Here is a 72089-nt window from a genome sequence, read left to right as displayed (position 1 = left end):
CCGTTGTGTGCGGTTAAGCGAGGTCTGGCTGTAGCTTCATGCACAGAATACAACAGTACCTCACCTGACAATGTTCTGACAGCAGACGTCAGAGTCGATAGTGACACTGAACGTGTCCTTCAGGGACGTGGCTACAGCTTCCACGTGCGCCACGTGAAACGACGTCGCCTCCGGCTGAATGCCTCCACGCAGACTCTGGAAACAGAAAGCAAGAACAACAGTTAAGCTACTCAGCCAGAGCTGCTGCTGTTTCAGGATTGGACTTGACAAGTTTGCACCAACGTACTCACACCTATTCCCACCTCACCAACCCAGTACCCTACTGGCACAAGGTATACTGTCAGTCGTCTCATGTTCAACACCAGACCTACTAGCAGCTATCAACCAGGCACGTCAACGCTCCAGGGAGAGGTTACCGTAAAAGTCCGTAAATACGTACCTGCCCGAAAGAAATACCCCCTTCATACTTTTGGCTCTGTCTGTTGAAGTCAAGTCAAGCCAGATAAACATACTGCCCGAAATAAGTACCGGTACGGTGCGCACATGCAGCACGTAGCATGTACATCGACATGAAAATGACTTCTCCACTACACACAAGTCAGGTCCGAAAGTTAGTTCGTGCTCGAAAGTCAGTACCTGCCCGAAAGTTAGTACGGGTGTGGTCCCCAAATTCGAAAGTAAATACGTACTTATTTACGGACTTTTACGGTACATTGAGAGGATTGTAGGTTTTGCATGTGTCTACATCCTCTTCCACACAGCATGGATAACCTGAACCTCCCTGCAACACAGCAGCATAGATGGCCTGAACCTCCCTTCAACACAGCAGCATAGATAGCATGGACCTACACATGAATGAGGAAGCCTATCTCGCACGCCACAATGTACCCCACCACTCCAGCCTCCCACACCCAATGGACAGAGAGGGAGGGGGTAGGGGAGGGGAGGGGAGGGAGGTCCATTCGAAGTACAGTACAGTCCAATGAGATCCGATTGCGCAACTGTACAGGCAGAAAATTTCGTCGGTCAATAATTTCGTCCAACTCCACAAAGAAAGGGATTTCGTCCGGTTGAAAATTTAGTCCATGGACTATATAAACAGTGTATTGAAACGCTGTACAAATCGACATTCGTCCGCCATTTAATTTAGTCCCAAAGCTCCTTGGACGAAAAAGACGAAATTAAATTCCAGACGAATATTTCTGCTTGTACAGTATACATGGGTGGCTGTGCTGAGCCCTAGACCTGCAGACACTGTAATGGGAGCTGGGACAACGCTGTAGTTGCCAGGTATCTACACTCAGCATACCTGCCATCTATCTACAGCTGTCGTGCACTGTTTGGCGTCAAAAACCATTGAACTACTGTGAAATCTGTCTAAGACGACCAATCAAGAGCCCTTCAAAGCGTGGATTTTGTAACACGGTGGCCTCCTTATCCAGGGTTACTTGACTGGACATAGCACCCCTTGGTCCTTGTTGCAGTGGTTTTCTGGGACAGGTGGTCGCCTTATCCCAGTGGTCGCCTGGACAGGTTTTACTGTACCTAGTCCCCCCCCCCCCCCACACACACACACCCCATGAACCAGCCAGCCTACTGCACCGCTACCCAAACAACTCCACAAGAGGATCAATACTACGAGCACAACTGCGCTCTCTCTCTCTCTCTCTCTCTCTCTCTCTCTCTCTCTCTCTCCCTCCCTCCCTCCCTCCCCCTCTCTCTCTCTCATAAAATGTGACTAGACGGCTACTCGTCTTTGCAATGGTGCTTACCTTCTTGAACATGCCACTACCGGAGCGGCCGGTTCCACGGTTTGCCGATGAGTCTGTCAGTGTCATCTCCAGTCCAAGGGATTCTAAACAGAGAGAATACCATCAGCAAGCGCAACAGAAAGAGCTCATCATCACCCATCTTACAACGGATCAGACCGTCTTTTAGGAAAACATACTTTGTAGACTGGGCAGTTCGTTATGCCGAACGCTCACAGAATGCAAAAACTCGAAAGACGAACCAAGAGAGAGTGAGATGGAAAGAGACAGGACATATTTAAGGGTGCACCAAAATGGGAGAAAGAACCTGCTGAACGTCAAATGCCATATGAATATCAATCTGCTCTCACTTACCAATGTTGGTAGGGCAAATGTCACTGGGATGTGGGATGTTCGACAAGCGTAGACCCCAGTACCTTGCAACTGGTAGGGTGGTAGGTCCTTGCAATACTTCATCTAGGCCAACCTGAATAGAGAATGACCAACGCATATGCATGCAAGCATACGGGTGAGTGCATGGGGCCCGCGCGTACACAGTCATGGATACACAAACACACGCATACATACGCACACGTATACACACACGGACACAGACACATGCACACACATGCACACACATGCACACACACACATGCACACACACACATACATACATACACACACACACACACACACACACACATACACACGGAGTGAACAACTACCCAGAAAGTACTACATCATAAACAGAGACACTTCAGAAGAGAATGCATGCATGCCGCATAGGATGAAGAGTTGACCACACGCTGTTTAGAAAACATTACAGCGAACACAGCTTACCTTTTGAACTTGAAGTTTGATTTCTGGCGCTCTCTTCGTCTTGGCTGTATAGGACATAAACAGAACGGACAAGTGAGAAAAGTAAGGCATTGAGCAAGACCGTAGTATCTCTCTTGATCTGTACAGAGTAACATGTGACAGAAGTGTGGTGGGGTTATACAACAACTACATGGCTACACAAGACAGCCCAACATACTACTATTATGTAGAAAGGAAAAGGGCATATGGATACGAGTTAAGAGCAACTCTTAGAATATACGATTGTTTAATCTAGTTAGGAAAAGTGAATTCTGGAGAGGGGGGGGGGGGGGGGGGGGGGGGTAATCGGGGATAGAAAAATAGAAATCCGTAGTATATGATGGAAAAAGAATGTAGTCCGGAGGATACACAATCTACTGTAAAACCGGAAAGTCTAACGACCGAAAAGTTTAACGTTTTTTGTAATTTTGGCATGATAACGTGCAGCAAGTTTAACGATGGCTACCTGGCCACCCAGAACATGCATCGATGTACACGCATCTTTGCACAGACATCTCGAACAGGGTTCACGATAACGTTTCTTCAAGTAACGAAAACCAATTGACCGTTAAAACTTTGCGACTCGTTAGACTTTCCGGTTTTCCAGTAGTCCCAGGGCACATGTTGGATGATGATGATATCAAATATAGCAGAGATTGAAGAATCGATCATTGAATTATTTTATCGTTGCTACTCTTTTTATCAACATTCAGCCTGTATTGTATTATGTCATCCATTGTTACCATTTGTTGGTACTGTTGGTGCTGCGGGTGGCAGTCGTCAGTCAGTCAAGTGTCAAGTTCGGCATGAAGCGCGTGTTCCTCGTAGAAGCAACCAACTTCATCATTTTTTTGGTAGGTCCCAAATGTTGGCACTTTCAGTGGTATACGAGTATACACCACCTAACTATTAACCCATCCAATTCCATAAGAAGTTCACTTCAATAGGGCTTGAAAGTGATGACGTCAGAAGTCAAAATCTAACGACAAATAACGACCTTTGGATCCACTTGAGTCCATTTTTTTATAATGGGTCCATACATGTTTCGGGTGCTTTTCCTTTGCAGCATAGTGACACATCCACCGGTAGGTGTGGGTCCATGACCGGGAGGGCCTAGTCCAATCACTACCAGTGGATATGTCACTATGCTGGGAAGGGAAACCACCCAAACATGTATGGGCCCACACAAAAACTGGACCCAAGTGGATCCAAAGTTCGTTACTTGCCGTTGGGAAAAAGCGGCCCAGCGGTACCGAAACCACACCGGCTACCGGAATTAACTATACACATTGACAGTAATACATGGCTACGTGATACGCTCCGTCACTGATCAGCCTAGGAATGGAGACAAGTCCTCACCGGGAATGATCATCTCCACACGATTCAGGAAAACATAGGTCTCCGTGCGACCGGTTGCATCCGTCACCTGCACAACACAGTCCCGGTAATGAGCGCCGGACAACAGGTGTGAGATCAAAGCGACCATTTAAAAAATAGTCACTACAACGAAAGATGGAAGTTGAATACTCCACTGCAGCCGCATATATGGTGGAAACAAAGTGAAAACTACGAGGTAAACCCAGCACAAACACACAGCTCTCCCATCTATTGTGCTGCTGGTAATTGTCTTGTGTTGAAACAGCCCGCATACTTGTATAACATTCCTGGACCAACGGGCCTTGACAGTGCAGATCGCAGTCTCACCTCGACTTGATACAGCTTGCATTTGACTTCATACTGAGCCTGACGACAATAGCTGAACACTGCATCCGAGATCACCTGCACCCACACAACACATAGCATTCAACAGCCATATACAAAAACATTGAAGGGGCGGTCAAGCGGTGGCCATACTGCCAGCCGTCCAGCCAACAGCAGATATAATGTGCATTCACAGGGTGGTTACATAAACGATATCACCTGTAGCAGGTCGTGGCAACTCAAGAGAGTGTTTGAAACACTTGGACGCTGAGTCTTGTAAATAATTATACAAAGACGGGCCAGGAAGCTGCTGAGCCGTGCAGTCGCGAGTCAGATATTTTCTATACAACGATAGAGAGCAGCGAGTCCAGACGGTATGCTACTACATCATGAGCACAAAGCAGGACTTGCCGAAGCAGTCTTTCATTGGTCTTTCATTGGTCTTTCATACTGTGTGATTGATACGACGGGTACACAGGACATCCTCAGCAGCACACATGCGTTGGCGACCAAGGGAGTCGTCTCGGCCATGGTCTGGACAACCTAACTGGTCCCGTCGTCCGTGTGGAGTGGACTACCTGTGTTCTTGGCACCACTCCATACAGACACCCCAGAGGATGATGTGATCACATGACCTCCATAATTATGATCACATGACCTCCACACTGTGATCGCATGACCTCCATGCTGTGATCACATGACCTCCATACTGTGATCACATGACCTCCATACTGTGATCACATGACCTCCATTCTGTGATCACATGACCTTCATGCCGTGATCACATGGCCTCCATACTGTGATCACATGACCTCCATAGAGTGATCACATGACCTCCATACTGTGATCACATGACCTCCATGCTGTGATCACATGACCTCCATACTGTGCAGCACACTCACTGACCGTTCTTGGTGTGGGTCCTCCACTGTCTGATGTTGCATCATCCAGTGTGTTCAGTATTGCCTCAGAGTCTAATGCCTCCTGTTGGAAAAAGAGGCATAGGAAAAATGAACACGTGCATGATGGGTTAGACTAGCACTTTTGGGACTCGGTCAACTTGATTGATCTATGTGAGGTTGACTTTAAGCAAAGTAAGGCAGACACCATCATTGCAAACAGGTCTTGTCTACCAGCACACCTCACGCCAATGACAGCATCCAGTAATTACGGGAAATTGCCAAAATATTAGTCGTAAGAAATCCTGAGGCTTTTCCCACCATATAAATTACAGAAGTATTACTTGCTGAAATGTTGAAGATGAGTACTAGAATGAAATGACTGATTTTTTAATGGTCTGTACTGTACATACTGTGGCGGACATTGAAATACTTTGAGAAGTCAAGCGGCCAAGGGCCGTAGACCTTACAGCAGGGAGCACTGCTAGTCCATTTTTACAGTTTGTACATGAACACATGTAAGTTACGCGAAAAAGACAAAAAAAAGGAGCAAGAGCGCCGGCCCCGGTCTTCACATCGGTTTTCAACGTCCACAAAAGAATTACGCAGTGTGTGTGAATACAGGAGTCCGGTGTGGAATTTAGAGATCAGGTGGGCAGCACGACCAAGTGAATGTAGATAGGCAAACATTACTTAGCTTGAATGACTGCTCTGCACTTTCACTAGAGGATCAGCAAAACTCAGAATATCACAATACCATCTACAGAACGGCCGGGTGACGAAGAACGTAGTGCCGAAGAACGCACAGGGTAGAATTTCATGAAGCACAGCATAGCGATACACACAAGGCGACTCTATTGCGCATAAACTGTAGTCATGACAATAAGAACGGCCCAGGCTAGGTGGCTGACTCCCTCAGTGTCTACGGCACCCCACACTACTGCACTGTTAGACCAGAAATGTTAACGAACATTTAATTCTATGTAACGAACTTAAAAAAATCTTTCACTTTTGAAGTCGTTATGTACAAAGCGATATGTACATGTACTGTCATTTGCCGGGTTTGACACAGAATTTCACCTCGCTAACCCACAAAATTCCGGAGATTGCTAACTTAAATTGATGTTTAAATATGTGGTCTTACAGTACTGCACAACCAACCTGTGGTAGAACACGTAATGATCCGTGAACGGACAGCATCAGATTACGCTCATACCAACCGTCGAGATGAGCCAGGAACCGACCGAACCACACATCACCTCCGTTCTGCGGTAGCTCGTCGGAACCTGGTAAACGGCGAAGAAAAAAATCCACACACGAAATCATGCACGCATGCATATGCACACACAGACACAGACACACACGCACGCATGCCACCTGCTATTAACACAACAACAAACCACAGAAACACTCCGAGGCTTCGTCATAGGAGGGGGTGAAACTCCAGATTCTGGCAAAAGTGCAAATAAATTGGCAAAATGCGTGCACACGGTCCACACGTGCATGCGATGCAGGTCATTTCCCGAAAACCGGTAGTTCGGGGCTGTAAGTCCGGAAGTAATTCCCCCACCTCTTCTCCTTCGACTTTTAGGTAACGAAAGGTAGACTTACAACTGGTAAAATACGGTACTTGGTCAAAGAAATATATAACGCTCTTGACCTGTAAGGCATAAAATCACGAACTGGCATGATTGTCAGACAGTAGAACTTGCCATTCTTCTTTCTGCAGGGTCATTGCATAGATCCCCGACTACATTATCAGCAGAGCTGAATTCCTCACCTGATGATTCCAGGTCTAACAGTGAGGTCAGCAACTCGGGTGTACCGGCTGTGCGACTAGAGCTGATCGTGGCGCCCTCGTACAGGTGAAAGCGACGGGGAAGCTGAGCAACGCCTGTTGCACAGATAATAAGTACACACAGAATGCATTGATTTCAGAGTCACCAGCCACCTTTTGCGTGGGCGTGTCAAATTTTCACCAGTTGTAGTCTTCGGGGTGCTGAGTCGAATGGTCTTGGTCCGAGGAAGCTGAGACGCTCCCTTCCTCCTTTATTCCCAATCGAACTCGCGCTCTTCCACCGAAACTGGGAGACGGCGCCCTACTAGATGGGGATTTGTATGTAAAATGTCACTAAAAGCGCCATGTCGTTCTTATAAAAGCACGAATGACCGCGAATGGTCCATATGTTGTAGTTTTTTGGATGCTGAGTCGACTGGTTTTGGTCCGAAAAGGCTGCGATGCAGCATTCTTCCTTTATTCCCAATCGAACATGGTTGAACAACTGGTCACGTGCTCCTGCGTACACCAGTCACCTGGTCACCGTGCCTGCAGGGTACAACTTACTAGCCTGTTTGACCTTTTTCGGGTGCGGTCCTGTCACTCGAGTTGAACTCGAGTTGAGCCTTGGTGTGAAAGTTGTCGCCTGCTGGCGCGGTGACCAGGTGATTTGGGCACCCAGGAGCACGTGACGACTTGTTCAACCATGTTCGATTGGGAATAAAGGTGGAACGCTGCATCGCAGCCTTTTCGGACCAAAAACAGTCGACTCAGCGTCCACAAGACTACAATATATGGGCCAATCGCGGTCATCCGTGCTTTTATAAGAACGACATGGCGCTTTTAGTGACATTTTGCATACAAATCCTCATCTAGTAGGGCGCAGTCACCCAGTTTTGGTGGAAGTGCGCGAGTTCGATCGGGAATAAAGGAGGAAGGGAGCGTCTCAGCTTCCTCGGACCAAGACCATTCGACTCCGCACCTCGAAGACTACAACTGGTGAAAATTTGATTTTAGCCTTAACTTCCCCTTTAATCCAGAAGAGTTCCGAACTGATCTCTGGAACACACAATCCAAGTACTTGAGGAAGAGAGTATTTGCCAAAAGACTGGCCTACCCTGGTGCCACAGATCGACAGCTCTTGTCAAGCTAGCTCTTCACAACAGCAACATACAAACACTAGATTGGATGAGCGATGGATACAGTCTTTAGTACGTGGTGCAAGATCCTCTGCACTATTTTTTTCCGAATTGTTTCTCAGAGCAACCCTCCTGACAGAAGATCGGTTGGAGCGTCAGCGTGAATGTACTTTACACAGTGTGAAAGTCATAGTGAATGCCACAGTTGTGACCCCTTACCTCCCACCTGTATGGGCACGGTATCAACCAGACCACCACCACCACCAGCACTGCTCAGCGGCACGTAGTAGAACTTGACGTCGAGGCCTTCGAACAGAAACTTGAACTTGCGCCTACACGACACACGTACACACACAGCAAAGAAGATGTCAAGTAGAAATACACGAGACATCGGGATAAGTGTTTGGGCTTCAGGGAGGAAGGATTGGGGGGGGGGGGGGGGGGGGGAAGGCACAAAGGGGAGGGGAGAGAGGGGCACAAAAAGCCCACCATTCCAAGAGGAAACAAAATAACAGAATTGGCAGGTTGCCTTGAAAATACACTCATGAGCGACAGAGTTTATCTAGCATTGTACTCGCACACATGCACGCGCACACACACACATACTACGCATGTGCTCACACACTTGCTAAAACCCCACAGACACATACACACACAACGTACAGATAAGCAAGAGAGACACAGTGCTGACCTCAGCTGAACGTAGGCTTGACTGACGAGTCGCACCGTGCGATCGTCTCCGGCAAACATCACCTTGACGATGGGGTTCTTGCGGGACATGACGGCCTTGTGCGAACCGCGCCGCTTCAGAATCTCACTGTAGCTGCTGCGCTTGCGAAGCGACGGTGATGGCAAATTCTCAGCCTGCACAGTGACGCACACAATGACCAGGGAGGATGCAGAGGACTATCGGACGAGACAATATTCCTAAAGAATGTCCTCAGAGAATAGAGAGGTTAAGATGCTCGCTATTTCCGACGTGACGCGTAATTTCATATAAAACTCCAAATTTCGACGTGAGCTGCAGGTGACTCACGTTGTTCTTTGAAGCGTGCGCCAAATAACACGAGCTGAACTTTCGCGTCACGTCAGAAATAGCGTGCATATTAACCTCTCTATTGTGTGTGCAGTAAAAGTGCAGGGGCGTCGGACACGCTACGGTCACTATGGTTTTGACCGTAGCACCCTTTGTCCCAGGTACCCTGTGAATTAACAAAAAGGCTCTGATTTTGAGCTTTAAGTTTCGAAATATTTCAGAGGAGACACCCTCCAACCTCACGAGTAAACCGTACTTCAGGTGGCTCACCGTACCACCCTTAAATACCTTCTGACGCTCCTGAAACTGCCACACGGTCGATTTGTCCTGTACGTCGTGAGCGATGCTGCGGCTGGCCAATAGCACTCCGGGAAAACAGCAGGAGAGAACTCACATAATGTATTTTCCGGAGTATAGGCCGCACTTGAGTATAAGCCGCACCCCCAATTTTTGTCGCCACTAAATCCACACATCCACCCTATATATCACCGTTGATTTGATCATCAGAGTATAAGCAGCAACCACCTTTTTAAGGGGGGGGGGGGGTTGAGTGTTCGAAGTGTGGCTTTTACTCCGGACCAATACGGTACTCACCTTGTCTAGGCTTGCTGATGACTTTGCCGCCGCCATCTTGCCATGAGAGAAGTCCACCGTGTCGAAATTGAACCGGCTACTCCCGGCACTGCTGGCTGGCCGACCGCTGGTGAAGTCCATGCTGCGCGATGTCGTCATTCCACTGCTCGAGGGCTTCAGCAGTGACGGCTGCGGTGCTGACTGTGACGGAGCGGAGTCGGTGGGTGGACTGCGCAAAGAGCTGTCTGATGAGGTGCTCGACGAGCCGGCAAGAAACTCACTGGAAAAAGTGAAAGCATAAGCAAAAAATCTGTGAATTGTTTGCACATGTCTGCCAGAAATCTCCAACATCAAAATATGACAGGAGTTTTCGGAGTGAGCTGAGCTAGAACATTATGCTGTACAGAGGCTGTGAAAGAATGAAACCATACATGCTCACAATACGCTTTAAAACGGTCTCAGGGCTACAACAATCAATGAAAAAAATAAAAAAACATCCCAATTTTCGGAAAAGGCCATCGAAGAACGAAGAACAAAGAGGCTGTGTACTCGTAATAACATGATCATCATTTAGAAAAAATAGACATCTTGTATGTCCAGTGGCATCGGATAGGTTTAGCGCTCAACATCTACAACGACGTCATTCAAATAACCTCTGGAATATTAGTTTTGCTTCTTTAGTCTTCTCAGCTGGAAACAAAGATCAAGGGCGGGGAGTGTTGGAGAGCAAGCTGGACATGAAAGAGGGAGAGCGACTTGAACGTGAAGCTGCAATACAAAAGTACCTCCAACAATATTCACGGTTCGCGTGAGACTCGGCCTCAGTACCATCAAGTAGTGAGAGAATCTGTATTCATTCACTAACAGTATGTCGTGTCCAGGGGACTTTACACTGAACTGTTGATCGTTGTCCAGCATGCAATGCTTTGCCATAAAGCAAAGAGAGGTCACTATCGTTGCATCAGACAATAGTGCACTTCCTATCCAGACTCATGGTGGCAATTCGGATATGTACAAGGCAGGGGTCAGAAAACATTGCAGTGCACACAACCTCACCTATTCTCCTTGTCCAACTGCTCGGCCTCGTCAACGGTTACCTGCAGACTGCTGCCTTCCGGTTTGAGCGTGGTAGAAGCAGAGCCCGGCTGCGAACTGCCAGAGGATTGGTCGTCGAGTGGTCCGGTGTCCCCAGACATGCTTGATGGTACGCTGCTGTGTGGAGACTCCTCTGCAGCGTCCATCATGCACATACACGTACACATACACACACACAGACACACACGCACACATACATATACACACACACAGATATACGCATACACACACACACGCACGCACGTACACCCCCACACACACACAACACACAAGCACAAACATACACACACACACATGCACACGAAAGAACAGAGGTTAAACAATTAAATTGGACCTTGGACTGAATGCATCACCATCGACTAGAGGTAGCAGTTAGAGTACTTACATGACACCTGTGACTTGGTCTATAAAATCCAAGGGGATGCAGTTTCTACCTGACTATATTACTGTAAGTCGACAAATTTTCGGCCCATTCAAATTTCGGCCTCTCAGGGCTAAAACCAAGAGTACATGAAAACCAGAGTGTGCAGCTTGGGGCCTTCTCTGCTATGGGTGTCTGTCACGGCGGAATTCCGTGATTACATCATTTTGGTGCAGATCTGAGGCGGGAAATGGCGTAGTGCGTACAACTGAGCTGCAGTTGTGCAGAAAGAGACCTGCTTGAATCCTGCTTGTACGCACTACATCACTAAAATGATGTAATCACGGAATTTCGCCGTGACAGCAACCCATCCGAGCTGCACACTCTGTTTCATGTACTCTTGCTAAAACCCATTTCAGTCACATCAAACTTTCAGACTGTACTGCTGCCGCCTGTACACACTGTCACACTGAACCTTGCAAAACAAAATTTCGGCCCAACATCACAAGGCCAAAAATACCTGAAAACAAACATGCGCCGAATATTTGTTGACTAAAATAATATTTGCCAAGAACAAGCATGATGTACATGTAGACACAGTAGGAACACAGAACAAGGAGAGTTGACGAGTGGGGCAGGTCAAGTGGCAATCTTATCTCCGTGTGATCATGACTTTTTGCCATGGAAAAAAATGCATTGATCACCAAGGAATGATCGTAGCTATGGCACAACCAAGGCAAGGATTTTCTAGAACATGTACTGCATAAAGGAATCCTCTTAGAAGCAGATATGGTGAGCAAAAAAACTCTCCTGCTTATAAGGCATACACCACACTCCAAGACAATCCAACCGGACCAGTTAACACTTCTCTGTGACACAAACGTGAAACACTCAAAGTCCACAAAAACCAGAAGGACACAACACTGAACCAACCTTGGAGGGACTTCTCCGGAGACAGGTTGTGCTTCGGGGTAGACTCGGCCGACGAAGAAGACATCACCTCACTAATGATGGCGTCGGCGTCTAAAAGCCGGGATCCATGGCTGGTGAAGGAGCTTGAAGCGAACTGAAACCATTAGCAGCAAAGAGAGGAAGAAGACTTGGCTTCATGTAAAGTAAAAAATCCTATCATCATCCTATCATCATCCTATCATCATCCTATCATCATCCTATCATCATGCTATCATCATCCTATCATCATCCTATCATCATGCTATCATCATGCTATCATCATCCTATCATCATCCTATCATCATCCTATCATCATCCTATCATCATCCTATCATCATCCTATCATGGAGAATTCCAGGTACTGCATGTTTTATGAAGCTGACACACAGAATGGCGGATAGACAGAGAGACAGATAGACAGACGGACGGACGGACAGACAGGTGGACGGACGGACGACAGACAGATGGACGGATATCACCATAGGCAGTCATATAGGCATAGGCACACACCAACACCCCCCTCCCCACTCACACGCATACATGCTCACTTGTTGCATTTCAAAAACTATAGCTCTTAAAGAATGGATCCATACATTCAAACTACACAGTACAAACACGCACACATACACACACTTCAGGTACAGATTAAAAAAGAACTCACATCTTCCCCATCTCGACTGGACACAGGCCTAGCTGGCTCATCATCACTGGACCTCCGTGCATAACTAGACACAGCTTCCGGTGGTAAGGAAGCACTCTTATCCGGTGTGTCGGGTTTCTGCTTCATTGAACCCGTTCCAGAGTCCGATTTCAAACGCTGCGCTCTACCAGCAAGTCCTGTCCACAAATACATCCACGTGCATGCAGGCACACGTGCACGCACATACACACCACACACACAACACACACACAGATACACACACACACACACACACACAGACACAGACACACACACAACACACACACAACACACACACACACACACACACACACACACACACACACACACACAATGCACATATTATGAGCATGAGTGTTAAACAAACACCAGTATGCATGAACTCATGTACACATGCAGGTACAAAAAGCATGAGCCCTATGCATGTACCAGTATGCACTCATGCATACATCCATACAGGACTCGTAAATGCAAAACACACAACACTAATCTTCAATCAACACTTGCACAGGATAGCAGATGCTATAGCCATGTTTAACCTCACACGTTGAAATTCAGTTCCAGAACCTGAGGGTAATGTACCCAAGGTGTTCTAAGGTTTGCACAAGCAAGAGTCTAGATGGGGAAGACCTGCTATGCCTTCTATTGCCTGTCAAATCATTCCACCATACCTCTCAAGTGCTTGAGATCGGCGGACGTCGGTACTGAATCTTTCCGTCTTCTTCCCTGATGTTCTGTGAGAATGCTCTGGAGCGCGGATTCGGCACCGCTCGAGTCGCTCACTTCGCCATCGAAGACGTGCAGTTCGTGCGGTCGCCAGGGTGGCAGCCAGAGCATAGGTTTGGCCAGTACTGAATAGACTTCCTCGACGGTAGCACCCATTTCAGTCGAGGACCGTGAATGGAGACTGCTATGGCTTTGTCTGCCTGCAAAAAAAACAAGTGAAGTAACGTAAAGTTGTGCACATTCATTTCTGGGCTGCCACCAGCGGCTATGCAAATGTGTACAGATACACAAGCAACTGGAGTACCATTAAAAAAAAGAGGACCAAAAGTTTACAAGTTATCCGTTTTGTCCAACACTAACGGTTATAAGCAGAATACTGTTGAGTCAAAAGTGTGCAACAATTAGCACAAAACTGACAGATTAGATCATGACATTCAACGGCCTGATGCTTAGCTGCATCACGTCCTCTTTTTTTAAATTTGAATCCTTGACTCTCCATCGGAGTTTAAACTAGAGTACCAATAGTACAAAAATATGCAGGACAGCGGCGGCGTATTTGTGCACAAAGAAGATTACGTCCTTCTTGAGCAATTGATTGGAAACATTTTCTCGTTTTACCATGCATATCCAGGGTTCTTTTGCAAACCACAGCATATCCCTTTTCCGGACTTCGGAAAAAAATGGGCTCTGGTTTCTACTCCTCGTTTCCTTAGGTTACGCTATGTGTTGAGAAAAAATAATGTGCAGCAAGAATCTGTGTGGCTCAATTTAGTAGATGATACGGAATGTGAAGATTATGATTTTCTGTATCGAATTTTGCAAAAGACCCTGCATGGACTATTGCAAAACCTCTTTCATGAAACATTCCAAAAATGTACTACACCTCAGCAGCAAAACCCGGGCGTGTGAGATGAGCTTGCTGACCTCTAAACTGCGAGAGAATCTCCTTCAGGTGCTGCAGGCGTGCGTTCAGCTTCTTGCGTCCTTGCTCCTGGTCGGCCAGCATAGCGGCCTCTTCACACGCCGTCAGTCCGTGATAACAGAGGTGAGACAAGTCAGGCTCATGACAATTCTGAACGAACAAAAACCGAGTACAGCACACCAAACAAAGAGAGGCTATAACATATACACAGCACACACAAGGTCAGGCAGATAGACAGATGACAAACTCCATAACATGTGCATTAGGTTTACAATTACTTGTAGTTTATGTTGCCTCGGAAGTCGAACTGCAGCTGTACAAATAATTATAATAGAGGCCAATGGGGGGGGGGGGTGTGATGGTCAGCATGGGTGAGTGCTTTGACCAGACAATAGATGTATGCTTGGGTAGATAAACTTTGGCTGGAATAAGCAGAGAATCAGACTAACATGAGCATACAAATGCACACACACGCACACACGCACACACACGCATGCACGCACACACACTACTACTACTACTACTACTAGCAGCATGACTGCCCAGAGGGGCAAGTGTCACCCCTATGGAAAGGGGACCAGAAAACGGGACACGGATCACAAGCAGGACCGCGAATGTCTGGCTAGGTCCTGCTGCCGGCGGAAATTGCGTTTACAACGTGGGCAGCTGAGGGGCAGACCTGCTCTCTCAGCAGCAGATGGTCTCGCACCACGATTGCAGTTGTGACGCTTGAACCCGGCCGCAGAACGGAAGCATCGCTGACATGTTGGGCAGTGCTGCTGGCAACAAGCTGAAAGTGGCACAGACAGACTGACTGTTGGTGTAGGAGAACTCGTGACAGGCTGGCATCGATGAACAGAGTAGCCACCCTTGCTGCGGAACCACCTCTGGCAGTTCTGGCATTGCACTGATCCACGCTGGAGCTGGATGGGAAGCCGTCTCTGAGTGGTGCACTTGTGCAGCGTCCTATCTGAGACCCGTGAGAAGTTCCGGTCACACACTGCGCAATGCACAGACTTGGGCATGGTGGAGCTCGACTGAGGGGCAACCCGTACTTCCCTCCACTGTTGGCGGTCCTGAGCAAGGATGAACCACTGAGATGGCTGTTGCAGTGCAACCCGGCGACGGTGGAAAGACACGCACACACACACACACACACGCACACGCAAGCACATCCAACCATAATGCATACACCATGACTTCCAGCCGATTTTCCACCAACATTGTTTCCGCACTGTAATGCACACAGCATACCTCGAGATCCGCTTCCAGCTCAGTCAGGTCTTTCTGTGACGTGTAGCCAAAGACCGAGTAGAAGATGTGCATGAGTAGCTTGCGCTTCAGCAGGCCGTCGTCCATGCTCTGACTTTCAAATGAGGCGGCGAAATACTCTCCCCTCGGCGCACTCTTGTCCACGATCACATGCACAAACTCAGAGTTGCTGAACACGAAGCAAATACAGAGAAGTGGAGAGAAGATCGTCAAGCACAGTGAGTGTCAACAGGATCCCATTGCAGAACTACAGAGCCAGTGACTTGTACAAAAGAGCACCAATGGGAGGAATGCATTGACGATGGCCGTCACCTTTTTGCGAGGCAAGCTGCCCCATTCTTGGCAGGTACAACCCATTCTAGTATATTCATGAGTATGACCTTACAAATTTCGTGATCTTTTATGCAGAGCTGGTATGACAGTGTGTACGGTCGTAGTGGACTTGAACCGCAAAACTTAACGGCGGGAAATGGATACATACGTTCCATTATACTGTTTGAGGCTGCAGGGGCATTTTTGACCACGTCCAAACAAAGCTTGGCTACTCTTCAGTTAATATTGATTGCAACATCTCAAGGCGCAGTGGGAACACTGGCCAATGTGAAGAGAGCGGGTGTTAGCCAACCATGGCCGACAAGTAGGGAGTCGCTTTTAAAAAAAGAAAAAAATCACGGTTCCTGAGTTTTCCGCATCCGTCGGAACGCCATCACCCTACAGGATCAGGGCGCAGATGCAGCTCCTAAGCGGTTGGAGGTGAGTAGATCAGACCCACCACAAAGTGGTCAAAGAGTCGCTTACCCATAACCAAAAATTACTGGTTCGAATGCTGATGATGACAGTCAATATTCTCCTCAGGCTTACTGCCATAAACAGCTCAGCTCTTTCCTCTGGCAAATGTCTGAAATCTACTTGCGGCATGAAACAGCATCCACAAGTACCGTCTGCATCAAGTCCTTGAATGATTCAGTTGACTATGCAATCCTGAACCAGAGAGGCATGTGGTTAAGTCAGCTGTTTGAAGTGTTGTACCATTGACTGGCCTTTGGCCATAATCGATTAGCGACTGACAATCTGATGAAACACAAAAAAAACGCTCTTACATTTTCGTGATGTCCTCCTGGCGTGGTACTTCAATCTGATGCTCGTTCAGCAGCAGACGCCGGAAGTGAATGCCTGCATTGTGATATAAACAGACATGGGGTGAGTTGAACATCATCAAAAGCATCATATCACAACATGATATAACCAGTAAACTGAAGGCCAATACTGTTCCCTTGGATCAATCATCATTAGGTCTGAATATTGTGTCATTATCCGTTAGTTGTTCGTATACCCGAGGTTCTTATTCGCATGGTTGACTGTAATTCCAATACTCACTGGTGAAGCAATGCATAGCGTCAAGCTCACAGAGTCGTCTTACCAGGACATCGTTGCTCAGTGAAGATGAAATCCAGCACGTCCCTGGCCACCTCACAGTAGGGCTGTGGCCAGAGGTAGAACGGCTGCACAGCCTGGTATGCGTTGGCCAAGTCCTGATTGGACAGAGTTGGTGTCTGCATGGAGAACAAAAACAACACCAACAATTAGAAATCAATGTGCCTATGGACCTACTATGGAGTGATCTATGGTGTGTACACTACTTTCTGACACCAGTTCAAACAAGGGTAGTTTCCAGTGAAACTAAGAAGTTGGAAGCGCCAGGCTACAGTCAAAATCCAGTCAAAACCCAGTCAAAATCCAATCAAGTCCAGTCAAAACCCAGTCCAAATCCAGTCCAAATTCAATCAAAACCCAATCAAACTCCAGTGAAGATTTACGTCAACATTCCATGTACACTGACCATGGTGGCTAGACTGCAGAAGAGGCTAAGCAGGGGAAGCAGCTGTTCCTCTTTGGAATTTTTCGATATCTGCAACTGCAACACCACAACAGCAAACACAACATGACAAATTATACACCATGCACACACACGAGACCTTATACCTGCCAGCTAGAGTGAACAATGCTTGTGGTGGACAGAGCACAGGACTCACAGGAAAGAAAATTTTGAATTTTTGCTTCACTTTAGAAGAGCCAAGGCCACCTCTTGTAACGGTTAAACCACACGGCCATATATCTCTATAGGCTTGCAATTGGTCCCTCTCGGACTTTACCTTCTTCAACAGGTCAATGACATAGAGAACAGCCGTTTCAGCGGACGCTGTTGGGTGTTTGTCGGAGGTGTCGGCCGGGTTGCTGGGGTCATTGCCGCATGCTAGCAGCTGACACAGATGTGCATAGTGCATGCTATGCATTACTGTAACAACGGTGCACCAGATACAACACATGCACAAATGTGCACACACACACACACACACACACACACACACACACACACACACACACATGCACAAACGTGCACAACACACACACGCATGTGCATGTGCACACACACACACACGCACACACACATGCACATACATGTACATACACAGACAGACAGATAGACACACACACACACACACACACACACACGCATAGAGAGGGAGATGGAGAAGGAGTCATAGAGAAAGCGACAACAGTTAGTTGTTGAACATAACACAGTTGACGCCTGCACTTTATCCCATCAAACAGTAATAATACAAAAGACAAGTAGAATCGTTCGCAATGAGTTCCATCTCTCTGTAGCAACACCGACAAGCGCTCACACATATATGCACACTCAAACAATGCACACTCAGATGGAGGAGCCTCAAACCAACAACTTGGAGAAAGCATACACGTGGGACACACACCAAAGTAGTGACTTTGCTCAGGAGAACTATACCACGGCTGGCAATACACCTCAAAGCACAAAGCGTGTGCGTGGATCACTGTCCTTATCATAGTCTGCAGCGTGCAGGCCCGACGGAACCGGTTGGCTTGGTCAGGTTATTACCGGACCAACTTCGACACTTGTTTCCTATTGTTGAGGGCATACACGTACATGTACATGTATGCACCTGCCATATCATACACAATGTATGAAAGCAAGATTTCATAACCCCCAGATTTCTTGATGATAGGCCATGATACTACCGGACCAATCAAAAACTGGCTCCGGCGGTCCTGGCGTGTGCACGCTTACTTTTCAAATGACTAGTGAGCGATGAGGAGGATGGCACACATGCCGTCATGCTGCCACGTGCAAAGCCCGTGCGACAGTGATCTACCAGGTACTTGATGAACAGCGTCTGATCTTTCGTCTTCCTGTTCGTCCAGTGAGACTCCTGCGAGATCATCTTGAACACCTGCAGCAGGAGAGTGCAGCACCAGAGCAGCATTACGGGATCAAGACAGAGCAAAGTACAAGCATAGTCGGCAGAATTCTGCAGTTTTGCTGCATCCCATGGGCTTGGGTGACAGAAAAGAGATGTGAGCAGGGAGAGAGCTATGTGAGAAAGTAACTAACAACCTAGAACAAAATGACACACTGCACATACTTAAAACACCAGTAATTCACCCAAAAAGAGCCGGCGCGGCTTATACCCGTTAAGTCCGCTGCAAACGCCCACCCCATCTTTGCAAGATCTGCTGGCCTGTACACACTGACCCCATGCACTGTCACCCCTACTGTACGAAAGTGCATCTCACATCGTAGCGGAAAGAGCACTTTGCTACGGTAAACTATGTCCACTTTCCTGGTTTCAAAATCTCTTTGGGCACTAGCAACGAGCTAGCTCGTAGTGATTTTATAATGATGGTTGTTTTATTTCGCAAAGCCGAACGGGTTTTCTTCCGAATAACAAGGTAGCGAAGAACTGAGAGTATTGAAGGAATCAAATACACTTCTGACGGTGTTTCGAGCTATCATTTCGAGATCACACAACGCCCAAAGGCAAATGTTTTTCTTGGGCACTTCGGAGTTTTCAACAAGTTAGCAGCGACTTTGTAGGTGTAGCTTCTGTGACATACCCTGTTCGACTTGCAACTGCAATATTGGGACCAGTCAAGTCATTGACTGACGCATCATCAGAACAAATACCGGTACTGTTCCTGACAGCGCGACATCATGGCACTGCACAAATTTCTACGGCATTACTCGTACCACATGGAGAATGAACTACCACAAAGACAACACATTTATCGAATGAAAGGAAATCTCGACAGAAGTTATTTCTCTGCAGGAAGATGATGGCAATCGCTTTTGCACAGCCTCCTGGTAGGACATAGGCAGTTTGTAGGCATTACAGTCGTTCTCGTACGCATTCGACCTTCATGCCAGTTGTTTACAACTATATTGACCTGAAAAAGACGAAAATAGTATGGACCCGCTGGGGTGGGCGTTTGCTGCGAAGTGGGCGTTTGCTCCGGACTTTACGGTACTACCATTGTCAAATTGACGGTGATAAACGGAGAAGATGTCTGCATTTCATGTCTAAAAATCTGGGTGCAGCTTATACTCCCGGAAAATGCGGTAAATGTACTTCTGCAATTTAACCTGAAACTCAGAAGACAAATAACTATGTTGAATGGGTACGGGATCATGCAAGATTTATCACACTAAGCCAGCACCTGGAGACTTCCTGTATGCAGAGAGGAATACAGGAACTGGGCCTACGTTACAAGGCTACGCATGACTATTGTACTGAGTCTAGCAATAGAAAAAATCATGCGATGACACCTCATTGCACAACACTACCGGGCATTTAATCTAACTAATTCAATGCCATAATCATGTCCCGCTGATCATAGCTGAGTTCACAAATCGATTCGGAGTAGGTAGCTGCTTCATGCCCGAAGACAGGACAAGATCCGAAGCAAGTAATATAGACTGTCATCATCATCTTGCGACAACTGTGGAAATATGCCCAGTGAGCAGGCAGATATCGCCTGTGCCTACGGTCTAAAGCAAAGTAGAGCTAAACAATCAAACAAGCACACACACACAGGACACCTGCGCCGTGTGCACATCACTGCCATTCACGTACGTATTGCTCCGCTTCTTGCTGCTGCTCCAGTTTGCGAGCTACACAGTGTAGAGGGATGGATATCAGCAAGCAGACAGGTGAGATGGAGAAGGCGTCATAAAATAACGTGCAACAATCTTCTCCGAAAATTGTAGATAACTGTTAGAATTAGGCAACTACAGGAAAACAGTGTACATTCAGACCGCCTGGGAGAAGATTTTTCGAAAGCATGGAAACATCAATGACTTTCCAGGATGGGTTTTTGCTCAAGCACTGCACACAACTTACATCCCACCTCCAGCCAGGACGTGGACCGGCGCTTCAGCCATCTCTTATGCAGACCAGATGAGCGGCGGCGATCCATGCTCCTCTTCACCCAGGCCCCTTCCAGGAGTCTGCCTCCAGTCCCGCAGGAAATTCAACACCTCTTTCCCACACCAAGAGACCTAGCTTGTCCAGCACTGGACTTTATGCAAACTATCCAACTCCACTGGCTACGCACACAATGAAGAAATTCCATTTGCTAAACTATGCTCGCTGTGCACAGCACCAGTTTAGTTCTCACTGGGTTGCTCTGTGCCAGCATTTCTAAGTCAATCGACGCCTTCTAGTTCCATGTGCCAGTCATAGTTGTGTTTTTGGTGGCACGCTGAGTCGTGCAAGTGGCAGCCAGCTGTTCATTGATACCCATAGGGCTGAAAAGGTACATGTGTGCATGCATGATCGACCACCTTGCAGCCATCTGTTCCTCTGCCTCATATTCTTTGACACGTGTACACACATATACACACACACACCCTTACACGTACACACCCTTACACGTACACACATACACACACACACACACACACACACACACACACAAACACACATACACACACACAAACACACAAAGCTCACTGATTGGTTATACACTAGAACTGACCCCATTCCCAGCGCAGGTAGATTGGACGCGGCACTTTGGGACACCGCGTGAAGTAGAATGTTGCGATGAAGTGCAGCGTGTTGAGAATGACGTGCTGGAAAGCAACTGTCCACACAAACACACACAAGCACATGGCACAGCACAGAGACGACTTGGCTTGGAAACACTCAAAGTCTCCTGGACTAAAGCATTTTTTTTCTACAAAATCCACATATCTCCAGACACTGGGGTGAATGATGGAGTGTGGTGGTGGGGCCCATTAAGCTCGCATAAGGCTAGATATAACATTTATAGAAAATAGAAAGGCCCAAGGAACCACAGGCTGCGCTATGATGTCCACTAACACCACCAGTTACTAAACAATCAGCCCATGCGATAACACGCAGCTTGTAGTGTATTGGTCCTTTCTCTCTTTTCTATAAATTTATCCTTGGCTCTCCATCCGAGTCCATTCTAGATATAAAAATTGATTACACAAGACAGCATCTGAACCATGCCCTGTCTTTTTCTCGTGGGGCTTAGAGCAGATCTGGCCCATGCCATCACTAGTAATCCAGCGTCCCGTGCCCAGAAGGAGTGTCTGTAAAGTGATGTGAAGTACTTAACCCTTTAAGAGCCGCCCCATACTTGAATGAAAAACTTCAAAAGATCGTAACTCAGTCCAATCTCGCTCAAATCCAGTGATCGAAATATCCAGGGCGAAGAGAAAACTCTCACCTGTCGGTAGAAACAATCCACGAAGCGCTGCGAGCAACGGTTCCTGAGATAAATCACTCGTAAGTTGAGCCGCGATCGCGGCAATTTCAAAAGCGCGCAGTGCGACTTTAGTATTGAGAATTTTGAGACTTTTCGTGACGCTGGTTTACTCGAATTTGCACGGGTTTCACTGTTGATATTGTCAAGAGTACACAGCGAAAAAATTGGAACTCCACGACCGAATAAAATGAAATATCTGGAACGGGACGCAATTGGACGCATTTGGGGCATTTTCGTACTGTCGCTGCGATCTAGCGCTGGATAGACGGTGTGCTGGCTATCATGGTCGACCTCATTCTCTTCCTCTCGCGGAGACCTTTCCAGGAAGCCCTAGATTGTGAGGATTGAGTGAGTAGAACTGAAGCTATGATCCAAGGAACACGAAAAAATGCAGAATTTTGAAATTTTCCTGTGGCTCTTAAAGGGTTAAAATGGCAGTGTTTCCTTTGGCTGTCATTTTCTATTTTTAACATTAGAGATCGGACAGCCATGAAGAGTGTAAGGTGATGGTTGAGACACGCAGACACCTGGCCAGCTGTGTTCAATTCAGACGAGTGCTTAGTTGGGAGGTCCAAGGACAGTAAAACCTGTCAAGGCGACCACCTGCCCCAGAAGACCACTGTAACCAGGACTAAGGGATGCTATTTCCAGTCAAACGACCCTGGATAAGGAGACCACCTGGCAACAGAGACCACATTTTCCAGGTCCTTTGAGCGGTCGTCTTAGACAGGTTCCAGTGTACGTAAATTCGCCCAAGACGGTACAGCCAATAGGCGTCCTAAATAACTGAGTGTCCGAATATCTCAGTGAGCCATAAGAACATGTTTCATTGCACGACACATGCCAAACTTGGCCGCAAAAAAAATGCTCACCGCATCGCTGGGTCAACGGTGCCGGCGTCACCGGCGCCTGCTTGACCCAGTCGCCGTACCAGCGGATGAAGTCCTCACGATCCTGGCGAGCGGCGTCGCGAGTGAACAGCTCCGACACCACGTTCTGCAGAGGCTGCTGACCTAAACGCAGTGCGAGCATACAGAATGAAGAAAATATTGCACGCTCAAATCCTTTCGAGGTATGACTAACAGCTAACCAAGCTAACGAGATATTATACAGTAATATAGTGTGACAACAAGGCACAAAGCTGACAGGGATATTGATCTTGTTACCTTGGTTTAAATAATACGTTTGGCTCGAAATCCGAGTTTCAAATCCTTTCGCACAAATCTGGCAGTTAGCACTGCACGTTATAAAACTGAATGGTCCAGCTAGGTAAAGGGGAATTGTGCAGTGCATGATATCAATATTGAAATTCCCGAAGGAGCCCTCAAGTACAGATACCTCTTCGGCCAAACAAGACTAGCAAGACTCTAATAGAAAAACTGGGCAAGAAATCACCACCTCCTTCATTTATGGAACAAGAAAGGTGAGCATATTCACACTTGGTTCAGCAGTGACATTCAACACTTGATTGATAACATAATGGAAATATGTGGATGGAAACTCTTTCTGGGAAAACGAACGCTTCCTTGCGTAGTCCACAACCTTGCCTCCTAACTAGAAAGAGTCCGTACATTAGCGCCAGTAAAAGGTGGCAAAGGAGGGAATAGCCTACGGTGCGAGTGCGTGTTTGTGTGCATGGTGGGGTGGGGGTAAGTGTGTGTGTGTTTGTGTGCATGGTGGGGGGGGGGGGGGTAAGTGTGTGTGTGTTTGTGTGCATGGTGGGGGGGGGGGGGGTAAGTGTGTGTGTGTGTGTTTGTGTGCATGGTGGGGGGGGGGGGGGTAAGTGTGTGTGTGTTTGTGTGCATGGTGGGGGGGGGGGGGGGGGTGCGTGTGTGTGGTGTGTGTGCATGTGGTTTGTGTATGTGAGGGGGGGGGGAGAGGGGTGCTACCTTACACCATGTGTGTGGTGTGCGTGTGCGTGTGTGTGCGTGGTTTGTGATTGTGAGGGGGGGGGGGGGGGGTGCTGCCTTACGCCATGTGTGTGCATGTGTATGCATGTGTGTGCAAGTTATGATGATATCTGCATCACTTACAGTGTCCACTATCCAAAGACACTAGGCGCGCTATCAGACAAGTTAGGTAGCTGTGAAAATAGCAAACCCGAAGAAATCAAAAACCAAAGATTCAACATTAGAAAGTGTGTGCAAGAATATCCTTGAGCCGGCATAAAATGGTGAAGGCTGCATCAAAACAAACCAAGAACCAGTACCGTAAAAGTCCAAAATTCATCGCCTAATTATTTTCAAACTTAGTACAGTTGCGCTCAGTGAAATCCGACCCAGCGTGCATAGTTGGCGCCCACAGCTCGCACGCCCTGGAAGTGGCACGAATGCGGCTGGACGTACACATGTACAAATACAATGATGTAATCGGAACTAGTACAAGGTGCCAGCTTTGCACTTCTGGGCGCATTTCACCCAGAGAAACTGTACTTACTTACGTGCTGCAGGGTACAGCAGTAAATTTGGGGCTCGAAATACCTTGTTGGACTTGACTGATGCGTAATTTGGCAAAACAATCTTTTTTCAACTCTCTCAAAGCCCGATGTTTTGTTTGCTTCTCTCCAGAAAATATGATTAATCGAACTCAAGAACAACTGCCCACAGTACGGTGAAGTAAAACGTTGTGTGTTTACCGAACCCTGTACCAAGCGGAATCCTGAATTGACCGCACAAATGTTCATGCACCAAAGTGCTGTGGATCGAACTTCCATCCCTAGATCCAGCGGAATCCTGTTAGTGTTTAAATCAGGAGAGTTTCCGCTACACCACAGGCGTCCGGTTTAGGCAGGTTTTATTGTCGTTTTGTCAACTCCGATCTAGCACTCATTACGATTTCGGTACAACATGGCTGGCCATGATTATTGCAGTGTCTTCAATAACAAAGTCTGCTGAGCTGATTCCGCTGGCAGTCGTAAGAGCACATTGGTTAAAACTAATTAATTAGCATGTGTATGCACTCTGAGGGACGTCATTTATTTTGTTTTAAAATTCTAGTTATCGGACCGATGTTATATTCTCTTGCCAAGATAGGGATTCATGCGCTTGTCGCATCACAGAGCAAGCAATTCGGGAATCAGAATCTTTTGCCAGTTTATTTGGGAGAACTCAAATTTTACGACATAGAAATAACAATTATAAGATTGAATTGTATCTTTTTTCAACGACGTACGCTGTGATTTGTAGCGGCTGCACGGTGAGTTGTTGCCACAGGCTGGCCGCACCAGACTCGCTCTCCATGCCTTGTGAGCCCAACTGTAGAAACTGGTCTACTACTTCAGCTACAACAGAAGAGATATCATGCCCGCGTGTCTCCACGACAGGAGCCCGACGCACCGACTCCATATTCGCAGCTGCCAATTTTCGCCTAGCGCACAAGGCTTCTTCCTTCCGGCATTTATTCAAGTTAGGGTTATTTAATTTTTCCTCAAACCATTGCTGTTCAACCTTCCTGTACACTGTCGTATTGGTGCCTATTTCGTCCGAATACTGTTTACAAGCAAAGGGAGGAAATGGACTGATGTCAGTCTCTACTCTACTAGATCTACTCTCGGAGACTCTAGTCTACAAATGTAGTCTAGTCGCCTACTACTAGTAGTACCAGTAGTCATCTGGTCATGATGGAGTAAAAATGAATGTTTTCATGTTTAATACATGTAGTGACTCTGTACTTGTTTGGCCAGTGGGATTGTATACAGTGCACTGAGTCTGTATATCATTGGGGCACTCCGGCTTCATTTTCGACGCCGAGTTTTCGATGCCAAGACGAAGGTAGGTGAAAGAGAAGACCCCTCGAACAAGAACGAGTCTCCAGAAGCGATCGAGTCGAGCAGGAAGACGACTTTTTGGATTTCGCCGAGCGAGCGCTGATGACGTAATGAGGGATTAGCTTGCCAGTGGAAATGCACCTGCGCACATACATTTTACACACTTTTTGGCCAATTTTCAATCGAAGAGGAGGTTGTTTGCTATGTTCTCCCAACGTCGTGAGCGATCCCGTCTTCTATACCCTTCCAGGTACCCTGAAGGTCCTCCAGACGAGAATTTATCTCCAGCAAAGCGTTGTTGATCCGCTAAATTCGTCTCGAGACATATTCAGTGCTGATGAATGTAGAATGTTGAATCTGTGATAATTGTCGACGATGGAGAGAGAGAGGCTGATAGCCGCTGTCGCAGGGAGAGTGAAGCTGCTGGAAGTAACAATGGGGAGCCCGTTTGTATCATCTGAACAACCAGACTTCAAAGCAGCTTGACCAAATCGGAGGGTGCCTCGTTGCTTATCGTGAATATTACACCGACATGAATTACTACAAGTATACTGGTGAGTTTTTATCTTGTTTTGTTCGTATGCTAGTACTCTGGCCTGGAGTTCTCGTTAGCACATTCCTATTCCCTGGCGGTTTCTAAACATTCCGTTTAGTACTGAATACGTGATCAAGTATTCCGATTTGGGTAGATGTGGAATTTGGACATGTATTTTATAAAAAAATTCTATCATAAGTTGCCAAATAGAGAAATGTAGAGAAATGGTTGCCCAAATACAATAAAATTGATTCTGCAGTTCTACAACTTGTACTGAAATCCAGTCAAAGTAAAAATGATTCTTCATGACAGTTGGGGTCAATGAAATCTGATCCAGGCATAACGAATGGTGACCGCGGCCTGCCACCCCGGGAACGAATGCCCATTTGGTGGGGGATACCAAAGTACTCGAAAGTGGTGCGTGTTTCAATGTGGCATTTTGGAAGTTTTATATGATCTCTGGTCAATGCAACATACGATAGCCATCATGAATTCCATGCCTCGAACGCAACTCAGACCAGAATCGGCAGTTCCCTAAGTTAGATGCTTTATAATTCCATGGCCCCAGCCTTAGTTATACCGTAAAATCCCGCCAGAGCGCCCCTACCTCCTCAACGCTTCAGGTGGGGAGGGGCGGATGGGCGAGTCCTACTTGCCGCATTCAGTGCCACATGAAAAAGTACTCACCCTACGAAAACTGTTCGTGCATCTCGTACACCGACCAAAGGTCAAGAGCCAGGAGTAGAACAGATCCGAAAAACGCAGGGTTTGTGCGATCCCTGGTCAGGAGGGTGGGCACTGTTGCGTACATTTCCAACGGGGTCGAGCACACGTCTACAGTGCAGTACGGCATCACAGACTGCGACAGAGTCATACGAGGATACAATCAATCACGTCCCTGACAAGAAGTCAGGGAGGGGCGGATGGGAGAGACGGGGCGCTCTGGCGGGATTTTACGGTCGAGGTTTTTTCTTGCACATTATTCTTATAGTCGATAGGTTTATACTGATGGCCACAAACAACGGCAGTTCAAACTTCACTGATGTGTTCATGAGCTGAGAGATTTCTCTCCACTATTTCTGTTGTGCACACAGGTCTGTCCAATATGCATTGACCGTATTGGGTATGGTATCTGCTCTGAGAAGGGAATCGCTGGAGCCACAGTCCAACTATACAGGCTTTCAAGAAACAGAGAGGAGCCATCTTTGCAAGCTGATACCTGATGTGTACCGACAGAATTCTCACGAGATACCTTTCGGACTACGTCTGGTGTATACTTCATAGTACTCCTTCAACTACGGTCTAGAATCAAGTCGACTGAAACAAGTTCAAACAACTCTGGCTTCAAACGAGCCGTCGATTAGACAAACAAAACATTCTCTCATATACTAGAGCACTCTGACAACTCATGACCTATTCCTAACGATTGCCACCGCTTATAAATATGTAGAGTGCTGATTGGAATGTGCTCACAATCTCAACAGTGCTATAATTATTTGAACAATGTGTTATAATATTCCACTTTTCCTTCCATAAATGTTGTATCCACATAATATCCACAGTGCTGCAAAGTTTCAGAGTTCTCAGGGTATCAAACATTATTATTTCAAATACAGTTAAATTGTTCGTGGACATTATAGCGGAACTTGTAGTCCCCTGGTCCTTTTCTTTGCTATAAATTAATCCTTTGCTCTCTATATGTTGTAGCTGCCGGCGAGTCCAACAGTGAAATTGTTAGTTCATATTTATAATGTGGGAGGGGGAGGGGGGGGGGGGGGTTGAACATATTTCTATATATATAAAGGGACCTGCAACTGTAATACCACAGTACAGTAGCCAGCAAATATGTAGAAAACAGAAATGCATGTTACCATCATTGTACATGGACGGGCGCAGCAGGCCGAAGCTATCAGCCAGAACAGGATTTACAATCACCTAGAGATACTTGAGCTATTCCAGTATTCTCCGTGAACTGTCCCATTCCACAATGGTTCATGCCACCATTATTTCTGGTAGTATCCATGTGCATAATTCCAAGACCATCTCGGATTCTTCAGCAATTTGTGCCACGGCAAAAGACAACGCTTGACTCGGTCACTGGGGCTGTCAAACTTCCCATCACAAATGAACTTCAATTTCTCATCTGTTTCAAGTATGTGTACTGCCATGACTTGACCATGCTTCATCCACAGCTGGGCGAAGATTGTGGCGTTGAATTCCATAGCGCACCTTCTTGCTGCCATGCAGGAGTATGTTGAGAGAAGTGAACATATTTTTACTAAAAAACAACAGCCACTGAAGAGGATAGCAATAGCCTTGGGTGAATTTCCTGCAGGTACACGTTGTTGGTAGGTCTACTGGTCCGTCTCCATATCGTCAAGTTCAGAAATCACCTGTACTACACATCTTGTAGAAGGGATCCTGATCGAATAATTTCTGGTCATAAAATTCACTAAACTGAGGGCGAGACAAATAGTCAGTACTCCCCGATTCCGTCAAGCTGCTTTGAAGTCTGGATGCTCATGTGATGCTAACAAACTCCCCGTTGTTACTTCCAGCAGCTTCACTTTCCCTGCGACAGCGGCTATCAACCTCTCTCTCCATCGTCGACAATTATCACAGATTCAACATTCTACATTTATCAGCACTGCACTGGGTGAATATGTCTCAAGACGAATTTAGCGGATCAACAACGCTTTGCTGGAGATAAATTCTCCTCTGGAGGACCTTCAGGGTACCTGGAAGGATATAGAAGACGGGATCGCTCACGACGTTGAGAGAACATAGAAAACAACCTCCTCTTCGATTGAAAATTGGCCAAAAAGTATGCGAAATGTATGTGCGCAGATGCATTTCCACTGGCAAGCTAATCCCTCATTACGTCATCAGCGCTCGCTCGGCGAAATTCAAAAAGTCGTCTTCCTGCTCGACTCGATCGCTTCTGGAGACTCGTTCTTGTTCGAGGCGTCTTCTCTTTCACCAACCTTCGTCTTGGCATCGAAAACTCGGCGTCGAAAATGAAGCCGGAGTGCCCCTTTAAAGGTACTGAGTCTGAGTAGATATCAGTGACCAGTCTGTGTCGAAAATGAAGCCGGAGTGCCCCTTTAAAGGTACTGAGTCTGAGTAGATATCAGTGACCAGTCTGTGTGTGTGCATGACAAGTGTGTTTCAGTTCGCTGATCACCGACTACATACTACATGATTGTACTGTACTCAGTAGTACATGTAGTAGTACTACTACTCAGACTGACTGTGCTAGTCCGCGCGCGCGGCTCGCCGCGTCAGGTCGGCCATGAAAGAGATCACGTGCCCATGGCCCACTGTACTGTTGACCGTCGAGTCATCGACCGGCGCGCCGTGCCAGTGCGCCGCCGCTACAAGCCGTTTCTCCGATCACTAGGCTAGTACCTGGCCTGGCTGATCCGTGATCGATCGAGCCGCATGCCTGCGTTCTGCGGTCGCGGCCTAGCTACATACACTCTATCTACACTACTACTGGTACTAGTACAGTACAAGTACAAGTACAAGTGCATTCAGACTAATCATTATCTGAGAGCAGTCAGTCAGTCAACTGACTGTCTGTGACTGGTGACCATGGTGACCTAGGTCGGTCCTGCTACTAGTACTAGTATACTGATCAGGCGTGTTTGACCCGTTTCAAAAGGCCTTTGACCCGCGATTCACGGGTGTTTCGCAGTGCATTGTAGCCTTGGCGTGTGTCAAAAACGTCGTTAGTTGTGAGTTGAAACACGACTGCATCACCATGGAAATTCACGATCAGACGTGACTTTTTCTTTGGCGCCATTAGCATTACTCAGGGTATTATTACACTAGCAGTACTAGTACAGACTCACAGTAGTATCTACACCATGTACCACACTCCACACTGCAGAGTGTAGTGTTTCTATCTCCATGATCTCCGAAGCAAGATGCCATTACTGAGTCTGTCTTTGTACTTGTAGTCCTTGGAAAAATAGGCGTACAAGTACTTGTGGTGCTAAAAGAACTACAATGTAGATGGTGCGAACTAATGCCTGGGTGGTGAACAGAGCAAACCTCAGATACAAATACAAATGCAGCCAAGTGAAGTAAGCATGGAGAAATGACTGATTACGGCCGTCAGGAATTTGGGGGAATCGGCTCCGACGATTCGTTGGAGGCGGATGAGGACTCCGAACTGGTACGGCAAGGTAAGGATGTTGATAATCGCACTCCCTAATCCTGTCTCCTACTGGCTACTGCTAGCTGTAGTAAACAATGTTGACGAAATGATCGGTGCTGGGGAATAGAGAGAGAAGAGCTGCGAATCTGGATGAATAGCATGGCGATGATACGATGGTGGCTGTGCACAGTTCTTTGTTGGGCATTATTGCCTTGGGCGAAGTAACAGTTCGCCGCCTGCACTCCAACACTGTGGGTGGGACGCTGGCTCGCTTCGTGGGAGCACGACGCCATGAACTACCGTTACTTCGAGTCACGTAACGCGGTGTACCTCTCTGAACCATGTTCATGCAACGTTTAGCTGTACTGTCTGGCTGTAGGGACCAGAGTGTGGTGCTCTGCTAATCTATTTCGTGACTGGTTCGTAGCTGTCTTCCATTACAGCCCTTGCTTGAGTGAGAGAAGTAATATCCTTCTCTAGCGAAGAGAGCGGATGGTAACTGAGAGTTGCAATTATAAAATTTAACTAACTTCTTACGTGAGCTATTTTGTCCGTGAGTCTAGCGGGAGTGTAGTAAAATTATCCCGTCACAGGCGAGTGCAAACTTTGTCAGTTACTTTTTGCTTTTCGAGCCGGCGAAAGACGAGCCCCTCCGTGGCTGCGGAGAGTTGACGAAGACGAGACGCAGTGAATACCCAGTGCAAGGCCCTGGCCTGAGAATCCGCCGAGTGTAAATAAAACCTTCCAGGTTATCTTTTGATAAAAAATGTATGGAGGTGTGGCGAGACGCGCCATGCTGCTGCAAGGTGCCATGATGCGGAAAAGCGAGTATGACGGTCGAGCGACTCCGTCGACTGACGGATGGGAGACGGCGTCGGACGACGGAAGTAGCTGCTATGGTCGTGTCGAAGAATCCGAGCTGAGTAAGTAGCGTCTGTCGGAAGAATTGTCTCATTGCCAGCACGACGCGTCTCCTCTGTAAGTACGACGCTACGAATAAGAAACAAGACTCCTGACACCAGAGCCGCGTAGATTCTCATCGCAGCAGGATGTCGACTTGGCATGTTATAGCCAAGCAACGGAAGAACTTAGGAAGTAACTAGTTAGGTGCATTAGACTTTTAGAGTCGCCGTATACGTGGTATACAGCCAAACCTCGCCATGCGTTCACCTGAGAAAAGCGGACACCTGCAGTTCAATTTTCTTTCGCGTACATTTTAGCATGCTCAACTCTAAAACGCGGCCACCTGTGAAATGCGTTGCAGGGGACACTCTCACAGATACTCTCACGAACAGTCTCACGTGTCCACATTACTGTGTGGCGCTGATCTAATCCACATAAACTCTGTACCAAGTGTGTCGGGGACTTTGTACTGTGGCCGGCTCAGCTAGCATCCGTTTTCCACAAAAAAAATATCCGGGTAGGCGAGGGATCCGGATAACAGAACACCGGTCATGTTGGATGCACCACGCATGCTGTAAATCTGTAACCCGCTGTTTTCTTCCGGATGACGAGGGATCCGGATAAAAGAGGACCGGATAAGTGAGGTCTGACTGTATCGAACTCATGTAAAACACATCAGAGTTGTGGATGTGATGGTTTCACGTATTGCAGCCAACAACATAGTGTGCGCACTGACTGGCAATGGGTGCAGCTAAGAGTTGAATACGCATCTAATTCAGCACATAATTATGGTCTTAGTTCCTTGGGTGTCTGTAATTGCTAGGTTCGACTCTACACGTTTTCAGTCGCTCATATCACATCGATCAGACACACGGTACATTTACATGGGCACATTTGTCTCGGGAAGGCCAGTTCGAGATGTTTTCTAACCTACTCTACATGTACAGCTGTGCTCAGTGAAGTCCGATCCAGAGTGCACCCTCAACTTGCACAGCCCTTGACTCCCTGGGTGTGGCACGAATGCGGCTGGACGTACACATGTTAAAATGCAATGATGATTGTAATCAGGACTGGTACAGGGCTGCCTAGTTTGCGCTTTTGGTCGGATTTCACTTTTGAAGTGCATGTACCCAAGAGTACATGAAAACCAGAGTGTGCAGCTTGGGACCTTTTCTGCTTTTCTGGGTGTCTGTCACGGCGAAATTCCGTGATTACATCATATTTGGCGCAGATCTGAGGCGGGAAATGGCGTAGTGCGTACAACTGAGCTGCAGTTGTGCAGAAAGAGACCCGCTTGAAACCTGCTTGTACGCACTACATCACTAAAATGATATAATCACGGAATTCCGCCGTGACAGCAACCCATCCGAGCTGCACACTCTGGTTTTCATGTACTCTTGATGTACCCGACTATTCTGCAAGAGTGTGTGGTGTGTGGTGTGGGGGGGGGGGGGGGGTAGGGTGCAGATATTGTAGTCACATCGCCGTTCATGTCACGCAGCTAGTAATAACTCAGTGGCTAGCAGGCGGGAGTCACGCTGTTCGTAGTGCTGCTATAGCATGGTGCTACGCGGCTTTTTGTGGTGACAGATTGAATTGCGACACTAAAGGGATGCTCAAAGCCAAAAGCATGCACCTCTGTGTCTAGGTGGAGTGACAATAATTGGATTTGGGTGCTCCAAATTGTATTCTATGTCTGATGCAAAGAAAACAAGTATACACAGGGTACTTTCTACTCAAGTTTAGCCGCACAATAACATCATAGTGACCACTATTCGGCTTGAGCACAGTCCAATCAAGTGCAGGACAATGCATGCTTCAATGTAATCACATGCGGGTTTTAATTTAATATAAGTCATCGAGCAAGCTTACAGTCTTGTTAAGACGTGTACAATCAGTGTGTTTGTATCCTGATTCTTGAAGTTTGTATGTATGTGTGAAATATGTGTGTGTGTGTGTGTGTGTGTGTGTGTGTGTGTGTGTGTGTGTGTGTGTGTGTGTGTGCGTGTGTGTGCGTGTGTGTGCGTGTGTGTGTATGTATGTCGGTCTGTCTGTCTCTCTGTTTGAATCTGTGCCTGCGTGTATGTGTGTGATCAATGATTGTGTGTCTATACAATATGTCATTGTGTATGTGTGTGTGTGTGTGTGTGTGTGTGTGTGTGTGTTTGTGAATATGTGTGTATGTCTTTGTGTGTGTCCCTGTGTGCTTGGTGTTCTTCATGGAGCAGAGTTTTACGAGTACGGCCTGACGCTTGGTGTCGACATACAAAACGAGCCAGAACTCGAAGGGATTCTCCTAGAGGGATTCAATGCTGAACCACCACCAAATTTCCGTGTGTGGTGAGTTATTATTCTGCCTTTGGGTGCGTGTATTCAAGATCATCGCCTATCCTCCAACTAGTAATCAAATGTGACTACATCCACACGCTTTGGACGAACATGACCGTGCTACGCAATCAAACAATGATGCCAAAATGGACACCATGATGCCAAAATGGTGTTACTCCATGTACGAGTGCTATTTTACCTCCTCACAAATTGCTGTACATGATATGCATGTACATGTCATCAATGTCACAACATGGTAGTGTGTGTATGGGGATCTATACTTCCTTTCGCGTACAGGAAAGTCATTGCGCGATCATCGCACGATGACTTTCCCGTACGCGAAATAGTTAAGCTCAGATCAACTTTTTTGCGGCGCGACGCGTTTCCCGTACGGGAAAATGAAGTATGATTCAGGCTTTAGAACAGGATTAGACTCAAGTGGAGAGCCAAGGATTAATTTATAAGAAGAAATGAAGACCAAGGTACTAGAAGTTACGCTGCAATGTCTTGGTTGCCCTCGTGCTGGTCTTGGTTGCGCTCACCTTCCCCTCCTATGTTATTTGTAACTTAGAACCTTCCAAGCTGGGAGGCTGTTGGAGTGCGCATCTAAGATGTGCTAGAGCTGATTGGCAGTTAGGTGTAGAACGTCAGTACCGTTGGTCAATGTCGTGCAATGTTATCGCATGAGCTGATCGTTTAGTAACCGGTGGTGTTAGTGGACATTATAGCGTATCTTGTAGTTCCTTGGTCTTCATTTGAGTCATTTCTTCTTATAAATTTGACAGGATTGATAGAAATAATGTGTACGCACACACCACGACACCAGAGGAACAATAAGTATGGATTTTAATGTCGTGTTCATATGACTTTCATCAGAAATCTTCATCACACTGAGAATTAGACTACAAAGGAACCATTACCATGGTACAATCAAGTGAAAAAATATTGGATCTAAAACTCATACGAGAAACACTGGTATCCTAGAATTAGCACTAAAGAAGGCATGACCAAAAAGAGAGCATTGTGGGAGCATGTGTGACGTTAAAAATCCGTACTTATTGTTCCTCAGGTGTCGTGGTATCAGTGCGTACACGTTATTTCTATCGACTATAGGATTTTTGTCTCCTTGCCTCTCCGACTTGTTATACAAGATTAACTGCAATGATTTCCAGACACATTCATCTTCAAACCAATGCAAAATCAATCCAAAAAACGAGAAAGTACGTATGAACGTGCACCAGTGGTCTGTGAAGGTTGAATTTCATCCGTGTTAGCAGACAACGAAAATTAACTGACCATCTACTGGAAAACGTTTCTAAGTACTCGCAGACTCCATTGCAGCCATCAACACATCAGGGTCCCTCAACTCTAACACTCAAAGCACAGTCTATTTGCTGCACACGTCACTGCATACGCCACTGGTAACATCACTGCATGCTTCACTGCATGCATCACTGGAAAAAAGGAGAATTCTAACTAGTCAAAAGGACCACGGAACTACAAGTTACACAATTATATCCACTAACACCACCAGTTACTAAACAATCAGCTCGTGCGATAACATTGCACGATTGCTTAGTAACTGGTGGTGTTAGTGGACATTATAGTGTAACTTATAGTTCCTTGGTACTTTTTACTTTTTATAACTAATCCATGGCTCTCCATCCGAGTTCAATTTTACCTAGGGTAGGATTTTTGCAATTTCTGGAAAAGCAATACTTTCACTAGAGTTAGGTGGCGATGATCGAAAGTTTGCTTGAAAATTCTCTGTCCGGCTTTCTCTGAACGAAAAATGCTGATCGCTACAGATATTGGTTTGTGTGTGTTTGCGTGTGTGTAGGGCGGAGGGGGGGGGGGGGGGGGGGTGGAAAAAGTAAACAGGTCTACCTGCTTGGAGGATGAGTAAACCAAAGCTTAGTGGTAGAGCATTGCTGATCTGTTGAAGATACCTGGTTCGACTCGTGCTGGTGGGGTTCATCTTTTCTTCAGGAGGGCTAGGGGCTTAACACATTCATTCCAAACCAGAGCTGGTTTACTGACCACTTATTCAAAATTGGTTTCCGGAGTTTGCCTGTCATAGAATTGGGTGTCTCCGAAAAGATCACGGTTCACTTAGGTGGTGAATAGTATGTAGCAGCGCTACAATGAGCTTGTCTTTGCCCAGATGACTTGCCGGTTGTAACACGAATGTGCAAACTGTATTTATGTAAAGTTTAACTCGGATGGTGAGCCAATTAAATTATGGTGAAAAAAGGAGGACAAAATGGTATGTTAATGTTGGTGGACAGTTAGTCATAATTCGTAACATTTTTGTCCTCCTTTTTTCACTGTATTTGTGTAGGTACCTTTTTTTTTAATTATTTTATTCTCACGATGGCCTGTGGCCGATAGGAGAAGAAGAATTACAGTCAGTGAGATCGGATAAAAAGAAATCCAAGTTTAGCTGCTTTCTGAAATAGTAGTGATGGTAATAAAGAGTTTATGACGTAGGCTGGGCACTATGATTTTATTGTATTTCAAGGATTACCCAAAGGCTCTAGGCCTGTCCAGGGATCTCCTACTCAGAAAATTTTCCCAATTCTTTCCGTGTCGCTAACCTATACGTACCCAGATTGCGCCAAGTTTACGGAAGTTCTTCCATACAGGGTCCCAGCCCAAGTTGATAAAGAAATTCGGATTGAAAGCCTTCGCCTCCAACACGATAGTCCTGCGACCATCCGCCTCGGCCAGGTCAGGCGAGTCTGGTCCAGGCTGCTCGGTGACCTCTGCATCACTTTCTGCACCCGACTCCGGCAGGTTTGGTGACGAAGATGGTAGAACTACGCCCTGAACAGCAGCAGTGTCAGTGTCATCATGGTCATCCATGGCTGGAATACTCAATGAAAATTTGTTCTGGATCTCTCTCGATCCTGTACGTATACGGTGTAGAGTCTGGTACGTGGGCCAGGTGAGAGAAGCTTTACAAAGCACAATACAATGACGAGTGGCACTGGCGTCTAAAATTTGTTATAGATGTGCTGAGCAGTGTGTGCAGGTACATACCTTCTCCCGTACATTGCCTCCTTCCGCGTCCTTGGTCTGCAATGCACCCTGTACTCGCCTTGTGTTCCCTGAAGTGCTACTGTGAGCACATTGCGTGTTTTGCCGAATCAGGAGCGTATGACCAAAGAATGTGAGAACAGTGGCGTCTCATCAGGAATGCACTGCTGTCACTACTCACACTCCGCACACTTGAACCATGACCAGGTGGCTGTGTAGGCGGTGTAGGCCGGTGTTGCTGGTACGAACTACGTATTTTGCAATGGGCTAACGACAACAGGATTACAAGAACGTGCAAAAAGCGGACGGAAATATGTTTTGTGTTGAACTGCAGGAAATGGTCCTTTTCAAAGAAAGTACGGATCATTGCAGATGCCACTCTTGCTCGGATTCCCAGCCGTCCTTATGATGAATTATCTCATCAGGTTTAACCCTTTCAGCTGCCTCATAACAAGTGTTGCTCCGTTAGGTAGTTTAGCAATGTAGATTGCTCATGTGGACTCATCCAGTGTGTGGATGGTCCAAACCCCGAAAGACACATCAATTTGCAGGCTGTGTCCGTTTCACATCACGACATGGCACGAAGTGTGTGGATTGTCCAAACACCGAAAGACACATCAATTTGCCGGCTGTGTCCGTTTCACATCACGACATGGCACGAAGTGTGTGGATTGTCCAAACACCGAAAGACACATCAATTTGCCGGCTGTGTCCGTTTCACATCACGACATGGCACGAAGTGTGTGGATTGTCCAAACACCGAAAGACACATCAATTTGCCGGCTGTGTCCGTTTCACATCACGACATGGCACAAAGTGTGTGGATTGTCCAAACCCCGAAAGACACATCAATCTGCAGGCTGTACTCATTTCACAAGTGGACATGGCACAAAAGAAGAGGGATTTCTCCTTGTCCAGCATCCTGGCTGATGTCTCCACGACATCATTGAAGACACCAAGCTTGCATAGTCTTGTCTTTACAAGCATCACCGATCACCATGCAGCTTGTTTCCAGAAGTTTGGCAAGTGTGTCAGCACTTCTACCACTGGCTGTACCCTCGTCATGACAACGGGGGATGAGACAATAGACTGTACGCGGGCTATCTTGGTGGATTGGCTATATTATTGTACCGGCGGTGATACTAACAGGATTGCAAGAACGTGCAAAAGGTGGCCGGAAAAATGTTCTGTGTTGAACTGCAGGAAATGGTCCTTTTCAAAGAAAGTACGGATCACTGCAGACTCCACTCTTGCTCGGATTCCCAGCCTTATGATGAATGATTAGATCGGGTTCAACTCTTGCAGCTGCCTCATAACCAATGTTGCTCCGACAGGTAGTTTAGCAAGGTATATTGCTACTGTGGACTCATCCAGTGTGGGGATGGTCCAAACCACGAAATACACATCAATCGGCAGGCTGTACTCGTTTCACGTCAGGATATGGCACAAAAGAAGAGGGATTTCCCCTTGGCCAGCATCCTGGCTGATGTCTCCACGACATCATTCACGACACCACGCTTGCATAGTCTTTTCTTTACAAACATCACCTATCACCATGCAGCTTGTTTCCAGAAGTTTGGCAAGTGTGTCAGCACTTCTACCACTGCCTGTACCCTCGTCATGACAATGGGGATGAGACAATAGACTGTCTGCGGGCTATCTTGGTGGATTGGCCATGTTTTTGTACCAGTGGGGATACTCGACACCACTCCTTTACTTCTTCCCTACCAAATTCGCTTTTGTGTTATTGGGCCCAGTTCCTGTTATTGTGCGAAGTTCAATAAACACAAACAACCGAAACAAACCAAACACTGTGTTCTCGCTACATAGTACAAGTGCCCTGACCTAGCTTGACTAACATCGCTCTTGTAATGTATCAACAGAGAGAGAGGGTAATTCAACAATCTCTCCTCCTCTTCTCCTCCGTGCGCTCTTCGCCAACGACTACCCTTTGTAGCCATTACACACACCAACAATTCAACGAAGGGATTACGAGTACCTCAAGCATTGTTACTGATAGCATTCCATCTGACAGCTGTTTCGCCTACTAAAGGCTCGTCAGAGAAGGCGATGCCGAATAGGATGTTGTAGTTGACATGGCAAATAGTTATACTGAAAAATAGCCCAATCACATGACAGCTAATGCGGGGAGGGAATATTTGAATGGTAAAAAGGAGGAGAAAAAAAAGAAGTATTTGAAGCTCAAAATTCGGCCATTCCCGTCATCTATCTAGCAAATCTCTAACCCAGACTTTGGGGGAACCCCGTAGACTTAGCAACCTGGGCAGAAAATGTTTGACGCATGCACAACAAACTGTTCGTTGTTGCCGATTTCTTGTCTCTCGTGCCAGCGAACATGAGGACGGGCAAACCTACTTCTTTGACACGACGACTGCAAAGTCGCAATGGGAGCACCCCATGGACGAGTACTACCGCGAGCGCGTGCTGGAGGAACGGGCCAGGATCCGCGCTGGCCACCCTCCCAGTCACAACAGCGGCGGCGGGTCCACGCCACGACGTCAGCTGTCGCCGCACCAGATGTCCCAGCTGTCGCCGCGGCCGCGGGGCGCGCTGGAGCTGTCGCCTCCGTCCGACGTCGGCAGCAGCATGGAGCTCTCCCCGGTCATGCAGCAGCAGCTGCAGATGCGACAGATGCAGCACATGCAACAACAGCAGCAGCAGCAGGCGATGCTAGCACAGCAGCAAGCCGCTGCAGCAGCCATGGCCGGCCGTGGAATGGCAGGCATTAGCCAGCAGAAGAAGCAGACAGCGGTGCAAGGCACGGCGGGGGTGAGTCCTACAGATTCGAATTGCAATTGTAACAAATGTGATTTTGATTCTCGGGGATACGGGGCTAGCAGAATTTGTGTAGCTAAAGCTTGCCCACTACACTGCTAATGCACTTCTAACGGCATACGTACATGAACGACAATACAAGCCCAGAACTTTAATCTTCTATTTTTTTGGTTCATCAGGTTTCTTTTGGTATCCTTGCACCCACCACCACACTCCATTCATCACCCCAGTGTTTGGCGATATGTGGATTTGTAGAGAAAAACGAACAAAAAACAAACGTTCACCTAGATGTTGAAGGTGACCAGCTTGTAAATGATCCAGGACATTCAGCATCTGTTTTCTGCCCTTTGTGTGCTCATAGCCATCCAAGCAACTTGCTCCACTGAAGGGTAAGACGGGAGGATCATCACTACTGCCCACGAGTAGCCTGCTGTCTGGCAGCTCATCCGGCAAGAAGGCACCACAGTCGTCCGTGCCAGCAGCCAAAGGTGAGTTGCTATAGCAGTATTACCATAGCGCTGTGTGTATACTACGATGTGTGTAACTACCGCTTCGAAAATGTATTAGGCGCACAACCTATGTTTATCAAGAGACCAGGTGAACAATTATGGACTGTGCACAAACAACATGAGCTGTACTGTTTTTACATCTGCCCAGTGCCTACATAACGACGGGAAATTTTCTAATCTTGAAAGCACTCGTTTTCTCCTGAAAATGTGCACATTGCTGAGACATCACTATGACACCACTATGATGTTACTATTACATTGCTATGACATCATTATGACATCGACATGACATCACCATGATGTCACTGTGACTTCACTGTGACACCACTATGGCATCATCGTGGCATTGTGCATGTGGTCTACTCTAGCAGGGGTAGCACAGAAGCAAGACCCTAAAAAGCCCGTGGCATTATCATCAGCAGCAACAGCAATGCCGAGCCAGGGGAAGCAGGTTGGCCAACAACAACAACAGGCAAAGAAGCCAGCCAAGAAGGATATTTCGCTTCTGACAGAGAGTGATGCAACCAGCGAGGTAAGGTAGTATCTGTGAGCTCCTCATCAGTACCAGTGAGACGAGGCAGTATCAGATTTTATGGGTCCTTCCATATCCACAGTTGTATACACATTACATCTATTTCAATGCTGAACCCGTTCAAACATGAGTCATTTGAAAGTGCTGCAATAATTGTAGGCTTTTCCTTCTCTTCTTATCACAGATTGGAGAATGTTTTACAGCAACCTATTGATGTTTGTATATCTTCTTTGTCTTTTCCCTGTCCATTTTATAGGAAAGCGATAGCGACATTGCGGCAAAGTTTGGTCTTCTAGATGACGGAGACCTATTGGTACGTTACACCGTCCATTCTACTCCGCATTAATGATCACTGTGCATGCTCAGAGCACGCACAGTGATCTACGTTCTAAAGTGAGATATTCCTTCAGTAGTTACCTTGGATCCGCAAAGAAGAAACTAACGTAGATCACTGTGCGTGCTCTAAGCATGCACGGTGATCATGAATGCTACGAGGAGACTCGAAGAACTCTGATTGGAGTTCGCCGACGCTCCTCCAATCTGTATTTCTATCCGAACGAGACTGTGTCCTTGCGTGTCTTCTAAACTTGGCAGTATTCAGACACATTGATGCCCTATCATTGTATGTGTGGTGCATGCCGCAGAAGTACTGCACTGCAATCCGCCGCCAATGCCCACACCCAACGCCGGTTTTTCAAGATCCTTCTTTCTGTTTACCACTCCTTTTTCACCTGGATTTCTATTGCAGTAATCTGTGGTTTGCGTATCGGGCACACAATCAGCAGCTGTTGGCTACTTCCGTGAACCACAGATTGAGTATGGGTGTTTCTTGAGGGTACTGGGACAATATGTCCAACTACCATTATTACCGTCAACTTGCCTTGCCTTCCTGCGGATGCGGAAAACTGGGCTTGGCCGAGTCTCACGCGAAACGTGAATTTTTTTGCCTTGCTGAAAAACATGAAACATGGATGCAGTGAATGGGATTTCGGTCTTTGACCACTTTGTGGTGGGTCTGATCTACTCACCTCCCACCGCTTAGGAGCTGCGTCTGCGCCTTAATCCTAGGGGGTGGTGGCGTTCCTGCGAATGTGGAAAACTCGGCTTCCAGCTGAGTCTCACGTCAACCTTGAAATTGTTTTTATGCCTTGCATTAATGTGATATGTTACTCCTGTTCAGGATGAAAGTAGCCCTGCAGACTCGCCACCGGCCAAGCGAGCCGCAGACAGTCGGCCCCAGAAGCCAAAGAGCAGTCCCCGTCCGGAGAGGAAAATCGGCCTGGCCGGACGATCTCCAAACTTGGTAAGGCCGGTGCGTCGAATGACACAGTATATCCTGTGTAAGTCGATCGGTCAACGGATTATTGTGCACATATGGCCTTCTTATCAATGGTAAAACGAATTGATTTCAGTCATTTGACACTTGATCCTTGGTTATAGTGATTGTCTGTAACAGGCAGTGACCTGATCAAAGTGATCTCCCTCACAGCTAGTTGCCTAAGCAAAGTGGTCCCGTTGACGGGTGGTCATATTAGCAGAGTGATCCAGTGCATCAGGTGATTGCCATAGCAGAATAATTGTCTTCTGCAACAGGTGTTTCCTCAGCAGAGTGCTCCTGTTGTGCATGTGGTTGCCCTGCCAGAGTAATGTGGCTACCTTAGCACCTTGGCCTCCTTTTCGGAGTTGTCCTCTTCTGGTGCAGACGGTTGCCTCATCAGTGTGATGTCCTCGGGGGCTGTTGCTGTTTATGGTGACTGGTGCCACTAGCTACCACATGGTCCGCTCAGAACTCCATTAGATTATCCTCATTGTCCCAGAGCAGTAGTTATGGCAATCTTTATGTGTATTATGTAAAGAAAAAAGGACCTAGAAGTTACTGGTTATCACTAACAGTCCACCAAGGTAACGAGATAATAATTATACAGTCAGATTTTATGTGTATTTATTGGTGTCTGCATGTGATGTTTGCAATGCAGTCCGACGCATCGGCATCTGACCTGGGTGCTACTCCGCAAGGCAGTCGCCAGGGCCGGAAGAGTCGCAGCCCACTTGCAACTCAGTCTGGTGCGGACATCAATGCCGTTTCGCCATTGCCTTTGCTCCTATCACCGCCAGGCCACAATCGAGCTTTGGTTACACCCACTACAGAGTAAGGGTCAGGAGCGTCGGAAGGTATTCGACATTGGTGCTGCCATGAATGGGCGGAGGGTGCGGGGGTCCTCCCCGGGAAAAGTTTAGGGAAATTGGGCCCAAAATATATTCCGTTGCTTCAAAAATCCCAAGATGAAATTGTTGGTGAAGCTTTGGCCGCACCGGTTCCGACGCCCAGGAGTGTTTTAATGAGAAAGGTTCCAGGCTGTCCGAAAGAGTGCTCAATGCCCGACGGGCAGAGCTGCTTACAACAAGTCAGTTGTTATGAATCATTCATCCTCTTCGAGGATGTTGTTACATATGCTGTTTTCTGTGTAATTATGTATTTCTTAACTCTCCAATTTGTGTGTATCAGTGGAACTGTGTATGAGTAGTGCGCGGGCTGAATGTGTGAACCACAACATTCTTCATATGGATCAATTGGGGAAATGTAATCCTACTTTCTGAAGACTGCTTCGGGGCCTCTGTAGGCCTGCCAAGCATGGTAAAATTCATTCTTGATTGAGTGGTGGTGGCGTTGCAAATACTGGCCTGAGTGAGCTTCCCAATGTGGAGCTGTGTGGTAATCTAGCCACCCTAATGCGGAGTTGAATTTCACTTACCGAGATTATTTACCGCCAGGCGAGTAGGGAAATATGGCTCCAAGTAGGGCCTGCACAGTGAGAATGAGGGAGAGGAGTGTGTGGGGGGGGGGGGGGGGGGCATAGCGGACATGCTTCAATATTCTCTTCTCAGTGTATTTGCGCATAGCCACACTTGAAAACAGCGCCAATAACGCACTCCTGCAGTCAACTTTGCGAATTACGGCACTCGGCGGGGCATCAGAAAAGTGTCCTTACTCACGAAGTGTCCTTATACCCGAAGTCTCATCATATGTATGCCGGTAGATGGGACTTTGCTCTGGGCATGCAAATCATGTCGTTATTCGCGGATTGTCGTTATATCCGCAGTCGTTATTAGCGAAGTTGACTGTATTGCCGATAGCACCACAGTAGCTATTTCTAGTCTGGTTCCCCTGACACGTTTGCTTCACTTCCCGTGCTCTGTGCATGCACAGGGAGCTTGCCAACGTTGAGTACATGTCCAGCGAAGGAGATCCGGACAGACATGATGACGACGAAGAGATATCTCTGCCTATCCGTGACGGTGTGGAGTCGGATGATGTCATAATGGATGGGATCGGTGTTGATGGTGATAGTGACGACTCTGATATGATGCGTGCTCCTGGCCAACCCCATCGCCGAGCTGACCGGCCAATCTCTGCCATTGGAGCACGACAGGCAATGTAAGATTAAATGCGAGTGTGGGCATTTGCTCTAAGCCAAAATGAAACTTTCTATGACTGTGTTCTTTTCGTTAGTCTTAGAGCTTTCTTGATCTTAACTTGTAGAACCCATTACATTCCTCGTTGCACCACCTCTGCTCTAATCATGGCCAGCAATCGAGGACATCCGAGAGTTGTAATTTTTGTACTCCTCCGAGGTGTGATTTTTGGCGTGCTGGGCCAAGAACAAGGAAGCCACCTGTCAAAAAATGAAGAAAACGGTTGTTGTTTGATCCTTTGGTGTTATCTTTGTAGCTAGTCGAAGCAAGTTGCTGTTTGGAGCAGAAACGCTGAAATTGACTATTTTCTGCATGTACTCATGTACTCAGGCATGCAGTCTCACTCGTATTTTAGCTCTTTTTCTGGAATGGATGCTGCTCTGCGCCCCTTGGTGAACATTTCCTGCGCTCGTGGAGCAGCTGAAAAGGTCCACTGGTATGTCTGGTTTCTGGTTTGAAAGTGGAGTCGATTTTTGTGCCTTGAAAAAGGAGTAGAGAGTGATAAAGGTACGTCTGTAGCTTATTTTGAGTGCTCCTCGTACATTTTTGATCGTGATAGAAATTCTCAGACCAAAGTCAGCGCGAAGATGGCCGTACAGTTTTCTTGTGGACTTTTTAGTTGTTTCATCTCGTATCTATGTCAGTATCGTGATGGTGAAGTGGAGAGGGTGATTTTCTTCCTCTGGGCTTCGTTCGGCCGACTTTCCTTCGTCCCCGTTGAAAAGTGATGCTGAAAAAAGATCGATTCGCAAAATTATGTTGATTGTGAATGTAGGGGATGACATGCGATTGCTGGCTATGATTGTGACGTTTTCATTCCATTGGCAAGTATGAACAGAGGAGCTGTGTTTTAACAAATATTACACCTTTAGCAACAGACATTACATTCAGCATATCACATATAACTAGCTCTTCAAGTTCATGTAAACCCCTACACACCGTCCTCAAGGAGCTTGTGGGCCTTTAGAATTGTTTTCCAGCTCACTTTGGTCTATTAGCAGGCCCACCATTTTATTGAATCAAGTTTTGATTTGTGTTTGGTATCAGGAATTCCAGCTATGCAGAAACGGAGGTTGAATTGAATATGGTGCCGAGGCGTTTTCTTCACAGCGATTGCGCTTGTCTTGATCTTCATGTCTTTCATGCTTCAGGCTTGATCGCACTGCATCATTGGAGCACCCTCAGCCCGGTCACCCGCAGCGCATGCCCACCTCCGGTTCTGTCGGCTCGGCATCTGCCGCCAGGCCTCGCCAGACCGGCACGGCACAGCATGCCACCAGTCATCATGGTAGCACGCTATCGCCGTTGGCAGTCTCACAGACGGCAGCCGAACAGACGCAGGTAGGAATGGATGGCATGATGCTAACCTACCACTTAGTGTGTGTGTGTGTGTGTGTGCGTGTGTGCGTGCGTGCGTGCGCGTGCGTGCGCGTGCGTGCATGCGTGCGTGTGTGCGCGTGTGCGTGTGTGTGTGTGTGTGTGTGTGTGTGTGTGTGTGTGTGTGTGTGTGTGTGTGTGTTGGTTATACTGCTTGTGGGCATTGCATACCTGCCACCCTACGCAAACCTATGCCCCACCATCACTGCTGCGTGTCGGTGCAGCGTCTGCTCATTCTTTGTCACATTTGTCCTAGTCTCTTGTCATTCATTATTCTTTTCGAGCTAGGTATGTGAACATAGTAAAAAATATTAAAATCAAACTAAAATAACCTGTGATCAGGACAACGACATACCTAGGCATGAAAATCTATACAAATGTAGTTGTGAAGCATGCAACAAATGCACTTTTGGGTGTCTATTACCACCCTCAATACCGGGACGGTCCCGGCCGAATCGGGATGGTTGCTAGGTACGGCATTGGCCTTCCTGGGGCCTCGTTGGGGTGATTCTCAAATTATTATTGCTGAGACTTTCCCTGCACTTGAAAAGACTGCCAAGTATTTTATCACAATGAAGGCTGAAAGGCAAGTATTCGTAGACGGGATATACTTGCCAGGAGGGCGGATAGACAGAGATGTAGGGAGAAACGATGTGTCTTTATCTGTGTGTGTGTGTGTGTGTGTGTGTGTGTGTGTGTGTGTGTGCGCACGCGTGCGTGCGTGTGCGTGTGCGTGTAAGAGAATGGCAGATGCGCTAGAATTGATGCTTTGTCGTGTGCAGTATGCAAGCGTTATTCGGGATATAGAGAGTCTTGAATATCCCTGAAGGACCCGCGCTTCCTCTGCACGTATTCTCGTCCTGCCTGTGCACGTGTGCATTTGTACATGTGTGCATGCGTGCATACATGACTGTGTAGCACTTTGGGGGGCGTCGCACACGGTACGGTCACTACGGCATTGACCGTACCACTATTTGCCCCAGGTACCCCGTGAATCAATAAATTGCACCGATTTGGGCTCTAAATTTCCAAAAGTTTCGGCTCAGCCATCCCTGCCCCACGAGTGAATTGTACTTCAGATGGCTGACCGTAGCACACAATAATACCTTCCGACGCCCCTGCACTTGCAAAATGTAATGATCCGTTTGTTCCTGATCCATTCAAGCTCTTGATCACCACCACCATGCCGCTGTGTCCATCTGCTCACTGTCGCTGCACAGCTTCACGAGAACCAGATAGCCAGCATGTTTGCTCAGCACCGCAAGGAGTTGGATGTAGTTCGCCGGCGCCTGGCCGAAGAACTGGAGGATGAGCTAGACAAGTTTGAGCAGGAGCGGAATGAGAAGTGCAACCAGAAGGGCCAGGAGATGGCCAGGTAAAAGTTTAGTAAAACACATTCACGGTTCGCTTGAGACTCATTTAGATTTAGTTTTCCGCATCCGCAGGAACGCCACCACCCTGCTTGGTAACGTGCGCAGTATGTATCCACTGCAACAAGAGTTTCTTGCAATTATCTTGTTTACCAACTTGACGAGACAAATGAACAAGGCACAGCAAAAGCATGTCAGGTGAAGAAAGAGAATTGGCTTGCTTCTTTTGGACGATATTTCCTCGCCGGAAAGCAGATTTCAGCCGTCTCTAGCTCTGTGATTCCATTCCTGGTCATTATGGTACTCTGTTGACGAATATCATCCAAGCAGAGTAGTTTCATACTTTGGTCATGTGACTAAATCTATGTAGAAAGTGTACATGGCTTGCGGACAGTGGACAGTGGAACCAACATGGCCGACATCATGTGGCCCTTGGATTTGAGTTGTGTTGAAACCAGCATGGCTGTCACTTATGGTCATTTGATGTAAAACCAACCTATCTGCTGCTGTGGATCAGGATGATTGCTAGATGCAACGGTGTACCAGACCAGACCACTTCACATGTACATGGTTACACACACTGACACACCTCCATTTCTTGGTTCTTCTTGCTACTATGGCGCAGGGAGATGGCACAGATGCAGCAGGATATGCAGAGGAAGAATGCCAAGCAAATCGAAGACCTGAAAAGCAGCCTCGCCAAAGAGCTGGAGAAGGAAGAGCGAGCGAAGGCCGACGCTTTGGCCAAGGTGAGAATTACCTGTGCTGTTGGGATGGTTTAGAAATGTTCAGCATGTGTGTCGGTAACCGTCTGGTGTAGTACAAGACGCCTTGACATCACTAGCTTGCTGCAGGCGAGAAACGGTGAGTTTTATTGTGAGGAAAATCTAACTTATCGAGTGCCAATCTAATAGGAGTCATCTGCATGTCCTGCTAGAGATGCAGCGCATGAATCATGGATCCCCATAGGGTGGCAGGTATCCTCATTCGCTTCATTCAGGCGTTAAATTTGGCATTCACGCTTCAATACTGAAACCAGGGTATGAAACGAATCTTATCACACTATATTTGAGAGTGTGTGTATTTGAGAGGGTGAATTTTGCCAGACTGAGGTGTGAACTGTGCACGCGAAATAATGTATGTGCCAAAGTTTTCACTGTGTTGACCTTGTACTGTGGTCCACATTCAACAGTTCCATGGCAGTCATAGGTGTACTCATAGTTCTAGTTCTTGTTTCACAAAGAACCTGCTATATGTATGTACCTGACACCAGTCACGCTGCAGTTGGTGGCAATCTTTCACTGTTCTGACCGCCTAGAACGCAGGATAAAAGACTTTAGTTTGCTCTTTCGCTTGTATCACCATTGTACTGGTTTAGTTTGAACAGTGCTGCTTGTAGACTTCATCTAATGGCGTCTCGCTATGTGAACGTTAAGTTTATCTTGTTCCTAAGCTCGTTCTGAAAGTCAAACCAGGTCTTTCCTACCAGTAGAAAGCAGTCCTTTGTTTGTGCTCTCTCATGTTATGATGCAACAGCAAGTCGTCTGGCCTTCGGTCCAGAAATATCTGTGTTCCGCATGCGGTTGTAAGATGGCCCCGGCAGATGGGAACTTAATTTTGTGAGCGTTCATATTGCAGCACAAACCCTATGTGCAGTCAGGTATCATTCAAACACACACACATGTTTTGGTCAATATCAAAAGAAACAGCCGTACTGCCAGTGGAAGAAGTTGACAGAAACGTCTTTTCAAGTTTGATACTCATGGTCTTCACTTTCCCTCTAGCATCGTGACGAGATGGAACGCCTGAAGAGCAAGCACAAGACGGAGCTGGACGAGGCCCGGGAGAAGGCCACAGCAGAGCTGGCGGCCGAGAAGGAAAAGATCCAGGCCGACCTGCAGGAGTCGATTGAGCAAGTAAGATGCCACCTACACTGAGCTCAGTAATGAGGGTGCTGGGCTTGAGGCCATGAAGCCCAGGTGTGTTTCTTATAGGTGAACTCGGTTGAATGACGGTGTGCATGCTGTCAATGACTTGGTGTAGTTTCAAATGCACAATAAAACATGTCTTTACCGGACCGTGCACCAAGCGGAGTCCTGTGTTGACAGGAAAAAATATCATGCACCAAAGTGCTGTGGATCTGGATCAAGCGAAATCCTGTCACATCACAGTTCCGCTGCACCAAGGGCATCTGTTTTGGACAGGTCTTACTGTATTTCGTCTTAAAATTCATGTGCTCTTCAGTGAAATCCTATCTCAAGAACTTGTTAGTGTGGTGCGCCAGTACTGGTACAGAGCTCCAGTGTTTTGGAGTTTTTGTTTATTTGAAGTTCTATTTTACATTGCAGACCAAACAGGCATTGATGCCCAATATTATGATGGCGATAGAATATTTCATGAAGAGTGGCTCGTTAAAGCAAGAGTCTGGTGCTACACAGCAAGGGGCCTGGCACAGACTCAGTCTATCGGATTTGAGTGTAGAAGGCAAGATCACACATGCCAAGGCTGCTGCCAGTGTCGCTATCGTACATTGACTTATCCCTTCATTCTCCTAATGTGACTTATAGCTGACAAGAGAAGCAACTGTGAATTCAAAATCCCAGCTGGATGCGCTCCGGATGACGCTGGAAGCCGAACACCAACAGGTAAGCAATCGTCTTGTGTTTACACACGCCATCCCCAGTCATTGCTAGACACTAGAATACAGATTGTGTGATCACATCATCACTTGAGATGCGCTGTGTGGAGTGGCAAAGCCGCAATGCGCTAGTTCAAATGAAAACACTGCCTTACTCTGTTCACCTGCCTCGCGTAAGCGAATACGCATACGCCGACTCCCGCTACCGTTCTTCTGTATATGGTGGAAACACCAACAATGCATGCCGCAAAAGGTTCAAAGTCAGCGCTTTCTTTGATCAAATATATGGACGGTAAATAACAGGTGCAGTTGGGGTGGGGGAGCAGTGGAGCCCTGTTTTTCTTCTCAGCTAACTGTGCCAGTTTTGCTTTGTGGACAACAGGAGGAAGCCAAACTGCTACGTGACCTCGAGGCTGCAAGGGCAGAGAATGTCGGAGCGACAAAGGCAGAGATCGAAGAGGCAAAGAAGAAACATGGAACATCACTGCAGGACCTTACCCAAGAGGTATGAAGTGTGATGACGGATTATATATTTTATGATAGTTTACACAAGAGAGAGATTGGAAGTTTTGTTACAACTCTGAGTTTCACGTATTACTACGATCAAATACGCGAGTTGTAACAAAGCTTCCAATCGCTCTCGCTCTCTTATGCACAAGGCTCTGCCCTGCATGGGTATTGAGCACTCTTCGGACAGTGAAGCAAACCACTTGACTATGATAGTTTACACATATCATGATACAAAATTTGTCCCCTAGCAATCGTGTTCCTGGATACAGCGAATGGCTTTTGACCACATTGTGGTGGGTCTGATCTGCTTACCTCCCACCGCTTCAAGAATGCGCTTGTTGCCATGGTCACGCTGCCAAATAGTGCAGTCACTAAGACTGATTTGCCACACAGGATGGCATGATGACATCAGAGCTAACATGCGTGCTGTCTTCTTCTCCCTATTTTCCTTGCCATGCGCATGCAGTTTGCCCAGGAGCGGGAGCAGAAGAAGAAAGAGCTGGCCGAAGAAAACAGAAAGGAGCTGGTAAGCAGCCGTTTCTGTTCAGTAGCTGACGATGACTCTGCTGGAACTTGCTAGCTCTTATGTGAACCTTCACGAAGTACAGTCAACTTCGCTAATAACGACCGCGGATATAACGACAATTCGCGAATAACGACAGAATTTCTATGCCCAGAGCAAAGTCCTATCCAACTGTAATACATAATAATGAGACTTCGGGTATAACGACACTTCGCGAATAAGGACACTTTTTTGATGTCCCGCCGAGTGTCGTTATACGCGAAGTTGACTGTAATGCAGTGTTGCCGAGTAGCCAATGTGATGCATGAGTGTGTAGACCAAGGAAAAGTGTAGACTCCTTATGCCCCATCACTATAATACTCATAATTTCTATTTTATTAGGGGAAGTCCCAGCCTTTCGAGTAGGATCCCTAGGTGTAGTTTGGTCATAGCCATGAACACAGTGAGAGCCTGTCGGGCTTGATTACAATCAGCTCGAAGGGCATTCCATCGATGGGGCTATCAGAAATAATTAATGTAATGGAGTGATGTACATTGTCTTGTTATGTTTAAACTTATCAGGAGGATCTGCAGCAAACTCACAGCGCAAAGATGCAAGCCATCAAGCAAGAATATATAGACAAGGTGGGTAGAATGATAGCCAACACATGCCGAGCATTGCAAGCAATGTGTGCGCCAATCTTTTTTTTTCTCAAAGTAACAATACTGTGCAGATGGGAAAAGTTAGGCAACGCCGCTTCAGTAAACCTACCAGTGACATGTTGAAACTGGCACTCCTATTCGCGTAGCTTGCCAATCAATTAAGCCCTTGGCAAGCGTTGACAACGGCTTCATTCCTGTGAAGGTATTCGATATTAATAAGACTTAGAGGTTTGCAGCCCGATTAGACCAGACTGTTGTGCGCCTTAGCTGACTGGTGTAGTGTAGGTGACTGGCTGCAGTGCGGTCTGGGAGATGTTTGAAAGGACTTGTCTGATGATTGGTTCAGCCAAGAAGCTCTGAGTCACAACGGAATTTTCCAAGGTTTTCCTTGTGTGCCCTTGTGTTTGAAAGGACTTGAATGGGCACGACTCTATTCATGGTGTTATGTGCAATGTTGCGTAACGTTGTGCTGTGGCTGCACTCCTGATGTTGTTGCTATTACTACTGCTGTGGTGTGTTCATTCTGCTGGTCAGGAGGAGCTGGAGCAGAAACGTCACAAAGTTGAGCTCGACAAGACCGTAGCTAAACTGGAGCAGGTAAGCAGTGACTGCTATGATCCTTCTTTGCCTTGTCCGTTTTGCAGTGCCTGGGTTGTCTTAACGGCTGAGGGGAAGATAAGTTGCAGCGCTACACTCAGGCAGAGAATTTGAATTGACAGAGACAAATGTACGAACTGACCGCCCCCCTCCTTCAGCTTATCATGTTGGCAAACTTTTCAGAGTGTCAGACACTGTAAATGTGCCATCACCATGATACCCCTTTTCACGTGGGACAGGCCTCTTTTATAGGCAAAATAAACACAATGAAAGGCTTTTTTCCCGACAGAAAGACAGTGATAAAGGACCATAAAACTGGTAAAATGTAATTAGAACTGAAACCCCTTACCCCCTTTTCACCAATGCTACCCCATGAAGTACGGTTTGAATAGATTTCAGAGAGGCGGAAGTTTTTTTTTTTTTTTTTTGGAGCACACTGCAACAAAGGGCTATGATCGCAGCTCAGCGCAAACGTGGCAAATCCTTGTCCCCGATCTTGGTTTATTGCAGAATCAAAAAGTCTTTCATTGCCGTTCCATGTACAATGTACACTGAAATGGCACCAAATGCCTGAAAATGCTTGCAATTGGCTACAATTTTGAAATTTTTTCCCAGGGGAGAATAGTGAGGAACCCTTGTCCTCGATCATAGCGTCTTCTTGGTTTGTTGCAGAATCAAAAAAAACTTTAATTTTAGTTACACTGAAATGGCACTAAATGCCCGGAAATGCTTGCAATTGGCTTCAATTTTTGAATTTTTTCCGGGGGAGGGCCTTCCATGGCCGCCCCACCTCCAAAGTCGGTGCGACGGGCCTGAGTAGTTCCGTGTATTTTTACTGCTCCTGACAGGACAAAGCAAGCGCAATCGACAGGGTCAACACGGAGCACGACAAGGCAATAGCAGATCTGGCAGAACAACTCGAACTCCAGGTATGGCACTCACGACTGGCCCTTGCCGATGTTGGCTGAGTTTAGACTTAAACTGCTTCCCTGTGTGGACTTATTGCCATAGTCATGAAATGACAGTAGTGGCTGGCTGGCTGGGTTGGTTGGAAAGATTCCTCATGGTGATCAAGGTTGTTGTGTTCCTTTTCTGGGTGCATAGCTGTGCGCATACGTACTCTATTCATCGCCCATTTGACTCTCTATCTCTGCCACCCTCTCTCCCTCTCTCGCTTTCCTTCTATCAATCTGTCTGTCTGTCTGTCTGTCTGTCTGTCTGTCTGTCTGTCTGTCTGTCTGTCTGTCTCTGTCTGACTATATATCTGTCTATCTATCTGTCTATCATATCCCTGATGAGCATTTCGCGACCGAGTCCACAAAGAACGAACCAGTTCTGTCCGCAGGTTGAGTATCTGTCTATCATGCATCTTTCTCTATCAACCTTACTACCTGCTTGTAGAAAGCGACCCTCCAAGCCAAGCTCCAAGAGCATACAAAGGAGAAGGCTGACTTAGAAACGAAGCAAGCCGAGCTAGCACAAGCTAAACGTGGCCATGAAGTGGAGGTAAGATAGTCTGTGTCGTTGATGATTAGTTAACCGATTACAGACCCTAGCACCGTTGGGCTAATGAACACAAGGAGAGGTGGGACTTTTGCACACAAGTCAATTTCGTATCGCAATCCTAGATTGGCTAGTGTACCCCTTAAGGAGACCATAGGTCTGTGGGGACTGCCCTAGAGAAATATGAATAAATACTATTTTATACTACTGCACAAGAAAGGGATGGATCTGAACCAGGAAGTTGAAAAGTACTCATTTTACTACTACCTCCGACAAGCGAAACTTGGCGCGTTTTTTTAATTTTTTTGTGTTGGTAACAAAACTACTTCACAAGGCTGTGCGGTACGACCGGCCATGCAACCGGGTGCAGGAAGCCAAGCGACGAGCTGGTGAGTGGCACATGGCTCAGACTCAGTCAGAGGCAAGCGTGTCTCTCATGTACCAGCAAAACTGTGCGCGCGTCCATTCTGCGAAGGAGAATTGTCGTGCTTTCGCGTTGCAATGCAAAACCAAGGAGTTCTCTCTCTCTCTCCTCTTGGTCACTCCGCCAGCACAGAGTCTATGCGTCCATGCCAAACAATACTAGCGTCTTTCAACAGCCACCAGAGCGATGCGTCTCTGGTGGCTAAGGAAAATCGCCAGGAATTGCTGCAGGCAATTTTGGACAGTTGGCGAGAATACCCTGCAAAACAGTTGGAGTCCAGGCGCTTGTGGAGGTGTTGCACAGTTCTTACCACGTCAATCTGGATAGTGGCGGCGGAAACGACTACCCTCGACACCGTGGCTCGAGCACAGCACACAGGAGCGACATCGAAATTTTCAGAGCGATTACAACAGAGGTACTTGCTGCAACTGAATCCGCTCTAGTCGCACCTTCGTCTCAAAACAGGGACAATTCCTCTCCAGAAGAAACTGCGATCTCTGAATCAGAGGACAGTTGTTCAGCCTAACAGATGCCGCTAATGTCCTTGTTGAGCAATACAAAGTTGAATTTTGGTGAGTCAATCATTAGTTTTGATTGTAAAGTGTGAGTTATTTCGAGTAATTTGAAGTAAAAAAACGCGCCAAGTTCCGCTTGTCGGAGGTAGTACCCATATGTGTGTGTGTGTGCACGTAGGCGCGTTTGTGCATGCATGTCTGTGTTTGGTTTTTGTGGGTGTGCGCCCATGCGCATTTGTGAATGTGTGTGTTCTGGGGGAGGGGGGGGGGGGTCTTATGTTGGTGGAGGGGGCGTATACTTCGTATGTTCTGGCTTAAAAGTTACGTGGCACCTGTCTCATTCCTTCCGTTCAGCTGGAAAGACTTCAAACCGATCTGGCACAGCTGAAGAAGCAGAGGGCTGAATTCGAAGAGGACAAGGCAAAGCTCCTGTCGTCAAAGGTTTGTCGCCTAGGCAGGACTATCCAATCCATAATCATAATAAAGATAGGGTGGCATGTGCTCTAGTAGTATATTGACTCCTGTGAGGTAATTGGCATGGACTCATCACTTACATCATCATTCTCATGACTCAACACTTACATCATCATTCTCATGACTCATCACTTACATCATCATTCTCATGACTCATCAATTACATCATCATTCTCATGACTCATCACTAACATTATGATTCTCATGACTCATCAGTTAAATCATCTTCTTTGTTTTCTTGTCTTTCTGCTTCTGGCTTGTGGACAGGAAGAGGCAGAAAAGCAATTGGCGGCAAAACATTCGAAGGTGCACGGTGAAATCACAGAACTTCAGGCAAAGCGTGATGCGCTGGTGCAAGAAATCAAGAACTTGAAAAGGTAAAGTGGAATCTGTTTGGCTGTGCAGGCATGTTCATGTGTGTGTGTGTGTGTGTGTGTGTGTGTGTGTGTGTGTGTGTGTGTGTGTGTTTGTGTGTGTGTGTGTGTGTGTGTGTGTGTGTGTGTGTGTGTGTGTGTGTGTGCGCGTCGACTCCGCTGGTTAGGCCATGTTGCTCGAATGGATGACTCCCGTATGCCAAAGTGTATCCTCTTCGGCGAACTGGACAAGACCCGGCCACGTCATGAGCCCCGGAAGCGGTGGCGGGACAATGTTGTGTCCGACATGAAGGACCGCCAGATAGCGGACTGGTACGACCTCGCCCAGGATCGCAGAGAATGGAGATCAGCATGCAGCACCATTCCTCCGACCGAGCCCGTCACCTTAGACTTCGTTTGCACTTGTGGAAAGCGCTATCGCCGTCGCCAGGATTTGACTCGCCACGCCCGATTCTGCTCGTGACTTGAACACTGTTGGTCCCTTCGGGACCTGCTATCATCTCCGGATGGGCATATTGTATTGTATTGTATTGTATTGTATTGTGTGTGTGTGTGTGTGTGTGTGTGTGTGTGTGTGTGTGTGTGTGTGTGTGCGTGCGTGTGCGAGTGTGTCTCTGTCTCCGTCTGTGTGTCTGTGCACGTGAGTGCGCGAGCGTGTATGTGTGTGCGTGGTACATGTACTTATTTCCACTAGTACCTGGACGGATTTGAACGTATATATGGGGTTGAATGTGTGTGTGTGTGTGCCTGTGTGTGTCTGTGTGTGTGCGTGCCAGCTAGTTTGGTTGGTGGACACACTTATGTCAGATAGTATTTGGTCTGTTGCTAACAGGCTCGGCTGCTTGAAGGTGCAATGTTGTTCCTGCCACCTCTGTCAGGCCGTATGCTTTCTATGTGAAGTATAATTTTACATACATGTTGACCGATGGACTACTTCTGACTAGAGTAGCTCTTGTGTAATCATTGGTGCTAGTGAAGCCTTTATCAGATCCACTCTGATATAGCCACGCACACTAGTAGCAAGTACTACCTTCACTGGGGGCAGGGGTGAATGCACTTGGATCCCGGGAAGGATACATTGATGCCGTCAATGCATTTTCTGCACCTTGTCCTCGCCCACTTACTGAGGTGTGGTGAGACCATAAGTGAGATCATCTCCAAGTCTACCCAGAGTTGGGAGATTTCAGGGGGTGTCGGCCGTTGGGCGGTTCAATAGCCAATTGAGTCATCTTTCCAAGATTCCTTTTGGATCTCTCTACCCTCTTCGAGGGAGACTTGCGTGACGAGCCATGGCAGTGAGCCAATACAAGTACAAATGTGTGTATGCATTTGTGTGGGTGTGTGCATGCGTGCGTGTGCGTGCGTGCATGTGTATTTTTATGCAATTTAGCCAACATGAAACCTTAGGCAAAGAGGCGACTCAGCTTCAAGAGCAATTGCGGGCGCTGAGAGTGGAGATGGAGCAGCTCAGAGCAGCAACGGGGGCTGAAAAGGAGAACATGGATCGGTTGAAGGATGAACACAGCGTCACACTCAGCTTTAGAGCTGCTGGACTCAAGGTAACAGATACATATAGAGACAACAGCAAGATTAAAAGAAACTAGTATTGCTTCACCCAGAGGGAGGGGTGAGCCCGAGAAACCTTGGCGAGATGGGTGAGTTTGTAGCGAAAAGACTACATTACCATTAATCATGAGGTTTCTGACTGTTGGCCGCAATGGAGTTTGTGAATCCTTAGAAATACTATAATTAAAGCAACGAATAAAAATGACATTTGCACAATATACCAGCTCGTGCGCTGCGTATTAAACTGCACGTCGTAGTTCCATGACAGGAAGAAGTATTGTGAGCGAAGTTTGGAATAAAAATATGTGGATGAGTAGAATGGAGAAAGCTTGCAGACAGGAACCACTAGAGCATGGCGCGCTCTTCTGTACTTTTACATAGGCTCAAAATAATCACTATGGCAAAGAAGTGGGAAATACGAAATAGTGAGTAAATGTTTGAAAAAAGAGTAAATTATCATGTCTGTTGCTGAAGGGAACTCGTGACGGCCGCTAACACCCGGTAAGTACAGTGCAGTATAAACATCTTAGCTACAGTGCGACTGTTGCATTTGGTTTCCAAGAACGTTCTTGACCGCCAGTAGTGTACCTACAGTTACCATTCATGCATATGCGTGTGCGTCCGTGTTTGTGTATACACCAGGGACCATTCATGCATATGCGTGTGCGTCCGTGTTTGTGTATACACCAGGGACCATTCATGCATATGCGTGTGCGTCCGTGTTTGTGTATACACCAGGGAATGTATGTGCACTTTCTGCCTGCATTCCCCGGACGAGAAGGCGACGAAAGAACTCGCGGAAATAGTGGGAAATGTTACTGTTGGAAAGCCTGAAGTTAGTTCTGCTCTTTTGTCTTAATGTGTGTGTGTGTGTATGTGTGTGTATGTCTGTCTGTCTGTCTGCCTGACTGCCTGTCTGTCTGTCTGTCTGTCAATGTGTGCGTCCTTCCAACCTGTCTAGGATCTTGCCGAGCAGGAAGCAGAGGCAAGAAAGCGCCTGGACTTGATCAAGTCTGAAGAACAAGTGCTACGACAGGCACAATCCACACTGCCAGATTCACAAGCCGGACACAGGCTACCTGAAGAGCATTCACGGCCCGGCAAACTCGCCAGCGCAAGCAGAACAAATTCGCTGGCTTTGTCCTCAGAATCATCTGTATCGATTGCATCGCCAGTTCCGCAAACCAGACCCCAGCCATCTGAGAACCTCACCGATACATCAGCCGTCCGATTGCATCATGCAGCTGAGGCTGCCGTAGCAACAACTACGCAGGGGGAACGCAAGAAAGACTCACAGGTGCCCACTCAAGAAGCTGCTAAGCCGACAAGAGCATCGACTCGAGCATCGACTCGAGCATCCAAAGGCGAAACATCTGACTTGAGCAATGACGTCAAGGTCAGTGTTGATTCCACGCATCTTTTTGTGTGTAGTTAATTCATGGTTTAGGAGCCGCATCTGACGCCTGATCATGGGATGGTGGCGTCCCACGGAAGCGGAAAGGTGGTTCTTGACCAGGGAGTTGTACGACTCCTTGTTCCGGACCTGCCCGGTACGTGAACCCGTTGAATTTTTTATTTTTTATTTTTTTTATTCATGGTTGTAGGATAGTTGAGCCCAGACAAGGCAACAAAGACAAGTAAGATGGCTAAGCTCAGCAGGACATTTTGGCGAAATTCAGCACGACGTTTTGGCGAAATTCACGACGTTTGGCAAACTTCGCACAACGGTTTGGCGAAATCACAGGCTTCCTACCTGACATGGGAGTAACGTGTCTTTATCTCCTCCGTATCGATTTCTAGTGTGGGACAGCTCCTCCAGCTTTACCCTGTCCCAGTGCATAGCCATGGTCAGAATAATTGTAAATGACCGATCCAAGACCTGTTGTAAATGGTATTGTAAATCTCGAAAAGTCAATTTGCCTAAATCTGTTTACTGACGTCTCACTCTGTCTCCACCTTTTCTCTTCCTTGTATCTTTTCTGTTTTCATAGCAACTGCAAGAGCAAATGAGCATACTGGTTGAGCGATTCCAGGAGATGCAGCCCAGGTCTGCCAACGATGGGGAAGCGCCTGCAGGTAGTGGCAAGACCAGGTCACACAAGGCTGAGCCGGATCGTAGCAGCGACAGAGATAGGCTAACGCAAGACTCTCGGAGCCGAGAATCTGAGCGTCAACAGGCCGGGGAACACGAGCAGAAACGCGACAAATCGAATCAACACGGCAGCTCCCTACACCGAGATTCCCATCGCCATGGTTCGGAACGCGATCATTCACGAGACCGCCACTCCACACACCGTCGTAGCAGTAGCTGCAGCAGGAATGCTGGTCATGAACGCCACCGTCACACAGCAGCTCTTTCTGACGACAGTGACGATTGTCCCCGTCACTCCAGCAAGCCCCAGTGCAAGTGTCACCGAGGGAAGAAGACGAAGAGCAAAGACAGCCATCGCTCGTCACAGGGTCACCACGGCAGTCGTGTAGACTCAGACAGCTCTCTACACAGTGAAGCCCTGCGCACACCCAAGGTACGACCTTAATCTAGACCATGAGCATCTACCCGCCCGAGAGTGTCCAACTCAGCATGGATTTTTGTGAGTACCCGTGGTCTTGGGCTCCAATCTGGTTAAAATTGAGGAGCAAAAGGACAGTGAGACCTAGTGAACTCGGCCCACCTGAGGTCTTGGCTTTATACCGAACTAGATGCACTGATGTCAGGAAAAAATAGAGGAAAGGGGATTTCTATGGGGTTCCCGACAGCTCATTGAACCGTCGTTGTATGTTTCACAAAATGTATTTTTAACGCGTGATGTTATCTTTCACCATCAGGGACCCCGTATACGGAGTTGCACGCTCCTGAGAGTTCTGACACTCTCGATTACACTGATCTATCTCCAGTTCAGGAGTTATAGGCTGTTAATCCCCCCCCCCCTCCCATTTACCATCGATGATGTATGCAGGGGGGGGGGGGGGGAGGAAAGGATTCAACGTTTTCCTTTGGACCTCATCTTGTGTTCTGCAGCAGTCTAAACGAGAGTCGGAATTGCGCCACAGCTCACGGAGGCGTGCGTGGGATGACACCCAGACCTCAGGTTAGTCTTTGGATTCTGCTAGAATGCATTGTACTGGTATACAGACCGCAGCAGGGCCATGAAATTGCTGTGTGTATTTAAACAAATGTGTATCAGGTTAGTTTGTTGCCCACCCTCAGTCCAATCGTCTGATGGCAACAGAAGTTCAGTCAAACCTGTCTAAGACGACCGCTCAAGAGACCTTCAAAACCTGGTCTCTGTTACCGGGTGGTCTCCTGATCCAGGCTCATTTGACTGGAAATAGCATCCCTTGGTCCTGGTTGCAGTGGTCTTCTAGGACAGGTGGTCGCCTTATTCGAGTGGTCGCCTTGGCAGGTTTTACTGGATTCAGGGATCGATTTACTTTGATTTTTTGCATAGCAGTCACTGCTACACAGTTTTACAATTGACTAGCAACTCCCAGTATTGATTAGCAGTTTTCCTTCATCAAAAGTTTACATGTATAGCTGTACAATAGCAGGATTTCGTACAGAAGAGGACAATAGCTGCAGTTGCTATTTGCTTTTCCAAGCGAATGTTCGACCTGAATATTTACGTTAGAGTTTTCGCTTGGGCACGTTACATGTTCAGCGTCCATCCGACTTCGAGTTCTTCACAACACAATGTCCTTCAACAGGGCAGTTCCACTGATTCCTTCGACGAAGAAACCTCAGGAAAGCGCTCAAACGATCGTGACATTTCGTGCAAAGCGCATCGAATTTCGCTTTTCTCCTTTTCTTCATCGAAACGAATCGACATTCCTGGCGCGGCCAGTTCTTTGTCCCTCTTCTGGACGGTGAATCACTGATCAGATTCACTGACATGTTGGCTACATGAGACAAAGAACCATCTACTTCAACTGTGCCTTGTCGAACAGAAACAAACTGACCTTGACAGTGAAATAAGAAATGAGAACATCAGGAAAAGTCACCGCCGTGTACAAAACTTCAGAAGACTGCAGTCATGTACGACCAGTGCTAGTGCAGTGTCCAAAATCGAAAGAGCGCGATCCGCGACCCGCGCGCGGACTGAGCAGGACAGGCCAGTTGGTTGGAGTAGTAAAATACTACTCCCTAGTCAGCAGTGTGTACAACAGTCGCATGTAGACTGCACACAACTGGTCTTTGTAGTGCATCGCAGTTTTGGGCGATAAAAAACGAAAAGCGAATCGCAGCCAGTGAATTTTGATTCGCAAACTGCGATGCGAACCCGGATAAATCGATCCCTGGGATTAGTATTACCATTGTCAGCATATTCAAGCGCACTAGCTGTTCACAGAGTTCTTCTAGAGTAACGAAGCAGGGCTATGTGTCGGCGACGTTTCTCTCGACCGTTTTTTTGTTTGTTACTTTGGTCATCATTTCTGCAGGTTTAGGACACACTCGCACAGAGCAAAGGTACGTTGCCACTACTCTCGTGCCAGCTTTGCTCAGAGTGTCCCATGAACACTCAATGTACATAGAAGAATTGTCTACTGAGAGGGGAGAATAGCGTAGTGTGAGTCATACCTGCAATCCCCCCCCCCCTTTTTTGATGCCAGGATGCAACGTTAACGTGGAGACCTCTGGTCGGTCTAGTTGCTCCCTGTACATCGGCACGTCGTCCCTGCATCCCTTGGGTCTTGTTTTGTGTTTGTCTCCACATGTCTATTGGTAGGGCTGTATTCTTATCAAAAACAAAAAAACAACAACTCGTGACCACTACTCCTGATCAGAATTTAAAGGAAGTTAGGGGCCGTCCGTAAATATCGAACTTTTTTCACCAAACGAATTATTTTAGTTTAGACCCAACCCCTCCCTCCCTCCCCCTCAGAACGTTGAAGGGGAAGTATACCCTAAAATCAAATTTTCACCAGTTGTAGTCTTCGGGGTGCGGAGTCGAATGGTCTTGGTCCGAGGAAGCTGAGACGCTCCCTTCCTACTTGAATCCCAATCGAACTCGCGCACTTCCACCGAAACTGGGTGACTGCGCCCTACTAGATGGGGATTTGTATGCAAAATGTCACTAAAAGCGCCATTTCGTTCTTATAAAAGCACGGATGACCGCGATTGGCCCATATGTTGTAGTCTTTTTGACGCTGAGTCGACTGGTTTTGGTCCGAAAAGGCTGCAATGCAGCGTTCCTCCTTTATTCCCAATCGAACATGGTTGAACAAGCGGTCACGTGCTCCTGCGTACACCAGTCACCTGGTCACCGTGCCTGCAGGGTACAACTTACTAGCTTGTTTGACCTTTTTTGGGTGCAGTCCTGTCACTCGAGTTGAACTCGAGTTGAACCTTGGTGTGAAAGTTGTCGCCTGCTGGCGCGGTGACCACGTGATTTGGGCACCCAGGAGCACGTGACCGCTTGTTCAACCATGTTCGATTGGGAATAAAGGAGGAACGCTGCATCGCAGCCTTTTCGGACCAAAACCAGTCGACTCAGCGTCCAAACGACTACAATATATGGGCCAATCGCGGTCATCCGTGCTTTTATAAGAACGAAATGGCGCTTTTAGTGACATTTTGCATACCAATCCCCATCTAGTAGGGCGCAGTCGCCCAGTTTCGGTGGAAGTGCGCGAGTTCGATTGGGATTCAAGTAGGAAGGGAGCGTCGCAGCTTCCTCGGACCAAGACCATTCGACTCAGCACCCAGAAGACTACAACTGGTGAAAATTTGATTTTAGGGTATACTTCCCCTTTAAAAATGTTGACATGCATTATTATTATTATTATTATTCATAAGAAGGGGTTTGCTCCCCACACCGGAGCTCGCGCTATTCCGCCGACTTTACTTGACACTTGACTGACTCACGACTGCCATCCAGAGCACACGAGAAGTCCATCGAACCTTCGACTCGGCAAACCTGCAAGAAAGCACCACTCCCTGCTCAATACACAGTGTTTCGGGGAATTCACCCCTCATCAGTTGAGCTTGAGCAGGCTGAGGAAGATTGTGCCTGAAGAGCACCACTTATATAGTGCTCTCCAGGCACAAACATCACCAGGGATACAAACTTACAGAGACGCTCCGTTTCCAGCGCGACAAACACCTCGTGAACACCAGATAGCAGCGTGATAGCAGCGTGAGTCAGTGTATAAGTATATAAGTGGTGCTCTTCAGGCACAATCTTCCTCAGCCTACTCAAGCTCAACTGATGAGGGGTGAATTCCCCGAAACACTGTGTATTGAGCAGGGAGTGGTGCTTTCTTGCAGGTTTGCCGAGTCGAAGGTTCGATGGCCTTCTCGTGTGCTCTGGATGGCAGTCGTGAGTCAGTCAAGTGTCAAGTAAAGTCGGCGGAATAGCGCGAGCTCCGGTGTGGGGAGCAAACCCTTTCTTACAAATTATCGCCGAAGTCGCAACCACTACTTCGTATTATTATTCATACATATAAAACGGTCATGTACTTGAATTAATGTTTTCTGAAACGAAATTGGTCAACCTCCTCCCACCCCATAACGAAATTATTTCGTTTTGTGAGAAAAGTTCGATATTTATGGACGACCCCTTAATCTCCAACTGTTGCACAGCGATTGCACTAAGTGAGACCCCCCCCCCCCCCCCACCATGTAAAGCTGACGTACCCGAACCCAGTTCCCTTAAATGTCGATTGGTGAATTAAAATACCATACCATACCATGTCACATGACCTACATACATATGCACTTGCTTGTGCACACCTCCAAGTACACATACTCTGAAAGCTAAGCTGTAGTCTGAAGGAGGTCACACACACACACACACACACACACACACACACACACACACACACACACACACACACACACACGCACACACACACACACACACACACACACACACACACACACACACACACCAAGCAGCATTCACACAAAACTTCCAGGTCATCAATGGACGGACATGTGCTCCCAAAACTTGGGTCGATTTTCGCCGAGTACAATTGTACTTAAAAGTGACCTCGCCTTGGTGACAAATCTGGATTTCTGACGAACGTATTGGCAATTGTCCACTTGTCTGATTCAGGCGTTGTGAGCGCCACGTTCAACGCAAACACCTATACTGATACGTGCTTGCATTCGACCAGCACGCCTCAGAATGTGTGCATCTTTTCCTAAGAGCGATAAGTGTTTTCTTACTTCTGTAAAACATGTAATTTTAGGTGGATTAAAATTTCGGTGCCAGGGACCTGCCAGGTTTCAGGTGTAATTCAGAGTTAGGTGACCAGCGTTCCCTTCACATACAGTGCATACTCTAGTGCATTTTAGGTGTAATTTAAATTTAGGTGCTTGGTTTCTCTACCAAAATCACCGAAATTAAAGTTACACCGAAAATTACATGTTTTACAGTATTCCTATACTCTGTTCCCTCGTTTTAATTGGTTTTTGTCTGGTCAGGTACCATCCGGCTAGGGATCCCAGTTCAGAACTCTACAAAGCCAAGCGCATTGCGCACGGGAGTCCGCCACCAGACGATGTAAGGCTATACGATGCTTGATGTTCTGGCCAATATATTTTTTAATCCTTTCCGTGCTGGTCCCTTTTACTCCAGCAAACTGCCGTTCCGGCGCACTGACTCTCCTGGTGTCGTTTTCGCGCACAGGGCCGAACGAATTTTTCTCTCAATTCAGTTCACCTTGATGGATTTTCATCATCCTGGGCTTGTTGGAAAGATCAGGACCAGTCCATCCTGGTAGCTCTCAACTCAATATGCACGGCGGTGCAACTTCTACATCCTCTCGAAACTACCTCACGATACATCGGAAAAGCAAAGGAACTCGATCTCACATTCTTTTTCAGCTTCTTGCTCCAGTTCAGCCGATTTGCACGATTCAAACTGTGCTGCAAAGCTGAGATCCACGTGCTTCCGCTGGTATCCATTTCGCGTGCACTGTGCCAAAGGGAAATCCCCTGGCACGCAACAGAAAACTGCGAACGCATGAACAAAAAATCACGATCGCTCACTGCCGTGAATTCCGTGTCCACTCCGTCGCCGCTCCGTCAATCTTTCTCCTATCGCCAAGAACTTTATATCGCTGGAAAGCTGGGCTCAATACCTTTCCAGCGGTGTATTGATTGTCGCGATACACTTATGTTTGACGGAGTTACGAACGTTTGTACACTGATCTATGCACTGCGATGTACTGCGCAAGTCTCATGACGTCTATAATAATAATAATAATAATATTCGCGGGATCCGCGTCGGCATCGCTTGAATGTTAAGAAACACACAAACTAGCCTTCGCATCCGCAGGCCACCACCATGCCTGTTAACCTTAGTGGCGAATGCAGACCTCACAAGTGAGTCAGGGGAGAGGAGGTTAGTCTCTCAACCAATCGGGCGTGTAACGGCCCATAACCCTGTAAACTGCATCCTTGTTATTCTCATTTATCATTTATCGTTTGGCGCGCATGACATCTGTAGACGTCATTAGCACGGAAAGGATTTAGATTGCTGTATGTCTTGTTCAGAGATGTCTAAGGTGTGGGTATTGCCGATACCCATTCAGGCCGGATTGGACCGAAACCTGTTTGCAATTTGACAAGAAATGCGTGTTGGAACATGTCTGTACAATTATGTAGCATGACGGCCTCATTCTGGAACTTCTCTATTGCCTATGGTGTGTTGGGGGTATAACAGTCCTAAACCCTTACCCCACCACCTCTTCCTCCCTCCAGCCAACCAACATTCCTTTCCCTCCGGCTGGTTTAATCTGGTACTCTTCTTGTTGGCCTTTGCATCAGAGAACAATCAGGGAGAGAGCGCGGCAGAAAGTGCAGAGCTACATCAGGGAGCTCGACTCTGATAGCGACACCTTGACTGACACCACTCTGGACGACACAAGTGATATCTCAATCAGCGAGACTAGCATGGAGGTTAGGCCTCGCCGGCGGCCGGAGTCTGTGAGGTCCTCGTCCCAGAGCAGACAACTCAGTCGTGTTGCTGGCACCATTGGTTCACAGGTACGTAACTGTTTGTACGTGTGCCTGTGTGCGGATAGGGAGTACGGGTGGAGTTTGTGTGTGTGTGTGTGTGTGTTTTCATATGTCTGTGCGTGTGCATGTGTGGTGCAAGAAGTTGTATGGTGGTGGTGGAAGAGGGATTGAGGGGGGGGGGGGGTCGGCCGTTTGTGGTCCGTTACGTGTTTGTGTCTCAGCATCAGAATGCAATCAGCGCGGAATGTGGGCTTGCAACAGAGTGCGGACTTTGTGCCTGCACTACGATGCCGCCGTGAGATAGTTCCAACCGCCCCCCTCCTCCCCCCCCCCCCCCCATCTATACACATTCACACACCAATGCATGTTGTGTGTACACTTTAGGCGAATTGCAGCACATGTTCTCTCTGTGTTTTGCCCAGCTTTCCACATTAGACAGCTCTATCAATCGTCTTGCCGAGAGGCTGGAGAGTGACGTGCCATTGGTGATAGCACCAACATCGCTTTCATCGTCCACAGCCACAGCTATCCCACCACATGATGAAGACACCGGAGCGGTTTATCGACCATCATCGTACCAGTTCTCGGCACATCGTCCATCCAGTTCAGCCACCGTCACCGGTCCAGCGTATGACAGAGCGCTACGAAGTAAGGAGAAACCAGGTCAATTCCAGACCGCTCTTTTGTCTCCAGTGATCGTATAGATGCAGGTTTCACACTACACTCTTGCTGGATCTTGGTGGGTAGGTGCAGAAGATGGGACTTCCCCCCCCCCCCCCCCCCCCCCCCAGTTATGCGTGTATACTGGCGATTCTGTATAGAATTTCACAAACCAGGCGTGTCAGTGAGTGCTTTGACGGGAGCTGTATCCTGCAAAACCGCCAATGGTGACGCACCTTGAATCCAACATGATTCCATAATTTCCAGGACGCCGAACGACTGAGTACACTCGCAAACCACAAACTATTCTCCATTTTGATTCTCGTATGAGACGATATTCTGCTTGACTTCTCATGCACTGTTCTTGCGCAGGATTGGAGACAGAACGTGGGCTGGAAAGGGCCAGAAAAATGTGAGTATATGCTGTGGCACCTCTGCTCTTTGTAAAAGTGCAAGGGAGTCGGACACGGTACGGTCACTACGGTATTGACCGTACCACTTTTTTGCCCCAGGTACTCCGGGAATCAATAAAATTCACTGATCTGGACTCTAAATTTCCAAAAATGTTCGGCTCAGTCATCCCTCCTTCATGAGTAATGTGTACTTCAGATGGCTGACCGAACCACACTAAAATACCTTCCGACGCCCTTGGAGTATACTATTAGCTGCAGGCCCTTTGCACTCAGAATGGCATGGTGAAGGCTGTGGGACATTCGTGTCATTTTGGTGCTTGTGTTTGTGTGTGTGTTTGGGGGGGGGGGTCGGTGTGTGTGTGTGTTTGTGTGTGTGTGTGTGTGTGTGTGTGTGTGTGTGTGTGTGTGTGTGTGTGTGTGTGTGTGTGTGTGTGTGTGTGTGTGTGTGTGTGTGTGTGTGTGTGTGTGTGTGTGTGTACATGGTGTGTATACATGTGTATGCATGTGCATATGTGTGTGTGTGGATTCTGAGGTGTATGTGTCTGTGTGTGGCTTTGTCTGTGCGTCTGTGCTTCAGCATCCGCATCTTTCTGTGTAACGTTATCTGCGTAACCTGTTCATACATAACACTGCCTGTTTCTCTTTCTATGCGTACAGTGCTCGTGAGGAGCAAGACCGCAAGAGAAGGGTGGAGGCAGAGCAGATGGCAGAGGAGGCATCTCGGCGACGACGTGTCCAGGCTGCCCTAGACCTCACTGCACCCGGACCGCAGCTGAGCACGTCACGAGAGAGCAGCCGCTCCATGCTGCGACGCACCGGTGGTATTGGGCCTAGCCGTACCAGCGGTTCTCGCTCTAGCAGGCCCCTGGCCGCTACCTATCGTCCGTCGTCCCACACTGCTTCCACCGCCAGCTTTACAGTAGGGCGCAACAGCTATGGCAATGCGTATGTAGCCTCACCTCACGTCGCACCAATGGACCTGGAAACACGAGCGGTGCAGCGGTCGGATGGTGAGACCGTCTATGAACTTCACTTGACGTAGGGCGTACCGGAGCTATGGTATCAGTGCATCTGATGATCATGCCAATTAATAGTCTTTGCCGGCCGAATGTAGCACTAGAACATGGCCATACCCGCCATCGTACATCCCGTGGGGTCCACTAGTAACTAACTATCATGTACACACTATCCTGTTGTTGCATCGCCATTACATCATCATTATGTCACCATTACATCATCGTTATGTCATCATTACGTGATCAACCTCTCCTGCAGGGAGCAGGACAGGCGTGTAGGATGACACAGGTGAACGCTGTGCGCTTCGGCAATATCCTAACAAAACTATTGTCACACTTACAGAACCACATTCAGAGTACTCTATTTGTTCCACTAATCATGGTCCAAATGTTTGAGTGGTGCGTAACACGAATCAGGGCAGCATCCCCTTTCCTTCCGACTTATGCCTTTGTTCTCATCTTGACCATCAGCCCCACTATCATGCTATCACATCACATTAAACAATTGTTTTGCTATTTGTGTTGGCCAGAACTCTCTAATCGTGACTGCACACTTGATAAACGCAATAATTTATGTTTTTGTTATCACTAGTGTTGTAATGTTCTGGTCATGTGAGTGGTTTGAATGGGGCATGTCATGGTTGCCGTCACTCATGCACGCACGTGTATGTGTACATGAATGTGTATGTGTGAGTGTGTGCGTGTGTGTGTACATGTATGTATGTATGTATGTATGTATGTATGTATGTATGTATGTATGTAAACTCGAAGGGAGTTGTGGTTGCTCGTGAGAGTGCTCAATACACCAAGGTGCAGAGCCTAGTACACACACTTGAGAGGGACGAAAAGCGTTTCTGCTGTAACTCTGAGTTTCACGGTTTTAACCGATCATCAGACAGCAACTTGACTACAATTTTCAGAAGAACATGATTGTGGTCGCATGAGCCTAGGCCTAAAGTGTATTCTTTTTTTGCGCCTATTTTTGCACCCCATCAACCAACTCACGCATTTTTACAATTACACCATCAGCCCGGATCATCCATTCGCGCTATGATCCAAGCTTGCAGCCTATATCAATCTTATCTTCTGAAAATTGTAGTCAAGTTGCTGTCTGATGATCGGTTAAAACCGTGAAACTCAGAGTTACAGAAGAAACGCTTTTCGTCCCTCTCAAGTGTGTGTATGTATGTATGTATGTATGTATATATGTATGTGTGTACATGTATGTGTGTACATGTATGTGTGTGTATGTGTACATGTATGTGTGTGTACATGTATGTGTGTGTATGTATGTAGGTATGTATGTATGTGTGTGGGGGGGGGGGGGGGGTTGGCACTGCTAGATCCTGGACTTTTCAGCTTTGTGGCTTCTTTTCCCGCCCTTCCGGTCCTTTCCTTCTCTGTTGGCAAACCAACCAACCAAAGAAGGAAAGGAAGAGCGGAAAATAAGCCACAAAGCTTGGATGTTCAGCATACTGCGCAGTCTGGGCAAACCACTAGGGTACCAGCTTTCTCTCTCCATCGTGACAGTGCTCAAGAGGGACTCGTGCTTCCACTACTGCCTGGTTTTCATTGCGGACGTGTAGTTCACGCCCAACCCAGCCCAGCTGACAGTTTTACTTGTGCAGTGACTCGCATTTCCCGTGGTAACTATAGCACAGCTCATGCCAGTCGGTTCGATCGACACTAAATCAGTAGATCTACCATTGAAAACCCTGACGCCGGGTTGTCATGTGTAGCCATTTCAAAAGAATTTGGCGTGGCTCAAGAGTTGTTGGGTGAATCGTCTTGTAGCGACTCGTAGCACCTTATGTCCTTATTGAAGAAGGATTGGAACCTTTGCCCTTAAAAGAGGCTTTTGATCTCTCTTTCCGCGAGGCCAGCAATATTGCTGAGTGCACCGAGCGCTAAGAAACGCTACGCCTCGTCAAGCACGGTACAAAATTATTATGCAGCAACTGCGCGTTCCCATGGTGACTGATGAAGGTGAGTTGGCGTTGCGTTCCGGCGACTGTTTTACTAAAAAGTAAGTTCTAATTCTCGCGATGTTTTATGATTGTTGAGATTTAAAAAATTGTGCAGCAAAGAGACGTATACGTAGACCACTGACGTTGGTGTCGTTGGTGATGGTGTAGGGGTTTCGTGTTGTGAATGCCGGGCTGCAGTGGAGCTTAGGGACCGGCGGATTCTGCTCGAAAAGGTGGCAGATTCTGCTCGAAAAGCAGTGAAATTGGCAGAACCATACTAACCTTATGGCGGGAAATTCCTCGAATTCTGCTCCATTTTTGTATCCACATACCAAACATGCATGAAACTTACCAGGAAAAGTACCGAATTCTGCCAATTTTTCTGCCGGCAGAATCTGCCGGACCCTAGTGGAGCTTGCGCACAGAAATGTCGCGTTGCTCTGCTATCCTACATCATGTCACTCAATGATCTGACCCCTGCTCTCAGTGCCCGCCTCTACAACGGATACGTCCATCCCTCCATCGAGTATGCTTCACTTTTATGGAATAGAAGACTGACCGCGTGCAGGAAATATTGACACTTTGGAATGATCCTTAAAAACGGACTGACCAAAACGTGTTGCAGATCGCCAGGCTGTTTCTTTCGTTATTGATAAAGGTACACCTTTCAGAATGCACCCAATTGGCCAACCTCAGTGTTTGCAAGATGCTAGATTTTCGGCTTGAGGAAATAAGGTTCGCCGTACCAATTTTCACTCCCAACTCTAGACACTGCTGTCGGCATTTATTCGGGAGCATAGTGGATTTATGTGTTGCTCCCTACGGGGAAGCTCGCGCTTTTCCTGCCGACTTGAATTCTCACTTGACTGACTCACGACTGCCATCCGGAGCACACGAGAAGTCCATGGAGCCTTCGACTTGGCAAACCTGCAAGAAAGCACCACTGACTGGCGTACGCAGGAGCACGTGACCACTTGTTCAACCATGTTCGATTGGGAATAAAGGACCATTTCAATATCACGCAGAGTGCGAGACGCCCTAACAAAATTATTCTCCCTAAAGCAAAGACCACATCAAAATCGTTGTTTCTCTTCCAAACCTCCCTCTTATGGAACTGCCTCCCACCAAGACTAACTGCAGAACCATCCATTATTGTTTTCAAGAATGAGCTTCGCAAACTCACTTGCAAACATAGTGCTTCGCTCCCCGGTATGCCTACGCCATGTACATACCCCCCCCCCCCCCGTGTGCTCCCCAACGCATTCACGCTGCACAACTTTTCACTACTTTCACTTTTGGCAACGCCTGTAGCAACGGACAGCGCTGGGGACGCGCACCGTACCGGTAGTCTACTTGTACGTCATGCGTGCAGTTCGTTTTTTCGAGCTCGTAGATTTTTTGTCTCTTTTTCAGCCCAGCCGGCATCAGGCCGGACTGGAGGAAGGTATAGTATTTTTAGGTAGACAGTATAGTGTAGTTTTAGTCTAGATAGGACACCGGTGGCAGGCCGTCGTCATGGGTGAGCTTTCAAGTGAAGCCCAGACGAAACTGCTTTGTTCCCTCCCAGGGATCGAGCACTCGCTGTTAGGAGTTGTGCAGACACTATCTTCCCTAGCCACAGAATCCGCAGACAGTGCGGCGAGGATGAGCCGCAGAATTTCAGAGCTATCTGCAGAAGTCAAAGGACTAAAGGAGGAATTGGTCGCCCTCAAGGCCTCCGCCATTGCGAAATCGATGAGCAGCAGCAGGCCAAGGTCAAGGGCAGTTGGAGCTGGACACGCAACAACAAGCGGCAAACCGTCAACGGCTGTCACGGGGGACAAAGTACAGCATAGTACGGTGCACCGTAGCACAGACTCTGCTGAAACTCCGTTGGCAACGCCTGTAGCAACGGACAGCGCTGGGGACGCGCACCGTACCGGTAGTTGTGAGTCCCACGCTGCAGCCAAGCATGCGGATATGTGTGCAACAGGTGAAGACGCCAACCGTTTGCAAAACACTGGTTTGCTAGGCAACAAACAGCAACAACAACGATCTGTACCACCACTCTCCCCTGACAGTGACATCTGGACAACAGTGTCAAACCACAAACCTCGTGGACCGAAAAAGGCTATCTTCTTTGTGGGTAACCTAAAACGTAGTACCACAGCCGACCAGCTGACGGC

The 72089-nt window shown here is 47.4% G+C and overlaps 2 protein-coding genes across 4 annotated transcripts in view; one reads left to right on the top strand and one right to left on the bottom strand.

The window, feature by feature from the left end:
- LOC135819539 (uncharacterized) overlaps nt 1-25906 on the bottom strand; it is a 28178-nt gene extending 2272 nt beyond the window's left edge. The window contains exons 1-28 of one of the 2 annotated variants that reach the window (XM_065332765.1): nt 25518-25906; nt 24380-24429; nt 23219-23359; nt 21591-21695; nt 20687-20724; nt 18844-19006; nt 17891-18033; nt 17578-17652; nt 17158-17290; nt 16838-16910; nt 15720-15906; nt 14468-14615; nt 13489-13743; nt 12800-12975; nt 12121-12253; nt 10788-10959; nt 9753-10011; nt 8814-8986; nt 8342-8454; nt 6987-7100; nt 6368-6492; nt 5214-5291; nt 4311-4385; nt 3966-4032; nt 2589-2632; nt 2124-2235; nt 1773-1855; nt 65-195 (exon numbers count right to left, since the gene is read on the bottom strand). In XM_065332765.1, the coding sequence (XP_065188837.1) occupies nt 65-195; nt 1773-1855; nt 2124-2235; nt 2589-2632; nt 3966-4032; nt 4311-4385; nt 5214-5291; nt 6368-6492; nt 6987-7100; nt 8342-8454; nt 8814-8986; nt 9753-10011; nt 10788-10959; nt 12121-12253; nt 12800-12975; nt 13489-13743; nt 14468-14615; nt 15720-15906; nt 16838-16910; nt 17158-17290; nt 17578-17652; nt 17891-18033; nt 18844-19006; nt 20687-20724; nt 21591-21695; nt 23219-23359; nt 24380-24429; nt 25518-25690 (3539 nt within the window). In that variant the 5' untranslated portion in view covers nt 25691-25906. Of the gene's footprint in view, nt 1-64; nt 196-1772; nt 1856-2123; nt 2236-2588; nt 2633-3965; nt 4033-4310; nt 4386-5213; nt 5292-6367; nt 6493-6986; nt 7101-8341; nt 8455-8813; nt 8987-9752; nt 10012-10787; nt 10960-12120; nt 12254-12799; nt 12976-13488; nt 13744-14467; nt 14616-15719; nt 15907-16837; nt 16911-17157; nt 17291-17577; nt 17653-17890; nt 18034-18843; nt 19007-20686; nt 20725-20953; nt 21127-21590; nt 21696-23218; nt 23360-24379; nt 24430-25517 lie in introns of those variants that run through there. The other variant, XM_065332766.1, reaches the window with a different exon arrangement.
- Nucleotides 25907-30597: 4691 nt separating this feature from the next.
- LOC135819538 (plectin-like) lies at nt 30598-68542 on the top strand. 2 transcript variants are annotated; one of them, XM_065332764.1, is made up of 32 exons: nt 30598-30837; nt 33941-34052; nt 39431-39869; nt 40237-40363; nt 40756-40916; nt 41173-41229; nt 42097-42219; nt 42893-43065; nt 44125-44352; nt 45542-45731; nt 46988-47142; nt 47763-47886; nt 48922-49053; nt 49705-49782; nt 50158-50280; nt 50752-50811; nt 51370-51432; nt 51985-52047; nt 52896-52976; nt 53449-53553; nt 54844-54930; nt 55231-55340; nt 56728-56896; nt 57865-58299; nt 58895-59428; nt 59923-59992; nt 61341-61368; nt 64330-64408; nt 65677-65895; nt 66291-66516; nt 66901-66940; nt 67599-68542. In XM_065332764.1, the coding sequence occupies exons 1-32, from the start codon at nt 30750-30752 to the stop codon at nt 67981-67983; spliced, it is 5064 nt and encodes a 1687-aa protein (XP_065188836.1). In that variant the 5' UTR covers nt 30598-30749; the 3' UTR covers nt 67984-68542. The 2 variants fall into 2 exon arrangements, with proteins under 2 accessions (XP_065188836.1, XP_065188835.1); XM_065332763.1 differs by having other exon boundaries at nt 40753-40916.
- The last annotated feature ends 3547 nt before the right edge of the window (nt 68543-72089 follow it).

This window comes from Sycon ciliatum, chromosome 6, assembly GCF_964019385.1.
Source record: "Sycon ciliatum chromosome 6, ocSycCili1.1, whole genome shotgun sequence".
In the NCBI taxonomy this organism is placed as follows: domain Eukaryota; kingdom Metazoa; phylum Porifera; class Calcarea; order Leucosolenida; family Sycettidae; genus Sycon; species Sycon ciliatum.
Note: the sequence above shows the minus strand (reverse complement) of the source record. Positions and strands in the feature narration are given on the sequence as shown.

Coding starts and splice junctions, on each gene's coding strand:
- LOC135819538 (XM_065332763.1), top strand. CDS start 30,750: ATGACTGATTACGGCCGTCAGGAATTTGGGGGAATCGGCTCCGACGAT. Junction 30,838..33,940: donor CTCCGAACTGGTACGGCAAG/GTAAGGATGTTG, acceptor TTCATGGAGCAG/AGTTTTACGAGTACGGCCTG. Junction 59,429..59,922: donor AAGCCCTGCGCACACCCAAG/GTACGACCTTAA, acceptor TGTGTTCTGCAG/CAGTCTAAACGAGAGTCGGA.